Source organism: Nothoprocta perdicaria, unplaced genomic scaffold (genome assembly GCF_003342845.1).
Source record: "Nothoprocta perdicaria isolate Ctin4 unplaced genomic scaffold, notPer1 scaffold_5, whole genome shotgun sequence".
Taxonomy (NCBI): domain Eukaryota; kingdom Metazoa; phylum Chordata; class Aves; order Tinamiformes; family Tinamidae; genus Nothoprocta; species Nothoprocta perdicaria.
Genome location: NW_020455754.1, coordinates 6,328,497 through 6,379,838, shown reverse-complemented (window position 1 = coordinate 6,379,838; position 51,342 = coordinate 6,328,497). Strand labels below are relative to the sequence as shown.

The following is a 51,342-nucleotide window of genomic DNA, read 5'->3' as shown; positions in this document are numbered from 1 at the left end:
CAGAAGACCTGCTTTCTTTCACCAGAACATAGCCAAGCCAATGATACTATTGACAGTTCTTAAGGGCAGCTACCAACAGCACAAAACTCAAAGGCTTTACAGGGTTTGCTCTCAATCAAAGAGACRCTGCCATGCTGCTCTGTACTTTCACGTGCTTTAGCACAGCACAAGCAAGAACCCATGAGGCCAAACACTGCAATAAGCTGTGCTCTATTGTCAATGTTATAAGGCCACTTGACTAGCAATCAGTGAAATAAATGATCTACCGTATTCTACAAGGCAGAGGTCCCAGGGTACCAGGTAGAACAAGCACAAGCTGCTCTACGAAGGTGGAACAAAAGAAACCAGATGTATTCAGCATCTCCAAAGGCTTTTCCCCTGCAATAGCACCATTTCCTCCATTGTTGCTCTGGCCCTGGGCATCAAATGTGAACTGCATGCCGCCCCATAGCCAGGATCCACCCCTGAATCTGGTGCCACGTGGAGAGCAGCTGAATCCCACCCACCCAGAGCACTAGCACAGCTTTGGGTCTTTAGCCAGCTCCCAGTTTTAACAGAAGCTTTAGAAACAGAATTGGCCAGGATGCTCCAGATCACTAGGGAAGGAAGCGGATGAACAGGAAGGAAGCTCCTTATATCAGCTTTGTTTCTTTACTGAGACTTGGCTAACACATGCAGCAGAAGACCCTGAACCCATCTAAAATCCAGCTGATCCAGTGCCTGTTGCTTGCAGCTTATCAGCCTCACAGGCTCCATGTGTGGCTGATTTGCAGCCAGCTAGAGAACCTCTTACTGGGACAACCAACTCCAAATGGTGCTTGCACATTTCTGTGGGTCTCCTTGAAATGTCTGCTCCCAGCTCCACTGATACAAGTGGAAATAATGAAAATGATGAAAAAGACAGAAGAAAATTCTGCCTGTATGCATTTATATTTATATTATGCACAACCTTTGCAGCATCTGTTTGTCCAGTAACCGCACAACTTACAGAAGCAGAAAGGAAACTTTACGAAAGATTTTGGCTATCAAATATTCTAAAACTTCATTTTGTACAAAGACTTTATACAATAAGGACAAATCTGTATTATTAATTTAAGAAAAAAAATCCTTAAAGTCAATCCTCATGGTTAGCTATAGTCAAGAACCATCATCGAAATTTTTATGACTAGTTGGAATCATCTCATATGTTAAAGGAAACTTCCAGATAAATTAGGAAGCATCACACTTGTCTAGCACCGATCCCAGCAGAGATGATTGATTTGGAAAAAGCTATAGGAGACAGATATTGCTGRAGATCTCTTCTGAGATCTGGTTCAGAGATCAGACCAGCCTTCCTCCAGTTCTGGTCACGGTCCAGAGCTCAGAGCAGCGACATGTGCTCAGTCAGGCAGCAGCAAAGTAGTGTTTAAAGTGGTGTCATTGGGTAAGTAATGGTTTAGTATCTGTTACTAATAGTCATGTACGGAAATAACCAAGATTAACAGGTCCATTCTAGTTTCAGTACCTTTTCACAGAAGATAACTCGTGACACGAAGGTATACGCAGAGCTGGTTTCCTCYCCAGCTCTCCTCACACACCTCTGAGCTTCCCTATGCAAAACCTTKTGTGTCAAGTTTCAGCTCTTCACCCAGATGTAAATTTTTCTTTCCAGTTCCAGGTTTGCTCTCATGAGCAGCCCCAAGACAAGGCACTYCACAGGAGGACACATAAAACCTGCCAGGGCCACTGATGCCACCTTGCACTCTTGGCCTTGAGGACCTTTCCCTTTGCACATGCAGCATCCCCCAGTCTATCTCCCTTTCCATCTCCCCTTTTCTGCTCTTTCAGGAAGTCGCCAGCATCTGTTCAAAATRTTTTCTTAAGAATAATTGAGAAAAACTATTCTTCCATTTAAAGCAGAGTTGAAGACTTGTGCTTATTGCTCAACAGTGCCTGAAGGGCTGATTCAACCGCAGAGGGTTGCCTCTGTTTCCAAGTAAATCCACATTTACTTTGCACAGAGCAAAAACTGAGGGTCATGGCTAGCAGAGGAGCTACACAGAAAAGGCTTCAGGCCACATGAGCTCCTCACTATTGAAATAAAATCTAACACATAAACACAGCATAATACACAAAGGGGCATAAATACAGAACTTTGAGGCAATATTTTGTGCAATGTCCACGACTTCTCTACAAGAAGAAGAATTTTAAAACTATTCAGAATAACAGTTTGTAGTTTTTTTTGTTTCTTGTTTATCTACTTGTTTTAGAAAGTCTAATTTCCAGGCTTCTACACCAAGGACTTGTCAGAGCATTTGGAGGCTTGAAGAGAAAGCCATGGAGAGAAATCCCTGTTTTTTTGCAGAGGAAAAAACACTTAGTCAAAGTTTGCTGAAAGGAAGTTATGAATATTCTGCATACCAAAATACTGGTCCTATAGCACTGGAGGACATCCCATGCAGGGCAGAGCACCAGCAATTACTCCAGATTTAACTGCAGATAGACAGAAATTAGTACATTGCCTAATTGATCCATTACCATGAACAGATAGATCCAACTTCAACTACAACAAAATCAGTGAAATGTATTTTGACATGCAAACATTACCAAGTCCTTCCATACAGTCATCTTTGCCATGGCAACTACGAAGTCAGTCTCACTCTCAGACTGCATGAAGTGTTTTGTAGCCGATAGATAGAATACATACTGAAAACAATAAATACAAAAAAAAATGTGTGTGGTTATCCTTTTCCTGACTGAGCAGCCATTCTAGCACTTCCTCTTTTTTTTTTTTCTCGTCCTAAAACAAGAAGAAATTTGAACCAGACAATAAATAGCAACTTTCCCTCTGTTTTGGTAAGTGGATTCTGAAGACAATATTTGCATTTAAGTCAGAAAGAGTTCCCTTTCTGGAATATGTTGATAAAGATTTTACTTAGAATGGGAGCTTTTATTTTGCTTTATTAGAATGAAGTCAATTATGTCAGTCAGCCATTCACATTTAGCTGCTGAGTTTAGTGAGCAACTAACATTTTGCAAACTATTTAATGTCCCAGTGATGAAAAAGGCAAGCACGAGTGCATTCCTTAATGTATTGTATAAATGTTTTCCTCTGCRTGCACCTCAACTTCTAGGCCATTTTGATTCCCTTCACGCTCAGATCTCCAAAATATGACAGAGCTGCAAAAAGAGTAAAACACATTGTCAAACAACAAGAGGTAATGGAAATGCAAAAGTAATCCAGATAGCTAAATCAATCAGCTCATTGGAAAAAATGTAAAATATGCAAAAACACTTATTAAACACAAATAATCATGAATCATCTCTCTTTTTGTGAGACAACCCACACAAAGTTTTCATGTTCGTTAATGCAATGAGTTCTTCCTTATTAACTAAGGATGAGTAACCAAATTCATTAATGCTTCCTATTTACTTAAGATGAAAAATCCAATTAAATTATGCAATTGAGTGAATAGTCAACCTGTGTCTAGGAGGAATCACAACAATTTCTGTRACTTTTTTCCTATTAGCTAAAGCAGAAACAGGGAAGAGAATACTTACTTGGGAAAGTTGTTCAGTTTCTTCATATTGTGTAAATAATCTAAAGATCATCCAGAGTGGAAAAGAAGGAAGAAAGAAAAATAATGTTCTTTAAAACATCAGAAGGAAAATAACAGGTTCACCGAGGAAAAATGTGCTAGAAACTAAACAAGGGAACTTTAAAGCAGATGCTTTTAGTATAGGAAATCCCCATTGTTTCTATGAGGTTAAAAAAAATAGCAAGATCCTCTAAGGAAAAAAGTGCAGGCATTCCCCACCCTACCCACCTCCGAATGCTCTTTGCCGAGCGGTACTTACGTCTACCGAGAAACAGAGCCAAAACAAAGATGACAAGAAGCACCACAGATATGCCAATCCCCACGTAGATCCCTTTTTCCGAATGCTGTGCGCTGTGAGCCGATACAGACGCATTCTGTCAAGCATAAAACAGATGGGTATTAGTAGCACTAACAGAAAAAGAAAATCTCATGACCCAAAGGCCATTTGCACATTTTGCAATCCTGCAGTAAAAATACACTTGTTTCAAAGAGCCACATTGCTATATATAGCTGTATGAAACATGCTGTTAGATGTGTTTTTTCTTAGTATTCTCAAAAAAAAGTTGAAGTTATGACAAAAACATTCATTTAGAATTACTTTTATTTAGTACTTTATTAAAATGCCTTTTTTTTTTTTAAAACCATCAGTTTCTTCAGTATTTTTTCAAGGGTTTTTCCTGACTACTTTCTTCTCCTCCTTATTCTGGTCTTTATTCATGCAAGGCTTCTTTCTGAAGGCTGGACTTAGATATCTACCATCTCATTAGGAACTCAGTCTAAGAAGTTGAAATACAACTTTCTCTCTGACTTACATTCTGCACATGTGACAATATGAATGTCCCTACATGTACTACCTTGAGGAATTTAGCATCAGGTTTTCCTAAAGGAAAACTTGGTTGTCTTGCCTTCTTGTTGGATGATGCTACTGCCCGGTAGCCTGAAATGTGCTGGAAGACTGAGTTTCAGCAGAAAGACATGAGCTGTCTCTCATCACGCTGCATGCAGGGTGCAGGCCGATGCCCAGGCTATCAGGCAGTCAGTTTTCAAGTCCTCCCCATCATCCAGTCATACCTGCAAGTCTGTGGTTATATCTGACCAGTCTGAGAAGAAACTGGTGATTAAAGAGGGATCGTAGACCTGAAAGCCAATATAAATGTTGCTTTAAATTTTCTGAATTAATAAGAGGAAGTAATTTTTGCTTGTAAAGCAAATTCATTCCCCCCCCCACCCTCTAGTAACGAGCACATAAGCAGTAAAAGTGCAGACTATGAAAAAAATATTCTTCTGCAATCAAAACAAAGCCCTACAAATGAACCTTAGAGATGACCCAGGAAGTCCCCATATCTAATCGCTTAATCTAGGTATGTTATATTACMACGGAGATGCTTACAGTCTGAGGATCTTCTGATGGAGAAGCAAGTGGCCATGTCGTTGTGACAGTAAGGGATGAGTCACTGGCAGTCCAAGGAGCTGAGCAAAGGCAAGACAAACCACATGTCACTTGCAGAGAGCCATTCTGCCATGACAGAGAGGAATTTACACTGCTGACTTTGAGCCACCTATTTAAAATATCCAAATCAAGAGTTTTGGCTTTGTATATCTTCAAGGCAATTTGTGCCTTCAGAGGGCAGCTGAAAACTCCTAGAATGGGAGCTTCCACTACCCTTTTCACTGCTTGGAATTTCTTCCTGGAAACTCTCAGTTTCAGCACAGGAATGCAAAAATTGAATATCTGAACACAGGATGCAGAAAGATGGAATTCCCAAGATGGACACTGGATTTCAGCCAATAAGAGGTAGCTGAAGGCGTAAAGCAAATGTACTTAATCTGATGCACCTGCTAAGATTAGTTCAGGGCCTTGCTAGATTAAGTGGTATGAAGTTAGAGAAACCAAGTGATACTGCATTATGCAAACAAACCTCAAACTGCCCACAAACAACTACATAATAAACAGGCTAAAGCATGATATGTTTGAAAAGGACCTGCAGTATAGCTCGGGGTAATTTCCAGATAAGAGTGAGAAGAGAAACAGTCTGAGAAAGTTTTCACTTCTTCTTTTGAAAAGGAAATGCAACTGTTTCAACATTTCAGAATGCTTAAGTGGAAACCTCTGGGACTGAGGGAGAATGAAAATGGCATTACTAATTTTTATCTCAAAATCCTGATAAAAAAATGTTATCATTAGGCTATGAACTATTTTTTATGTACGGAAAATTGCCTTTTTTTTCCCACTCAGACTGAAAGATACATCTGAGTGGATATATGACAGAAGTCTATAAATTCATGAGTGGAATAGGGAAATTAAACAAGGAATAGTTGTTCCCTGTCTCTCGATACGAAGAGCCTTGCATGAGATTATTAAATGTGCATACACACACTGCATTCAGGGAACCACTGAGACACAAGGGTAGGACACAGGAAATTAGGAGAATACTTTGGGGATGCATCACAAAATTTCTATGCTGTTTCTGTGATCCTCTTTAACCATCTGCTGTTGACCATTACTGGAGATCACACTCCCAGCTAAAGGCACCTTTGAACTATTCTAGTAAGAACTGCTTCAATTAGACTGTCTCATGTTGCATTGAACTGAATGWCAAATAAATTGAGCCCCTAAAAAATTTCTGATTCACTGTTCACAGAAYGCATTTTCAGATGACACAGTGAGATCTTATACCACATGAAGAAAACAAGACAAAAAACCAACTACCTGAAGAAAGCATCACTTGCAGCACAAATAAAATGACTACTCAAACCTAGCACAAAAGTTAGCATCCAGGAGCAAAATACCTGCAGGGTGTATATGCCTCTGCATTCTCTATATAATTTCAGGCAGAATTTATAGGCCAGGTTCTGATCTCRGCTCCCATAGTAATATTTAACCTATAGTAATTGCAAACAGTGATTTTCTATCATCTAGTACTTATTTTACATTCTAACTTGCCCATTGCCATGTAGTTTATATATGCCATTGAAATTAACACTTAGATAAAAGTTACCTGAGGTCTGTTCAGAGGTGTGAGTGTGAGGACTTGGAGTAGTGGTCCTAGCTGATGTTAAAAAATAAAACAAAACCAGCATATGTTATAATTAATGTTAATATGCATAGTTAACTTTAATATGCACACAGGCAGTGAGAAAGTGTTATAAAAAATGTTTCTATAATAAAAACYTTAGCAGTAATTACATAATCACATCTGTCACCCACTTGATCTATACATTTTTTTCTTTCTATAAGCAGAGAAAAACTAAATTCAAAGAGGGAATTGAGGTAAATTTTGTCTATATTAGCTATCTCTTTGTATGCCTGGAATCCATCAGGAAAGATGAAGTTCTGTCTTCTGTGAAAAGGGTGCAAGTATAGTGCTTCACTGCAGAGTAAAGCACCCTATGCTGTCCTTGCCCTTGCTTTTTATACATAATACCTTAAGAATCCTGATCAGTGCTGTGTGTCATGAAACCAAAGCAAAGGTCTTGCTGACTTAGTGACCATCCTGAGACCACAATAACGKCAAACAGTACCACCAGTAGCTCCCCAAAGTCCTAAGGATCAGTACTATGGATGATTATAGAAACCATTCCAACACAAACCATGAAATCCAGACTCTACAGCAGATTTACCCACAAGAGAATTCCCACAATACAGCACACCTGCGCTCACCTTTCTTAATCACAACCCTGTAATTAGTTGTCTGATCATTGAACCACCCTGGGATCTCCACGCGGCAGCAGTACGTCCCGCTGTCCGATTCCTGCGCGTCCACTATTGTGAGGGACACGTTTCCCCGTCGCAGGTTCCCTCTCAGCTGGTACTTCTTGGAGCGCTGCSTTGTCACCTGCCACCCGTTTGTCCAGATAATAGTGTTTGAACATTTTGAAGAAGGGCAGGGGCCACGGCCCCAGCACATCGTTGTGATGTCCGCATCCCTTGCAACACGGTAAGAGCAGGGCACAACGGTATTGTGACCAACCACTCCTGTCACTGTCAGTTCTGACACTGCAGAGCCTGTGGGCAAAAAGACAAGTGTATTTGTTGAACAACATGTGCATGGGAAGAAGCTTCCAGAGCTCACCTTACATGCCCTACTACATCCCRTTGCTCCTGTAACGCTTGCACAGAAAAGACACTAGCATCAGCTTTGTGGCTTTCAGCAGTGGCCAGTCTGTTCTTTATTTTAAGCARATTAATTCAGTGCACACATAGGTGGAGCTGACATTTTCTTTCTTTAAAAGCACTGTGTTCAAAGYATTCCCTTTCAATTAAAAGTCACTGAACAGCAGATTTCTTCAGAATGATCATTGCTGAARACGTTTCTTTTCAGCTTCTCTAAAGACCGATTGGTCTAGTCTTTATTTGCAGAGATTTTTCAGAGATCTTCCAGGAAATTTCATACCTTCTTTATCTTTTTTCCTTCCTTTATTCTTATGACATTTCTAACTTGCTAAGTTCCCACTAGAGGTTATTCAATGGCAATGCATCTTTTCAGGTTCACAGAAGGCTGTCTCAGACTGATAGATCAAAACATCTAGCAGTGTACCTATTACAGTGAGATGGTTTCTTCTGCTGTCTTTAAATTACTCTGGTCAACATTTCCTTGAGGAAGATTTTCATAAACAGTTGTGTTAAGTCTGACAGGCAAAATCATTCATCCTCTGGTGATCCASACCATCAAAACCAGTGTGCAGCTGCTTTTTTCTACCAGGCTATACAGCGCAGTTCCTGGGGTACATGCTCTGCCTCTAAAGAAAACAGTTTGCCACATACCTACTATAGCATAATATTTATCAAATTCAGTAACATTGGAACAAATGCCTAAAAATTTCTGTCTGTGTTATCTTTTCAGGGACAGAGTTCTCTGCAGCAGCTACTGAAGGCCATATTTTCATTTTTTAAAAACACAAATATTAGAAACATTTTAGGTACAAATATTCTCCCTTAAAAGTCATCATCTGTACATAGGGAGCTCCTGAAGCAGGTCAGCCAACYCGTTCTGGTGGATCCCAAGCATGATATGGCTTCAATACAATTATCATTCACAGAGGGGCTGGCTTTCCCAGATCATCTCAGTCATTTTTTCCAACCTCAACTATCTTAGTTATAACTAAGWCTCATGCAGCAACATACTAGATATCTTGATCTCTGAAAATAGGCTGTATTTTATTTAATAAAAAAAATGCAAGCTGTATATAAATCTCAGCAGAAAAAGTTTATAAAGAATTAGAGAAAACAGTACCCATAATATTCCTTGTCTGTCTACTGAACATATCCTATCACCAAATTTTTAATGTTTATCTGCTTGCACTCTTCTGCAATCCGTTGTTTCCACTCTCATTGTCTTTAACTATAYTGTCCTAGGAGGACGGCTGTTTCTCAAATGAATAAAAAGAGAAATCATTTGTCTATTACAGTGAAAAGTTCCTGTCAGTTGAAACACACCAGAAACCACCGGTAATTCAAGTTTTCTTTAACTTTCTAAGCCTTCACAAAGACTACTGAAGAGAAATACTCGTTTCACATCTTTTCTAAAATGATTCAAAACCTCTAGTAACCTCAGGGCATCATTCCCTTCCCCTCCACACACCCCAAAATAGGGAAAAAAATCTACTTAAGACTACTTGCCAACAGGAATAAAAAATGGCCTCAGAGAGTGTCTTTAAAAGCATCATACCCGCAATTTCATCTTAAAAACCAAAATCATCAGAAAAACAGTGAGCTGCTGTAAATAGGTTCTATTTACAAYGCACAACTGAAGTTTCCCCAGCAAATTACGCCATGTGACCCCGCCCCCCTGCTTATCTTGATATCAAAATCAACTCCATAACCAGCAGAAACACAAATGCTGGAGAGCTACCTGCATCTGTTTGGTTCTTTTATGCTYTTGTAGTTACCTGTAAACCAGATCAGCAGCATCCAGCTCAGGGAGGAAGGAGAAAACATGGTGGCTGAAAGCGAGGAAGGACTTTCTTGTGCGTCCTCCGGGCGCCCACATTCACACAGACTAGTTTCCTTCATCACTTCTGCTTTTACTACCTCAGTATCGGTGCGTCAGCTGCACTTGCTACTGCTGAGAAAGCCCTTTAATCTCASCAGGATTGCCTTTCCTGTGGTTAGTCCGGGTCTCTTGCAGCACAGTGAAGTCCTGCTGCTGTTACTGCACCCAGAAAGGCTCTCATTGACCTCTGCTCTAGCCAAAAGCTAAAATACTACAAACCGCTTCAGAAGACTATTACTATCTTCTTTTGTGGTTGCTTGATGGCAGAGGATGAAATTCTTGTGAAGCACCGAGCACTCAGTGTTGTAATCAATTTTGTCAAAATTTTTGATTTCTTGATTTTGATTTTCGATTTTTTGATTTTTGAAAGTCAAAAAAGGAAACAGCATAAAAACTTGCTAAAACAAACGTTATCTTGGCTTGACTGCCTTACATAAACTGGCAGTTTGACTGCTACTAGGAGAAAATGAACAAAAATGGGATAACATTAGCAAAGAACCAGAAAAACACTGGCAATAATAGCAAGAAAGAGCAGATAGAGGCAGAGATTTTGGTACTTGGTACCTGGAAGCAGAATTCGGATTTTAAAAAATCCTTTTTGTTTCCTCTTGTTTTTGGGAATAGCCTGTAGACAGTTGCTACAGGCAGAATTCTGATATAAAGCTGATATATRATCCTGAAACTGCTCAGCGCAAAAGAAACTGAACCTGCCTCACCGAGGCCCATGACCCAACAAAGCCGTGCCAGGTACGTGGTGCAGGCTGAAGGCCACCTCCTGGTGGCTCAGCCTGTGAAKGACACTTACCTGCTCTTTGCCAACACAAGTTTCTCCTGCAAGTTATCCAGCAAAAGCAGATGGGGTGTAGGGATCCAAACAGATTCTTCCTTTCCTTCTTTATTACAAGCCCAGACATTACTTTTGACACAACTTCAAGTGGTTACTCTTCCAATAAAATTTTGCTTGCCATCTTATATTAGTTTTTTCTTACTGAATTTCATAAAGAGTATGCAATTGAATATATATAATACAATTGTGTAKTAATATTTCCAAGACAGAATCTTCCAAATGTTTTCACTGTGTTCAACAAAAATATGAATTTGGTCAGATAATGAAAGACAGCAGCAGGTTAATTAGCATCACTGTTTTTACAAAAAAAATTGTAACAGAAAAGGGAAAAACAAACAAACAAACAAACAAGCCAAAACCTCATTGCTTTAATCTCCCAAAGAAAGGAAAAAAGCTCTAGAAGCTTTGGCCAGAGAGGAAAAAAAAAATAAAGCCTAGAAGCAACAGATAATGTTTCTCCCCAATTGTGCAAGTATTTGCTTCAAAGATGGGCCTCCCAAAAAAGTTATTTTTTAAAAAAAGAATTTTGGAGGGAAAGTGAAAACTGCTCAAGTATTTTTTTAAAGACATTACCTTCATTTATCTCAAAATTTGTTTCACAAGTTTATTGCAATCATTAGTGGTTGCTAGGACACAGCTTGCAGAGTACTTTTAAAACTATGGTGCCCAGACCTACGACTGTATTAAAAACATAAAAATGAGACAAGATCAGCAGAAAATTAAACATCTATGACTTTTTTCCTCTGAATGGCCAAGTTGAAATGTCTGTGAGAAACTGGAGCTCCATATTACACTCTTACCCAGCAAGGACTAAACTCTTTCACTCTCAACAATTTTTTAGTTACAAATAAACCATATAGTTTAGATGTAGCCCAAGGGTGAAGAAGAAAACAAGCCACAGCTGAAGACAGGACAGGAAGGTAAGTGGTAACTTGCTGTRAACTTATTGCTGTGTTTGACAAACACCTGTTTCCTCTTCTTTATGACTAGCAAGTCACATGCACTTAATAAAGTAGCTGATTCTCTCACTGGTAACCCAAACTAACAGTTCACATGCGTCACATCCACACACTTGTTCCTGATGAAGTCACCTACAGGGAGCTCTATTTGCATCACCCAATAGCTAAGGCTTTTGCCTATTTAAGCACACATTTCTGAATATATATCCAAATTAACTAGACAAGATAGAAAGAAAAGACCACAAAATCACRGTGAAAAACAGTCTGTGCAAGTTCCCTCATCTAGGAGGTTTATGATAGTTTTTTTTACACAGAGTTCGGAAAATAGGTGATGCATGGCAAAAGGACAGAATTAAGATCTCCCTGAAAGGAGGGACAGGCRAAAGAGACCACCTCTCCATTCCAAAAACAAACACACACAAAGGGAAGAAATACATAGGTGTTTTTGTAACCTCACAAACAGGTATGATTTACATGTAAGAAAACAAAATTCCAATTAATTTTTACTCAATTCATTCCCAAAATTCCAGTATCCCCCCCACACACCAAAAGGAAAAATTACCAGTTTATAACACATTACATCCATAATGAAGTAATTTTAGGCTCTTTTTGTATAATCATTTTTCATAATTTCTGTTAGAGAAACAGATTTTGCAGATGTGGTCCTAACTTTACTTTTAATCATAAARTACGTACTTCAGAAAGACCCATCGAAAGTGTACACAAGTAAAAATTACCTTAAAAGGAGGAAAACTAAAACAAAACATCACACATTTGACAGGTCCCTTACTTGCCTCCATGCTACCTTGTAAAACACAGAATATACCTCCAAAACAAGCAGTGTGACAAATGAAAGTACACTAAAAAGACTAAATTTAATTTGTTGCTTCCACTTCACATAATGCATTTAACAAGTATATACTTTTGTTCACACAAATTACATAAAAATACTAGACATTTCCATCTGCCCAGTCATTCACAACACTTCCCATCACATGTAAGACAAATGCTCTTGGATTGTAAAGCAGTAAATTAAAACTTGCTGGTACCAAAGATACCCCTAGAATTCATTCTGCCCCTGCTACAGTGAACTGGTTAAAAAAAAAAGTATTTTTTTCATGTCATTTCATCAATAATGCTACACATTGCTGCATCTTTGTCTAAAACCTGATCTCTCTTGCAACCAGAGCGCTCCCTCTGTTTCTCACTCTGTCCAAGGCAGCAGCTGCCATCATCAACATCCATGGGCTCTGCCTTCACTCTGAGCCCTCCCTCCGAGTGAGGCAGATCGTCAGGCAAGGAGGCCAGGCAGTTCTGAATCATCTCCACAACTCGCTCCAAGTGCTTCTGAAATCGCTCGGCTGTTTCCAAACGCTGCCGTTTCTGCACCTCCATCATGACCCTCAGCGTCTCCCTCGCTTGGTGAGGGCGATACTCGTTTATAAGGTGATGGACGTGAACAAAAAGCAGTTTTAAGTCTTCCAGTTTCTCTTCTCGCTTTATACTCCCTGGACTCCTTATCAAGATATCCAAGAGGTCCAAGAAGTTGACCAGAATAGACATATTAAGTTTCCTTAGCTCCTTCTTGTGGTCAAACTGCATAGGATGCAATCGCTCAATCCCTTGGCTTTCCAAGGGCCGAATAATCAGGTCATCACACTGAAACTGGTTACCAAACATCATGTAACTGTCCTTCACAGGGGGAGGGGGCTTCGGGGCCAGGCCCTTGCGGATATTTTCATCCGTATATTCTTTAATGTACTGCATGGGCGGCGGAGGGAGAGCGCTCACCTGCTGGGGTTCACCCATCCTGCGGGATGAAATCACCTGCGGAAAGGCCCGAGAAACACCCGTTAACGGCACGCACTGCAAAAGAAGCGCCGCAGAAAAGAGGGACCCCGGAGCAGGAGCCCCCGGAGGCCGGGAGCTCGGCAGCTCCCRGACACCATGGTTAGCTCCCTAGAAGCGCACGAAGACTCTGCCTAGAACCGCAACCGCCACACCACGGCCCAGAGCCGCGGCGGRGACAGCGGCGGGCCGGGGACACCCGAGAGGGCCGGGCGGGGAGGGGCGGAGAGGCCCGTGGTGGTTGCCAGGCGGCCGCTGAGGCCGCGGAAGAAGCACCGGGCAGGGGGTAGAGAYGGGTCCGGTGGCGGATGGCGCCCGGGGGACACCCGAACCCCGCTCACCTGCCCCTGCCGCCGCCACTGCCCTCAGCGCCGCCGCCGTCACCCACTTCCGTCGAGTCGCTCCTGCTCTCCCCCCGCCTCTTCTTGGCTGCTTCGCACTCTCATTGGTCACTMCGCACGCCGCTCAGGCGCTTGGCCCACTCAGTGCGCTGCTTTCCCCGGGGGGGCGGCGCCAGTGCGGCGGCGCGGTCGCTGGGCGAGCGCGTCATGGCGGGGGCTGCGCGGGCTGCGCTCCGTGCTGTCGTGGCGGCTGCGGCCGCTGAGCGGCGTGTGCCCCGCGGGGCCGCGGCGGAGCGAGCCGGGCGCCGTAACGAGCCCCGGGGCCCCGCTGGTCTCCTTAGCCCGGCTTCTGTTCGGGCAGGGCTGGCAGAGGAGCCGTGGCGGGGCTGGAGTCACCTCGCAGGGGGCGCCAGCGGAGCGAGCGGCCCTGCCCGAAATGGCGCCGCGCGAGGGGCCTGTCCCTGGAGCCCGTGGGGCCTCGTCCTCAGCAGAGGGCAGCAATGAGCTGTGAGAGGCACCCGCCAGGGGCGGAACGGCTGGAGAGGAACTTTGCCGGACCGTCGTTTGGAAAATAAAATAAAATAAAATAAAATAAAATAAAATAAAATAAAATAAAATAAAATAAAATAAAATAAAATAAAATAGTGTTTGGATTGAGTGGTAAATGATTTCTAGAGGTCCCTTCCAACCTTAAGCATTCTGTGCTTCTGTACTGTGCATCCCGCTATTTATAAACCACTGAAAAAAAAAAACCCACCTAAAAATAGTTGAGTTCATTTGGCTAGAAAAGCTGAAAGACATTCACAGCACGCGTTTTGTGCCCCATTTATGTACTGCAAATCGCACAACCTATTTTTTAGTTGAGGCAGGGCTGACGAGTGCAACTCCAACAGTGAAATAAACTGACCTATTTTAATTTGTAAGCAGGGTAGATTTAGAGGAGGGAACAGACATTTGTTCTCAGTCAACTGAGKGAAAAGCTCAATAAAACACCATACTYGGTGACTCCGTGGGGAAGATGGTGGAAGGTGASACCSAAGGACAGTGGTCTGCAGACTCGCTGAAGATGCCTCTGCCATTATTAAGTTTACATGTTATCAAAAGTTATGTTGCTGATGGCTTGCTAGGGGTTGCTGTCATGATGTTGCATTATGTTGCTTAGGTTCTTATCCGCTCCTTACTTGAAGGTTTGTCCTTTTAACCACAAGGGTTATCTATCTATCTATCTCTATCTATCTATCTATCTATCTATCTATCTATCTATCTATCTATCTATCTATCTCCCATATTATAATCACAAGAATAGGCTCAAGGATTTCTTTTCATTAAGTAACTATTAAAGTAACTATTACTTAATGAAATGTGGCTTGTGAAAGCCACAATTTATACATGTTATCCAAAGGATGATATCCTTGCCATTTGGCAGTGCCTTACAGCTTGGATGTAGGAAAAACTGGTGATAAATTCATTTGGGCACACTCCCTATTCTTATAGTCCTCAGACTGCCAGATTGATGCCAAYATAAGCGATATTTTCACATTCTCTGCCTCGATACCAATGGTTCTACTGAAGAAGTGAGACAGAGGTCCTTACATTGAGGATTTTGAGGTCCCTGAAGATGTGAATTAATCCAGTGTTCTTTTCAGAAACACATCCATAGTGACTCTGAAATGTCACAAGCACTGCATAGTATAAGCACTGAAAGGATTGTTCTGTCTCAGGGGGTTGCATGCAGAAAGTGCTTATTCTTTGCACATAAATTTCTTAATGAGAAACCATGTGGGCAACAAAGTGCAGAAGAAATAGGACAGGATAAGGTGGTTTGGCCATTCTGGTTTTAATTTTCAGCATTTCCCCACCAACACTGTTTCCCTCTGCCATATAGGACATTTCAAGATAAATATTGTGTGCTTTAACTTCTTTTGACAGTCAAGATTTTAAAAGTAAGTATTTTAATGAGGATTAAAATGTTGTCACCTGTTCCCCTTTTTGTACCACTGTTATGGATCCCACAGTCTCCAGAGATTGAAGGAATGCTTTGGCTTGGGCATTGAGCTYGGTCTCTGGTGGTCTCCCCTGCCGCAGACTTGCTGTATGACATGGACAAATTATTCACACTCTCCTGGTTAAACCACAAGTTCTGTCAGGGTCAGCAGGAAGATTTAAGCATCACTCAATCTTCATCTGTATTCAGGCAGAATACTACTTCACTTCTTTCCCTAGCTAATGATATTTTCTGTTTAGGATCTAAGCAGCTTGGAGGAGAAAATCTTGTGCTATCACACAGAGGGATCCTAGATGGCTTACAGCTTTTTCTACATGGTAGAGGTTTCTAAACACTATTCCAATGCACACAAACAATTCTTTTCAAGAAGGGAAAATAGTCCAGGGTGGGGATACAGAATCCACTAGTGCATAGAAAGCTGACAACATGGTTTGCACATGCAGAGCAACGGTGTGTTTTCACACACCCTGTGTGGGACCCTTCTGTCTCAGCTACAACTGAGCTAATAAACGGCTTGCTGGGTTTGAAAGGGAAGGTCTCACTCCCTTAATTCTCTTCTCCAGTATTTTCTCCGTTCTCTCCTTTATTCCCTTGTCGTCCATCAGCCTCCAATTCTGACTATGTGTGTCTTTTTTCCCACCACTTTTTGCCAGCTCTAGCATTTATTCAAACCCCACAGACTCCATGGTCAAAACATGTCTCTCCTTTTCTGGATTAAATTTTCCATTCTTCTAGTGCAGAGTCAACTCAGTRCAATCAAGTGAATGTCCGTGTTGGTTTTTAAGCAAGTGATGAGAGCACAGGCAGAAATAAGGGCAAAGGCAGGGGAGATGGTGACAGGAATGACTTTCTTTTCAGTGGCAGCAACCTGTTAGTCTCAAACCATCTTGTGACATCATACCCTGAGAGACAGAAAAGGGATAAAAAGCACTGCCTGCATCATGAGAAAGCCCATCAGGAGGTGCTGAGGTGCTTTTGGTTTTATTGGACTTTCCAGACTGATTACACATTCTTGTAACAAAACCTRAACTTGATGCTCTACTGCCTGGTACTGTGAACTATGCAGCAAAGCTGTGAAATACTTTGACTTCAAAAAATAGGAGACAGTGGGCAACCAAAAGCCTGTTTTCTTTTACATGATTTCTGTGATCTTCTTGAGTCATTTTCCCAGACTGTAATGTAATAGCCAAGACATAGGAGATAAAATGTCAACTAATGAATGAAGAAAAAATGCTTCAGTCTCATTTTTAGTGGCAAATATCTGATTCGCAGAAGGCACATGGATGACCCTTTCCAAAGCATGGGGAGCTGTTAACATTTATTTTTACGATGGTACCACATGAGAAATGAAGAAGGATGGTGGATGTCTTGCATACAACTCTACAATTTGCCTTCTGCTGTGTTTCAAGGCTTTTTTTAAATAAGCATACTGTTCGCTGTCCAGTACAAGCTCATAACTGATCCTGCAGCTATTCGTAAAATACAGAATTACTGTAGCATCTCCAAACGGTAGGGATGAACCTGGAAAGTCCTCCAGCAGGAACTGAATCAGTCAGTGACGTAAGAAGAGACCCCAAGAGGTTTTTTTTTTTTTTTTTTGCATTAGTTTAATTTATTTAGTTACGCTTTATGCTAATTTTAGACCTATTGACGTTTCTCATTAGCAGGCGTTTCTTTGTTAATTCAGCAACAATGTGTACAGCATGTGCCATTGGAGTGTGCTAAATTATCTTAGCTGCATTCTGAAGCCAAGCGCTGTGCAAGCACAGACAATATCCACCCCGTCTGTGTGCCAGGTCTAAGAAGATCTCTATGCATTTTTGTATTTGAACGTATTTCTTCCSCTTGGATTTATCCTGCAGTCAAAATAGTAAATAAAAGTCAGGGGGGTTTTTTTGGTTTTGTTTTTTTTTTTTTCCACAAAGTAGTCAGGAAAATAATCCTGAAACGAAACCCCCTTCAAGTCTCTTGTTCATTTTAGGTAAGTGCAGCATCTTGCAGCCTGGTTAAGCAGTGGGCTCAGGAATTTCCTTTTTTGGTGATTATCATAGGTTTTGTTGCAGGGTATATCAGGGAGGAGGAGAAAAGTGGGGTGTGTGTTAGGGTTGAAGGGAACTTACAAAATCTTTATGCCATCTGCTGTGGTTAATTCCCATCTCCCAGTCTCCTGCTGTGGCATTAGGAATTAATGAATTTGTAATTCAGTGCTGTGCTGCCTTTTTTGTCTGATTCCTCAGACTAAAATATCAAATGCACTTCATTAGTGTGCTCAATAATATAGGAGAGATGTTTAGTGTTTCTCTCATGTAAAATTGGGGGCACATCATTCTTCAGGTCACGTAAGAGTTGAACTGCTTTTTGCTATACAACAAAAACTAGATGTATCTGCACAGGTTCAAATCTCAGCACAGAATGTGGACTGCATTCAGCCATGGAGCAGCTATTTCACTACTCATTAATAAATTGACACAGATCGCATTTTAGTACAATCACATCAATGATCTGTGCTATACCCGTATTAATATTTTTGGATATAACCCCCCTACATGGTTATTAAACCAGACATTAATGTTGGATCTTAACATGGTCACAAGTCTGTGCTAACTGTCTACTCTAACTTGTAAATGAAAATGGTTCCAAAAATATGCCTGCATGGAATGAAGAAGTGCTCCTTATCCAGCTATTGGCAACCAGGGTAACTGCACACAAGTCATATTGCCAGAATAAACTGTGGGATTTGCAGCACTGCAGTTTTGCCAGCAGCGCAGTAATGTCTTTGTCTTCAGAAGGAAATAGCAAAGGACAGCAACCAGGATGGCCAGCACTAATAAATAGAGATGCAAACAATCCCCAGTTTCAGCTCAATTCTACATTCCCTCCCCCCTCAAAAAAAGGGTTTTTTTTTTTTGTTTTTTTTTTTCTTTGTTGTTGTTGTTTTTAAATTTCTGCTATGTTGCCTAAGCGAGAAGAGCTGAGCAAGGGATTGTTTGTACCGACATCACTGAAGAACCTGTTCCATCCCTGTGCAAGTGCACCAGAATAAATAAAACATGTTCTTTATGTTACTGCCAAGCTTGGTGAGCCCTGGAATGATTTGCTTCAAGCCTTCAAATCATGGGTGATTCACTGTATTCTCCTAGCAGACGCTCAGAACAAGGCAACTACTTCCCCAAGGCTTCAAAACTGTTCACAGGACAATCTTGGTTCTGGTTTTACAAGAGCAGCTCTTTTGGTCACCGAGCGCAGTGTGAATTCATTCAAAGGTATAGGACCTTGAGGAAAGCTAGATGCCCCATATAGATTGGGCTGATTGTTTGCTTTCCCTACAGCTTTCTGTCTTGTTCTTTGGATGCACTGGAGACGTATTTATTGCGATGATAACAAACTGCAGAAGACATCTGAGTAACCTCAACAGAGTTTCTCAGACTCTTTTAGAAAAGCTAATTAGCAACAGGGATTGAAGAGTGCAGTCTTGGAAGTTGAATGATAATCATAATCTGGTGAAAAGAAGAGCTGGCACCCAGAGAGAAAATATGGCCCAAATGCTACACATGGTAGAAGCCTACAGGTAGCTTTAGAAGAGTGGAGATACACATACTGCCTTCCGGTCTTTTTTTTTTTTAAAAAAAAAAAAACAAAAAAAAAACCCAAAACTTGTCTATATTTAACTTTATAAATTTCTCTGCCGCCCTCAGGACATAAACCTTGGTACCAGAGCAGGATGTGCGGGTGGGGAGATTTCCACAGTCTGCTGCAATAAAAGTATGAACCGCAGAATCTAGTAAATCCCCTAAGAAAAATCCAATCCCTAAAACAACACTTTTCAGAGCAGAAACAGAGCAGTTTCCAGGAGGCAGCAAGGGATGAAGAAAGGTGATTAAGAGAGAAAAAAGAAAAGGAGCCAACTGAGGYCACAGATCATAAGAATAACTTGATCTGTGACCTCAACTTGGCAAGTAGAGAAGAGCATTTAAGTGCGTGCAGCAGCTCAGAAGTAAACCTGAAAAATTACGCTCTTCTGTTTCAAACATTTTAATTTGCCCTTGCATACGGATGGAAATGGGTCAAAGGATACATGCTTAGCAGGCTTTATAAAAGCACTTAAGCAGAGATGTAAGGCCCCTAAAAATCTGTCAGGCTTGTCTCGTCATTGTAAGGGCTGGATTTACAGGGGGATTAAGACACTGAGGACAATTATATTTAATTCCTTTCTTTGAAGTTTACAGAATTGCTGCACCACAAAATACAATGTGGTGCAGATAGCCCTGAACAAAACGAGTCTGTTCATACATTCAGTGCATGACTGCACTGACATAGAAGCTCACCTTTCAGAAGTGGGATAACTGTGTTAACGAGATGTTCCAGCTAGCCTAGGATGTCCGCCTGAAGCCTTTCAGGAAGGCTCTATAGTTTATATACAGCGATGTACAGACTTATCTATACCGCTCCCAGATCTGGAGCCAACTTAGTCGCAAATAACCTGGCTATTCTTAGCTATCGTAATCTACTATGGAAGGGCCCCGAAGCCACTRTTTAAAAGGATTACCTGTTAGTCACCCTGGCAGATTATGACATATGATTTATGCCTGCAATTCATGTCTTGAATTATATTACAAAATTAAGAATGCACCATGATCTTTGAAATAAAATTTCATTCAAATAAATGTAAAGCTTATAAATATATATAAATATATATATAATAAATGTATATTTATATAAAGGGCAATTCTTGGAGTATTTTTTTCTTTGTATGTATGTTAACATAGCCTTATAATTATAAGACTTATAAAGTATCCTCCCTCTGTCCTTGAGTTGCTGTATTCAAATATTTGAATGTTTAGTACACATATTTATTGGGATTAAAAGGGAAAATTAACAYGGATAGATTTTTGTCAAGAGTTGATACAAAAATACACTCATCCCTACCTTCCTGCTCAATTCAACATGTCAGGAATTACTAGGTATTTCTCAGCTGGAACATCATCATCATGATTCACCATGGAAAACTCAGCATAGGTAACCTCACCTTCTGAATCCTGATTCTGTCCTTGATTCTGTCTTGCCTTGACTCTCGCAATGTCTTCATCTCAAACCTCCTGCGTTGCATCACATCATACCATGTTTGCACCATATAAAGTCTATTTGCCAGGCCTCATGACTGAACATTTGATCAAATCGCTCCCCTTTCATATTTTTCCACTAACTGCTTATCTCTGATCGTATATAGAAATCAAGATGCCTTCACTACTTTCAAAGAATTACTTAGCTTGCCCCCTTCTACATACCACCCTTGCTGAATCTCTGCTCTCCCCCACATCCTCTTGTCCCCAGCAGCATCGCTCCCCTTTTAAGACCTGCATGTTGGTTTTACCCTTGCTTTTTTTTTTTTTTTTTTTTTTTTTTTTTTTAATGCAGCAGTGCAATGTCACACCCTTGATTTCTTCTTTATATTCCATTTTTGAGAAGACAACATGAAAATCTTTGCTAAGAGTCTGTTGACTTTCTTGACATAAGCTATTAAAACTTTTCAGAAAGTCCTTAGTACATAATAGTCAATACAAAAAAACAGAAGAATAACAAAGCCCTATGTTCATAACTAAAAACACAAGAGTAATAAAATTATGAAGTTGGTTACAAGTGAAATCTATTGTTGTTATTTTTGATTTTGTACTGCTAACACAACAAAGTCCCATGGGGTTTATGTGGGCACTCTACAGCCTGTATTATGGCTTCGTAGTTAGAAAAGAGAATCTCTGAACCTAAGTTAAACTAGTAAATTCTCAAGCATGAGAAAAATTATGTGCACACAAAAGTAGATCTAAGCAAGTTTTAGAAGAATCTGAATAGTTGTTATTTACAAAGAGCACAATATCGGAACAATCGGAGCAGATGCTGAATTTTCCATACGTGAGCACTGCATAAGGCATGCATGTTTTGTAAAGAATTTGGCAATATGGCCTGAGAAATGATCCTAGTCTTCAAACAGATATGAAATCCCCCTTGGCAGCCGTGATGAATTTTCAGGGCATCACAGATTTGCGTCATTTTTCTTATTCAACCACAAGGGTTCCTTGGAACTCAATCATTCTACTAAGAAATGAAACAGCTTCTCTGGGCTTGCACGTAACATTTCAATATATGTTGCATTTCAAGATATGATGCATCTTGTTCTGCAAGACCACCACAGAGAGATAAATGCAGGGACCAATGGCACAAGAGCTTCTCTATATCCCTGTTCTACTTTTCTTGATTGTTTTAGCAAGTTCTCTTTCAGATATGCACTGAAATCACTAGYTATAAATTATATTCTTAGGGAAACGTAGGGTCTCAATGGCATTGAACAGGGCTTATAAGGAACTTACAAGAATCTCTGGAACGTTCTGCAAAACCAAAGGCTCAATATAACAYAAAGCAGCAAGGAAGGGATCTATTACCTGGTTGTTTGAATGAGACAACCCAGATATTATAGTGAAAAATACTGTTTCCAGGTCTGTGCCCCAAAACTGCTCTATAAAATCTAAGTCTTCATTTAAAGAGTATGCAGACCTTCTATCTATTTGCATATATATATATTTTATATAATATTTGCATATATATATATAAAAATATATATATTATATATATTATATATATTTTATAAAATATATATATATTTTTTACCCTCAAGAGCTGTATATAAAATAATGAATTATCTTCTTTGGAACTTGAAAACAACTTTAAAAATACATCAAAAAGAGGGTATTCCCTCTTCTCCTTAAATTCTAATGTTGCGTTAAAATCTGTAGCCAAAGAGACTTTGTAAAAAGTTAGCACTGGTAGATGATTTAAAGTCAAATAATTTTCAGAACTCGCTAGTTAATGATAATTCTTATCTTACATCTCACATATTCCAGCAGACTTTATGTCTCCAGTCCCCAAAAGCACCAAAAACATATCACTGATAAAATAATACACAAAATATTAAAAATGGAGGAACTGAGGAAAATGAGCTGCATTTGGTTTTAAACGAGACTTTGGATCTTGTCTTCATCCACAGAGTTATTTCGTGCCTGTGTTTCCTGGAACTTTCAACCCTGGGCTAATTAGAGTGTCTCTGGAGAAGTCAGCACTCAGCAAACAGCAACCAATGATAACAAATTAGTTATCAGTTATTATAACCATTTTTATCAGTTTAAATATATAACAACTGCAAATATTTATTCTTCCTTATAAAATGGAAATATTGCAAAATATTTTTTATGGGTAGTAGGTTTAATGCCTTGAACTGCTTTTTGCCTTTGTTTACATATTAGGAACTTGCATGTTATGTAAGAGACTTCCTCAAAATACCTCTTTTTTTCTGTAAAAAGAAATATGGATGTGTGACCTAATCCTAAGGGAAAAGAAAAGATGCTCGTCCTATACATTCAAACGCAGTGTATSCATTTATAAATGTATTTACTAGATGGACAAGCAGGAGGCAGATGCTTAATCATGCCACACCTCTTCATTAATCCTTGATCATTGACTCATATCTGTTGAATCTCCCTGAAGTGTTATTTTTTCCACAACATTTACCTTGGAGTGTATTTCAGCATGCGCTGTTCGGTTTATGACTTCAGAGAGGATGTGGTTATGGTTTGACAGAAAGGAAGCTTTGCTGTAGATGTGAAGATAAAGCTCAAAGCACCTACGCTGCCTTATGAACACCTTTTTTTTTGTTAAAAAACTAACTGCCTTCTTGGTTCTCTGTCTTGGACGGGTGCTCAGCACCTAGGGCAGGCATCCCRTGTCCTGGGAGAGAACCATTCTTGGCTCAGCAATGAATAACTGTGTGCTCCTGGAGGAACAGCTCATCAAAAAATCCCAGCAGAAGAGAAGGACGTCTCCTTCCAACTTCAAAGTGCGCTTCTTTGTCTTAACCCAGTCCAAGTTGGCTTACTATGAACATCGCCATGGGGTATGTCAGCCATTTTCTCTCTCATAATGCAGTTGGAGGAAGGATGAACTCTCGGCTAGGTGTTACTAACTTAATATTTCTGGTCTTTATTACAGCATCATTCACTGAAAATTACAAAATAGTCAAATAGCTCATTCAAAACTACTGGGTAATGGGCGTCTGGTGTAGACGAATAAGACCTAGCCAGTTTATAGAAAGGATCTGATTTTCTTGTAGGAATTTACAACAGGCTCCCACCACTGATAGGTGGGACAGCCGACTGCACCTGGCAGTCCACAGGGGTGCAGGAGTGACCAGCAGTGGCGTCTTGCAGTGTCATGTACCCTACATCTGGCAGAAAAACAGCCACRTGTCTTTACTTTCTCATCTTTTTCTTTAGGCAACAAATTGGTGGTGGGTAGGTCTTAAATTTATAAATAAATTCAATTGTCATATTTAATAAGTCTAGTCTTCAGATCTAGCTTAAAAAGAAGTGTGGTGATGAGATACATGTTTGGACTAGTCATTGTTTCTCCCAGCTCTCATTTCTCTGATTTGCTAAATATGAAATAAACGAGGAGTCAATCCATTGTACTAAGTATTCTAGTGAAGTAAGAATTATTCCCATTTTCCTAGATTTAGCGAGAAGTTTTCTAGGCCTCATTAGACAGTTGTAAATCATACTGTTTGTTTGCCAGTAATCAATGAGCTCGCTGTTAATCTAATCTGTCTAAGTGATGTTACCTTAAACAAATYGGTTTTGGGGACCACGATATAGAAAATTAATTTAAAACTGAAACCGACAAGGAAAGCAAACAATAATGTGCCCTGATGTCGTATTACTACCCAGCTGAGGTTGAATGTGCTCAAGTGTTAATGGCCATTATTACTTGCAAGTTACTTCTCCCAAAYATGTTCAACAAATATTGTACTTACTTTATTTTATAGATGGTGCTTTTCCATATCTTCATATTTAAATAGGAAACATTTGTCACTGCCTATGTTGTCACTACTTGGTTTCAGACTCTCCGTGCCTGTTATCCAGATAGATTTTTTTTTTTAAGATTTTGTATTCTAAATATTCCACTTGATTATTCCAGTTAAAATTTTCAAGGATATCTAAATAATTCAGCTGTAAATATTTAGAAGAATCTTAACTAATGCTTTTTGGTACTTTCTGAAACTTGATGGATTTGAACGGAATTCAACATTTATCCTGCCTAAGTACTTATCCGAAATTGAATAAGTGTCTGCCTGTGTCTTTAGACACTTAAATAGTTTGGAAAATGAGACCCAGTGGCTTTCAGTGGGGCACAGATTTCATAAGTTACTTTGGAAATGTTATCCCCTAGTCTTCCCAAATGTCGATTAGACCATGGCGAGTTACCTTCAAAGGCCCGAAGTAAATGTTTTAAAAGCTTTCAAAGGCAAATTGTTACACTACACATTCAAAATATCAGTTCATGGTGAATGACAGCTGGCAAATACCCTTATACGTAAATGTATATATATTTGTATAGGTTAGGAACTTCTGAAATGTTGATCTCCAAAACCAGACTATAGAGGACCAAATCTTTAGGTGATTTAAAATGCTGTAAGTCCAGAGGCATCAGAACAAGGCAATGCAAAGTTGGATCAGATAACGAGTTAGTATATTTTATCCATTAAAAACTTATATTGCATAATATATAGACAGTTATATGTAAAGTTACATACATATGTATGTATCTTTAGGCATACAGAAATGTTGGAGTGACTGTGGATACATTTATAATTAGAGGGCTGATTTTCCATGAAACATTGATTTTGTGCTCATAAAAATTATCAAAATCAGATCAATAATCAGTAATAGAAGAGCTTAGTAGCAAATAGGGAAAAGACTTGTTAAATGCTTGCAGAACCAATCTTCAGCCTCTTCAGCAAACTTCCCCCAAATTCCTGGTCAGGCCTCCACATAATCAGGTCAGGCCTGTTCTGGAGAGGAAAGCTTAAGGCATGCCTTGCTGTCGCCCTCATGTCTCGTGCTAAGGACTGAGTGGATCCGCAGTGACCGTGTACACAGCCTTGGGGCCAGGGCTAGGAAACTTGTAGTGTYTGCCTGATGCATTGGCCTTGTCCATCCTAGTGAAAGAAGCTGGACCAAGGAGCATTTGCAGGCATGGGAATTGATGATGTGTACCAGGGCTCCTCCCTGGAGACAGTTTTGGCTCTAATCAGACAATTTTAGGGGATGGTAGAGGCCATGGGCCACTTCCACAAGGTAGTCTACATGTGGCCACCCTGCTCCAGAGGCAAGGGGGGCAAAATGCCCCTGGCATCGGCTGCTCTGTGCTCACTGGGCTCAAGGACAGGGACAGGCAAGTTGCCTGCACCAAACAGAGGGAGCCAGCAAGTGTTGGGCTTTTAAAGTATGTTTGCTCCAAGGAAAATCTCTGAGGATGTTTGCTATAAGATTTTAGAGAGCTTCTTTAAGAACACCTTCACCTGGTCCAAGCTATGTCAGTAACACTCAGATAAAAGAATTAGCTGAGCGCTTATCAGTTTGCAAAGTCCTGTAGAATTCAATGGGGTTGCCCTAAAGTAAAGTGAAAGCTCATGTTTTAGGCACAGGCTTACATGTTTTGCCCATATTTAGACCTTGTGAACAACAGGGTTTGGCATCTACTCCCTTTCTCTCTATTTTGACATGATGGGTATGAAAGGATCTTTACAAGTTTGACTGTAGCAATACATAGCACRAAAATAAACAGGCCAGAGTAAAATACAGGATAATTCTGTAAATCGTATCAAAAGCTAATCATAAAGGCAAATTTTTGAAATAACTGGAATATCTTTTTTTTTTTCTCTTGTAACAGCACATAGCTAGAAAGAAAGCTCTTTTCACGTCACGGGTCAACACAAAATGGCCATTAATGCTAATGAAAGGTATTTACATATCTCATTAAGAGAATGAGTCCCTCCAAACTGACCACAATAAGAAGCTATGTCTTCTTGAATTCATTACACAGTGCACAATGCATGGCTGTCTTAGCATAAAGCACATGTGTTCAGCCCCCGTCTTGACTAAAATACATCAGAAGTGTCTTTATAATAACATGCAAATTGCTTCCATGAGCAGAACTTCTTAGTTTGTAGGGTCTAATTTTATATCTACTGTGTATATGAGTAAGTAAGCACATGGCAGTAATTATTTTAACTCTTCCAGTGAGTTTGATCCTCATCATAATAATCTATAATGCAGACACTTGTGTGACTTCCTAGGGTCCCAATATATTTGCATTACTGCAAAAGAAGCAGAGAAGCGAATCCCTTTAGCAGACAAGTGATCTCTGGGACACATTTTCAGATGTACTTGGCCATAACAAAAATGCCTGAACTGGTGAGTTACCTCGATCCTGTTGCCCTAACGGCTTATGATCTGTGGTAAAACTAGCAGACAGGAGAGTAAGAGTTAATTTGCAGGTCAGATGCTAAGTTCATGTAYAGTCTTTGTCATGTCATGCAAACCATGTCTGCCTGGATGAGGACAGACAGAAAGGAGCTGCTCTGCTCAGAATTCAAGCCATCTGTCATCTGAGAGTGCACAGATGTCTGAGGCTGATGCCACACACCAGTATCTGGGCTGCTGTCCTCTCGGATGGTGCCACACCGGTGCTGCTATGCAGGCTCTGGATTGGAGCTGCTTGTTCTCTGCAGTTCTGCAAACTGCAGCGAGTGTTTGGATCCATCTGTACCATCCATGGAGAGGTATTTGTGTCCCTATGCCACAGGTTGTCCCTTCAGAAATACACATCTTTGTAATGCCTTGTCTGATCGGGGCATTCTAAGACTTATTTAGGGGCTGTGAAACTACACCTAACACCAGGGAAGTTCAGGCATCTCCATGTTGTTAAGCTTAATGAACTCATGACACTTGTCTAATTTTTCAAAGAAAGCCATGAAAGAAGTGCAGAAAAAGAAATTCCCCTTCAYTTAGATCAGTACTATTCTTCCTACGCTGGTCAGATACTCAAGAGGTCAAGCAGCATAAGTCAGCCCTGCCATGGGCTCCTTCACTCAGATCTTTGACATTCAGATGTAAACAAGGTACTTCAGCGTGTCTCAGAATTTGCTTTCAGTGTCTTTTCCAGGAGAWAAAAGGACTAAACTTGTCTGAAAAGCTTCTCATAAAAAAAAAAAAAAAGTTTCAGCTGCTGCTGTTGTATTGTCTGTTTTATTTGTGATAGTCCACCTACTTATGGTGACAAAATAACTCTTTGTTGTTGCTTTGGAAAGAGTTTGTTTTCCCCAAGACTCTAATAAGGACTTTGCTTCTAAAGATCTCCATTTTGGTCTTTGCTGCAGTGGCTGTCCAAATTGTTTCTTGAACATTTAATACAATATGTGTTTCTTGTATTCCTGATACCATAACAGGTATCAGTCATGAATACTGTATACTTTCCTATAATGTAAAAATCTTTCATATCAGAAGAAAATCTTTCATATCAGAAAGCCCACTTAGAAACAAAGGATCATTTTTTTTCTCTTTATGGTGACATTGATTTTCTTGTCAAACAACTGTGTTGGTAGGAATGCATCCTACATTAATCAATTTTGCTCTCAGAGAGGACTTGAGACAATAACAACAATGTGCCTGGTTTTATCAGAACTTGAAATAGCAGTTCCGTGAAAATTTGGGCTATTGCTGACATGTGGGCCAAGAGGAAAATGCTCTTATGTCCAGATGATATCTCTACTTAAATGTTTAATATGCACAATCCACGGAAAGGAATGCTTTGCAATGTAGAAACCTTGCAAGAAGGTTATGGTTGCAATTTTTCCCTGCATTTCTTATGTTTTAGGCTCATATAATTCTGAAGACTAAGCAACAGAGCAAGCCAGGAGGAGAAAAGAGTGAACCAGATAACTCTTAGCTTGATGTATAAAGTTTGAGGTCCAGATATACCACCATTCACTTTTGCAGCCTTTTTAAAGAATTATTAAATTTATGTGGTTTTATATTATTTTGATGGAAACACAATACTTGTTTTCATCAGATAAGGATCTGGCCCATAGGGCTTTACAAGGGATGGAGGAGTAATTTATCTTCTAGAGATATTACCCAATGTCACTGAGAATTTAACTGAGTAAATTCATTACAAAAAATGAGATTGTTTTCATGGAATAGATTTTGTGTAAAAACAATACTGACTTCAGTAAAAAAGATTTGATATGAAATTAGTTGTTGGAAGTGAAATTGCATTGGGTCTACCTGATAGCACACCAACAATGTGTCCTTTCTTTTCCATTCAAGTTGGAGGACAGAATAGTCATAATAGGCATGTGAACCATGGGATTTATATATCAGATATAACAGGATAACTAGAGGAATTACAACATAGCACAAGAGTCAGAGTTCTGTGGAAAATCCCAGTAGTATCAATTATCACCTCTTCACACTTTTCCTCTGGAAGGTTTGGTATTGGCAAGAGATGCAAAATCCCATAAAGCTTTCTTTTAAAATTCAAATTGCTTAATTTAAATTTCTAATTCCATTCTAAGACTTAATCGGTTCATTTCCTATAAAACCTAAAGCTATATTTGTCCTAATAGAAGAGAGAACACCCAAAATACCAAACAATGTTAACAATTGGGCAAGATTCCTATCAACCTAGCTAAGAGCAGTTCTTAATATCCTAACTATTAGGATTAAAACAGCATATGCTGTAGTGTTAAGGGACAGAGAGTAAGTGCACCGGCACAGTGTTTGAGGAGGTTCAAGTCTTTCAGTTATCAGAAAAATATTCTAACAGAATTACCATTAAAAATAAGTCCTTCTTGTTTAAATGATATCCCTTAAGTTCATAGTTATTATGTGCTGTGTTAGTGTCCATTCCTATCCTACAGCCAACATTTGGCTATGAGAGATTAGTAGTCTAAGTAGCTGTTAAATAAGAGCCTATGCCATACTATAGGTATAGGGAGAATTGGAATAGCCCAGGAAATCCAGAGATTCCTTTCCAGATTACACCAGAAGTTCAGCAAGGCCTGAAGAGAATAACACCAGAAAGACGGCAAAGTGTCAGTAATTAAAAAAAAGATGATGTTCACTATAATTTGCAGTCTGTGCTGCGGGAAGGTTGTTTTATCTTTCACAAAGGTTGTGCTTTACTTTGATATTGATCTGTCTGCAAARAGGAAAGCATGTCTGCTGGAGCTGTCTGTTCCTTGCCCCACTTATTTTCTACTGGTGGTTAGAGACTGCTTTTTTTCTCTCAAAAGCTACGGATTCACATCCTCCTTCCAGCCATTCCGATAACATTTTGTTAGCCAAAGTACAGCTTTAACGCTGCATGGCTATGGTAAATATTTTCTTGTGGAGTTACAAGCAAACACATAAGAGAAAATGATACATACTCTATATAAAGTTCCTGTATTAATCCTAGAGCTTAATTTAAGCACATAGGAATATAAAAATGCTTGCCTTAGTTCACACAAAAGATCCACRAACCAAGTGCCCTGTCTCCAGCAGCAGTCAGTTTCTGTTGTTTAGAGTAAAACTACAAAAATAGGCTAAAGTGTTTTTCTAGAGTCTGGGAGGAAATATCATGAAGGATAAACATATAAAACATATAAACACTTTTTTCCCCCTTTCTGAGTTCAGAGACAGCTGTATCMGAGAAAGACATTTGAAATATATATAATTTTTCAATCATTTTGAAGTCAACCCAAATTACTCCAAAGACAAGCATTTCTATGGTTTTTGGTTTGGGTTTTTTTTTTTCATTTTATTTCAGCCTAAGCATGTTTCTTTCTGGCTACCTTGAGAACATGTGCTGATCTAGGAACAACACACGCCGTTTCACAGCTGTGAGCGTGCAACTTTCCTGTGCATAGCTAGCGATTATTTAAAGTTCGGTTATTGTGCTCTCAATAGCAGCAATGTAAATTTTTCCCCTTCTTAGGGCATCCACCCCCTGTGTGCATTCGGTCACAACTGTGGACTCTAGTAATGCAGGAAGTGTGTGTTATTTTTCTTCTGTTCACTTCTGGCCTAAATCAGCTGAATGAACAGGTTTTCTGCTCCTTTCTGTCCTGTTGCTCCCATCAGCAATGAAGCTGTTTCTGAGAATCATGAGGGCTGCAAAGGCATCGCTGAAGACACAAACTAGTCTCCTCAGTCTCTATGGCAGGTGATAATATGCATGAAGGAGAAAAATGTGGAGACTGCAGCTTGAATTTACAGCACTAGCATTCGGTGAACCCACTTTTAGACATGAAAATGCAACTTACTGAAAGCCAGCGAAAAGCAACACAGTTGGAAACTGTATTTCCAACTTGAGGAAGGAGAACTGCCTTTCCTGAAGGGAATTCTAGAAAGGCATCTAAGAAGTCCTGCCTTCATTCAAGCACTGCCCTGCAAAGCTGCATTCCCTCTGCTCCCTGAAACCAGCTCATGCACAGCCCGAGCTCATATTGACCCCTCCATTACACCAGAATGCACTGGTACCACAGAAACGGGTGGGATAAAGATGCAGCTGACTTGTAATATGCTACAGTTAAGACCTATTATTGGCATTGCCAATTTACCATTTCTGTGAGCAATTATCCATCACTAGTAAGCGTTGTGCATGGATCTAGAGACTATTCAGTCTACACGTATGAGCCTTTCCATGGGCTATGTGAGACCTGTGTCCACAGGAGATGTTGAAAGCCCTGCTGCCAGCTGCTGTCACCAGCAGAGTAGTCTCTCATTGCTGGTTTTAAATGCTCTCATGTGCATGCAAGCCTCTCTTTGCACTTACATACACTTTATTCCAGCATCGTGCAGAAGTCAGAGTTTTTTTTTTTTTCTTCTCCTCTGCCTGTGGTCTTGTGTGCAATGTTTTAAAAGATTAAGTTGCTTTGTTTTCCCCTGACCAATCCACAGTGTACGAAACCCTCAAATCAACTTCTGCCTCTGCCGAGCCTGCACAACAGGGGCAAGAGAAGCAGGTGACGAGGGACAAATGGGTCAGGCCAAGTGTGGAGGCAAAGACCCCTAATTACTCAACTGTCTGGGTGGTTAATTAAGAAGACTTCTCTTGACTCAARATAAGTGAAAACAGCGAATAAAATTCTGCTTGAATTCTTGCAAAGAAAACCTACCAAAAAGAATGTCATGAAATGCTTGTACTGACGGAAATGCTTTTGCGGTTGAGCTTACAGGGGACTGGAATTTCCTACCTCTATCCACTGCATCTATAAATTAGCCTTCCCTTACCTGCCTACTGAGGGAAAGTGTCTGGCTGCAAGTGAGGACCAAGCATGGGCCACTCTGACCACCACTGTGGTCTCTCACCATCGTGTCTCACCTCCCYTACTTCACTCTGCCCCCAGCACTGGTGACTCTTCGCCGGGACCCGTTGGTAGCTAACCCTTTGAGCTGCTCAGCATGTGCATTCACTGAGCAACTTGCTGCTGTGAAATGTTTCTGTGTGTCACCAAAGCTCACATTCCCCAGCCTGCGTGAGGCACTTGCCCCTCTGCGCGCGCAGCGAAGCTTTGCAGCAGCGCTGTGTTCTCGTGTCACTTTGTTATATAATGCAGTGTGGTTTAGCCAAAGCTTTAAGCCCCCATCAACGTTCCTGGTGCCTATGGCCCTTCAACACCCAGGTCTGGTATAGCACATTTGATGAACTGGGAACAAAAATAATAAGGGTTAGCCAGAGTGCAACCTATTCTTGCCTGCCCCTGACTATAGAACCTCATATATTACAATATATGATATATATGATATATATGATATATGATATCATATGATATATGATACAATATATGATATATATGGGAACCCCAAGCACACAGAACCGCAGCCAGGAAGCAGGCTTACAGCACAGTCATGTTACCTGTAGCTGCTGCTACTGCTCCCTGTCCTGCTCCTTCCAGGGCTCCGGTGCAGGGCTGCTCTGGCCCTGCAGGCAGTTTAAGCCAGCACTGTRAGCTGGTCAAGAGCAGCTGGTAGTGATGGCCAAGCTGCCATGGCCCATACTAGTAGCAGTGTGGTGGAAGTGGCAAGGAAGGACTGCCCATTTTCGCACAAAAACTTGTTGCATTATTACCTTAGCTGTGACACCTCAGTGCACTCCAATTTTGCCTCATGCGTGGCAAATGTCTGGGAGTTTATACTCCGTACAAGCAAAGTGAGATCCTTTTTTGTGTTGCAGGGTAGACTATGCATGTAGAAATTATTGTAGACTAGTTAGTGAGTTGCAAAATCCTGCCTTTTTCTATCCTGTATTTAATTATTCCAGTGTCTGAGGGAAATAAGGACCATTGTGAACATTTAGTTTTTGCTATAGAGACAAGCTGAAGATCAAAACAGTGAAGGAGATGCTGGAGTGATGTGGCGAGAGGAGTACTGAGGACAGCAATGTACTAGTCTCTGTGCAATGCTGTTAGGTGTCATTGCTGGAATTGCCTTTTGCAAATATAATGAACCAAAAGGAATAAAAAAAGACATCCTGATCTGCAATGCCCTATACTTCATCTAAGCTGGGGCATCAGCATGCCCTGGGTATCTTTGCACACACATTGCAGAGTAAGAACGCTGATGAGTTTATGACAAAACAGCTAAAACAAAGGTGGTTGCAGCAGAGACAAAAGATGTTTCCAACCTAATTATGCTCTAGGCAGACTGGAAAAAGCAAATGGAAAGCTGTCAGCATGTTTTGTCTAGCCCTTTTAGGAACAAGTCTCTGAGGTTTTGGGAGATCATTTTTCAGAGGCTTTTCCCCTCCACTCCCTTCCAGATGGCTCAGTTGCTTTTGTTAGATTAAAGTGTAGTCAGGCATCACAGAGCCAGGGATATGTTTAGTTTCCAGCCCAGTTTCTCAGTAATACAGGGGTTGTGAGTGGTAATTCCAGTTGTTTTGCGCTGCTGCAGGACTGTAATTGCCTTCTACCAGCAACGTCCCATCTGCTGCGGATCTGCCAGGGAATGCACAAGCAGTGAGATGCAGACTGAAGTTGTGCCATAACCTGAGATTGAGAGGGGCTTCTGCTGTTGAAATGAGGGCGTTTGAAGGGGCACAGTAGGTGATGAGAGCTGTAGGAAAGCTGCATAAAGCTTCTTGTAAAAGCTGGACTCAGTCTTTCAGCAGAGCCCGGAAAGGTATCAACAAAAACTAGTCTGAAGTAACAGAGCAGAGTGTGTGAGCAGAGCCACATTGATTCCCAAGGCCTCCGAGGAGGAATCCATGTGGTTAAGGCCTGGGACTTCAAAGTAGTAAGAGGAAGGAGGGTTCAYTGTCAGCAAAATTGAAGGTTTTTACAGGAAATAAATGGCTTTGAGTCTCGTGGAAAGGGTAGAAATCCCAAGGGGCAAACAAATGAAAGAGGAGTTTGTGGAGAAGAGACAAAGGAGGCGCGATCTGGAAGGAAGGAGTGAATAAGCAAAGCTGAGGGAAAATAGATGGAGAAAACAAGATGGAATAAGGCTTCCTAAGGCTTGACACTATTCATGCTAGTAAATTGGTATTTATATTAAGTGTGCTTTGACATTTATTGATAAAAAAGTCCAGCTTCGCCTGAGATAGCTATATAGGTAAGTCCATTCTATAGGAGGTAGTCCTGGCAGTGAATTCAGTTGAACTGTTGGCTGGCCATAACATACAYCAGGAAAGCCCAGTGTGGTAATGTATGCCAAAACTGTAATAATTTTACTCTCTTTCTTGAAGTCCAAGTATGCAAAGGCAAAATACTTAGATGGTTGCACCAGAATAATGTCTGAGGGTCCTTTAGACTTCTCTGTTTTGAGGCTGTTTGACTCTTCACTGCGGCGAACCGCACCCTCTGTGACCACTGCCACCAGCGGCTTCCCTGTTTTAGGCTAAAATTGTTAATGAAAGGCAGCAAGAGGGCAGACAGTCACGAATGCCATGCCGAGGGGTGGGCATGGAGATGGGAGCRGGTGGAGGAAAAGGTTCCATGCCCTGCGGATGGCTGCTGCTGGGGTAGCAGAGCTGCACGTCCACAGGGATCAAGGGATGCAATAGGAGCAAGAAAGCCAGGAAGGAGACAAGAGGATGAGCAACACATAGATTTGGGCCAGAGTCTTGAAATGTCTCTGAATGGTAACCCGTAAAGAGGATAAAACGYTCTCCAGAGTTCATGCTCTCTCCCATTGACAGTAGCCTGTGTTTGGAAAACAATTTTTTTTTGCAGTGAAGGGGCTCTTAAATATCACAATTTTCTGTCATGTTGTCACAAGGCTCAGGTGTTCAATTCCTCCTGAAAGGAGGAGAAGCTTCGGTGTTCAATTCCTCCTGAAAAAAAAGAATCAAAACAGGAAACCGGTTTGTCTCTGAAGAGCAAGTACCTCTGCAGCAAATCCTGCAGAAAGCTGCACTAGATACTGAGCATGAACTGCATACCAACCTACTGCACATTAGCTTCCTCATGCATCTTACCTTAAAAAGTCGTGTATGATTTAACTCAGGRGCTGCTGGGTGATGATTCAGTAGGCAAGAGGGTAATGATGAGGGCAGGAATTTTGGTGGCAGGTTTCTAGGATGCCTGTTCTTTTCTCAGCTTCTAACTGACTTTATGATTATCTAGCTATCTGGTGTTGGAGCAAAAACTATACTGCAGAGTACTATTTTACTCCAGTAAAATAGTTTTGCAGGCAGTTTTTTAAAGAAAATTATTTATTTCAAAATTTCCTGTTATTTTCTTAGCTAAAAACTCAAGTGAAAAACAGTGAAGTGTTTTGTTTCTYGGAAGAAACATATATGCAGTAATAATGTTCTAATTACTAATGCAGTAATACTTTCTAATAAAATGCTTAGTGTTTTGAAAGCCTAACTACCCAAATATTTTCTAAAAATATACTATTTGCTGTTTTATATCTTGTCAGTGTGAAACATGAATGATAATAAATTCAACGTTTCATGGAAATAGTTCTCTTTGGTTAAAAGGTATTTTGTTGGGAGAAAAAAAAWTTCAGACAGATGTTTTGACTGATTCTCTAAAAATAATCTGTTGAAATGGAACATATGTATGTGCATAAATGTATGTTCAATCCGTATATGTGTGATATATAAGAATGATTTTTTTTATGCTTTTAAATGTCTTATATAACCAATTAAATTGCTTCTGCTCCATTGAAATAATGAAAAATCACTTAGGGACATCACAGGCTTATCTAACTACTTATTTAATACAGAATCATTAGCATTAACTAAGTGCTTTTTTTCTGTCTTTTAGAAAAAAAGAACATTGAAGGGTYATGTTGAACTTTCCAGGATTAAATGTGTAGAAATTGTGAAAAGTGACATCATTATTCCCTGTCAGTATAAATATCCTTTCCAGGTGAGTCTGTTTGCTGACCATACTGTTGAMCTCTTTATTTTATAGTTCAGGAGAATTCTCTCTCTGACATATGGGAGTAGCAATAGGAAGGAAAATCAGAACTGAGATTTGAAATTAACTGGAAAATCAGAGACTGAATGTTATCACAAGTGCTGTAAATTCTTACGCGTATTTGAAAGGACATTAATTTTTCTAGTTTTATCCCAGGTTTAACACAATATTCAGTTATTCCACATGAGCTAGTCAGCACTGAGCCCAGTAACTTATGCTCAGATAAAGCACATCTTTCACAGGAGTTTTGKTTTTTTCACCTATATCATTGTTTTTTTTCACCTATATCATTTGGTTTTTTCACCTATATCATTGTGAAGTAAATATACGTTTATATGTTTAGTGGTCTTTAGGTCAGAAATTGGTGAAGGGGATATATGAAGACCAGTATTCCAGAAATGAGGTCAGGAAACCATGCCTGCTTGTAGCTTGTCTGAATTTTGTCCTGGAGTCAATTTTGTAGTATTTTGTAAGAAGATATTATCTATTTTTAAAATACCTCAGCTTCACCAGCTGTGAATCTTCTGCGGAACCACCAAAGCCCAGGCAGTAACAGAATCACATTTTTATTTTGTGTGTGGCACCTCTGGCAAGTCAGCCCCTTGCAGAGCAGATTGAAATGGGTGATTTTGCACACTCATGCATGGCCATGACCTGGCCACATGTTTTAGAGATTTGCTTACTGCAGCTTTCAAAATCCACCTCAGATTCTCAAAACATAGTACAGAAGCAATAGCAACATTAATACTGCTGTAACAGTATCAACAGCAGTKGCTTTAAAAGAGTGGAAATTATTCCTCTATTTTACTTTTTCTAAGAGGTACGATTTATGTCTCTGTAGCAAGCAAAGCTGTTGAGTCACATGGCTGTCTGTGTCTCTCTGCAAGGGCTTCAGTCCAAAACGTAGCAAATATTTCCTGTTCTTTAGCTGATAATCATCATTGCCTCATCTATGCTACCTGAAGGACTTTAAAAACCAGCTGCTTTCCTGTAGAAACTGCTGCTTAAAGACAATGGCCAGAGTTTCTAAATGCATCTGGTCACACTTAGAGTTAAATTATTGAGATACGTATTGGAAGAGAAATACAGAATATGTATTATATTGAATTTTAGATACAAATGTAGTCATCCAGTTAAGTTTCTGAGTCATTTTATTTCTTGTGATGATGTTTACTCTCTGGTGTGAAACTTCACCAATGTTCTATTTCTCTCTTCCTACACTTGTTCATCATTAAGGACAACTTTATGAAAATAGCATCTTGATTGCTCATTGTTCATCTGCTGTAGCCTCCTATTTCTCCTCTATGGTCCTAGGTTGAAAGCTACTAAAAAGCCCGAAGAAAATCCTTAGCAATCCACATAKCCATTTATTGGAAGATTCTGTCACTTTATTATGTGAGCCAAATTTAGCTTCTCTTGCATCAAAATGAACCCCAAGCAACTCTTTGGGGACTAAGAAACAGTTACTATTTTCCTAGAGACGCTCTGGAAGAATAAAACACAATGAGCAAGTAATCGGCTGAATTCTCTGCTGATTAAAATTGCTACATCTCAATTGATTTCAATAGTATTTCTTAACAGCATAAAGTTGATCTAAAATAGTATTTGTTTAGAACCCGTTCTTGATCAAGGTTTYGACTCAGTTTTAAATAACAAAAATTCACCAAGGTCATGAGATGCTTCTGGACAGACCTAGATTACTACTCTTGCCTGTATCATCACTTTGTCCCTAATTTCTTGATTTGGAGGCTACTGGCTGTTTTCTTCAGCAGTTACCCAATGGCTCACTTTCTGCTTTCCTTCAATTTACAGATTGTCCATGATAACCACATACTCTATGTGTTTGCACCCAACCGTGAGAGCCGTCAGAGATGGGTCTTTACTCTGAAAGAAGGTAATAAAACTTCAGAGCCATCTAATTGAAAAAGTTACTTATTCAAGACTAGTTTTCTCAATGGCTAATAATGCAGAGAAAATGCACACATTGAGGAGTCAATGTCTTATATTTGAKCATGTAAAATGATGATCAGAATGCTGTTATGAAATCAACTATGTTTGCAAATCTTGTGGGCATATTGGAACTATGAAATTCTCAATTTTCTTCTTTTTAGGGTAAACTTTTAGTATGTTCCAATAAATCAAGATTTTCTTATTCAGGAAGAGATGAGTTACTTTTATTTGGCTAATTATTTTCTATTAAATCTTGTTATATATTAAGTAATTCTTGTTTGTATTACATARTTCTGTTGTGTAGAAGATTTTTTTTTCAATTCTAATTAATAGATTCTTTGTTTAGTTGACAACCTTCTTAGAGAATCATAATTATTAAGAAACATTTTTTGTGGGTAGCTTTCGTTTCCTGTTCTCCTCTCGAATTACACTGTGGTTCATTACGATGGTTCTGAAGTGAAGGAACAATAGCTAACCACTGCTTGCAAAGTGAAGCACTTGACACAAGGAAGGTGTTGTTCAGTTACATGAAAATTACACCAGATTCCCTTTATAGCTTTCTCCTTTTTCATAACAAGCTGGTGTATTATTCATTCTGAAAACTTTTTGCCTGATGATCTTCCTACACTTCTGTAACCACTTAKTTTCTCTCTGGAGCCTTTTCCAAGTTTCTAGAGACTGTGCTTCCTTTGAGTAACTTGAATTGTCTCTTGAAACAGGTGAGCAGGAATTTCTTTTCTCATTATAGGAGAATGATTAATATATACAGAGAACCTGTACCTCAAAATGGGACTTTTATTTGGTCATACAGACATTCAAGTCTGATATTCACACATATAAAAAAACGTTTAGAGTCAGTGCATGTCAGCTTCTACAGCTGCTTCCAAAAGCCAAGYCAAGCAGTGAGTGTCTGTGTTGCACAATACATACAGTAGAACTAAAGTCTTTTATGAGAATCATCAGTACATAGCATACCAGATTTTCTCCTGTGGTTTTCATGTTTAACAACTTCAAGAGATAGTTGATTTGGGAGGCTTCTGTCCTCCCACTGAGCTCCATCAGCATCAGGCAGGCTGTTCCTCCACACTGATGATGATTTCACTCCTTTCAGGAGAAMGGAGAACATTAACAATGGGGGCTGAAACTATTCACTAAAACCTGTCTTGAAAAGAAAAAGAAGCTTCTTTAAATTGCAGATTATTTCCATTCAGTTCTACGTCTCTTTCAGAGYTGATGTCAATGCAAACAAATCCATTTTCTTCCTCTTTTTCTTACTTTAACATTTTTCAGAAACCAGAAACAACAACAGTTTGGTTCAAAAGTACCATCCAAATTTTTGGATGGATGGGAAATGGAGATGCTGTGATCAGACAGAGAAGATGGCAGTTGGTTGTATAGAATATGACCCCACCAAAAACGGTATGAGATTTTGAGCATTCTAACCTTCAAAATACTTATTACAGGCTTAAATAAACGATTACATCTGTCTCGTACAAAGCAGTGAAGTTTATCATGTAATATTTTTATCAAGATAGACATTGCAAATTTCTCAGGACATTCCTTATACTGCCTCATCTTTATATAGTATTCTTTGCTTTGAATTAACAATTTCCTGTTTGTAATGCTTGATGCTATCTTTGAAAGATATGAAAAATTAAGAGATTGAYCAGATGTGGTCAATTAATAAATCAGAATAATAATTTTCTTAAGATAGGTTCACCCTTGTGTGTCCTATTTTATCCTCAACATATTTCCATTGCGGTTTCAATGGCCAAGCTTAATCTTTACTTGTCTCCTGGAAAAGATAAAAGATGTTACCAGTTACAGAAGTCAATCACTTTTGAACCAAGGCTTTTTCCTCTGGTRTTTGATTGATTCCTTGGGTAATTTGTGCATCAGTTTCCATGTTGTGTGGCTGACAGACACAGTGTATGTTCCTACTGTTGGCATGTCTTATATCAAAAACACAGAGGGCCAAGACTTGCTATTCATAATTTTTGTATCATGTTTATAAAATAACCTAGGTTTATCCCCTGGTTTTGTCCAGGTCTACATCAACTTAACTTTTTGTTTTCATTACAGCTTCAAAGAAACCTCTTCCTCCCACTCCTGAAGATAACTGGGTGAGTACAGTGCAGCATGAGAWGCTTTCCATGTGTCCAGTGTGTTTAACTAGTGGTGATGGAAATATCCTCATTAATGTTCATTATGGTTCACTGACCTGGAGTATCGTGTGTRATGACATTCCCTGGGTTTTCTCTTACCTTTTCTATACATTTTCATAAGCTGTAAGTTAGCAGCATCRCACTGTTTTTTGTTTTGTTTTTTACAGAAATTGAGGTGGGGCTCCCCAAAAGTGAGAGAAGTTTCAAGATGTTGTTTGGTTCTTTCTATTCATAGGAAGGGGAAACTGGGAGGGAGGTGGATACGAAAATAGTATTCAAATCTGCAAAAGCTGCTATAAAGAGCAACAGAGTGAGTAGTTTCCAAACCAAGTTGTGGAGGGACAAAAAGGTGTAGCCTTATATAACAACAGAGGTGGTGGTTACCACAGGATTCTCCACTGTAGAACCAACTGGGCATTAGGACAAAGAAAAGTTTTAAGAAAAGAAACTTTTTTAAAAAAWTTAGGAAACGCTTGTGTTGAAAGGCTGTGACACCCTAAGCTTGACAGAAAGAATAGATAACTATTTTCTGAATTGTACAAATCTCTACATGAAACTTATAGTTGAGTATTGCTACAGATTTTTGGGTGGCCAGTATAACCCACTAGGCACTCTGGGGTGATTTTCTAATGCTGAGGCTTTTGAACCCATCAAAAAGGGTAATGTACKATCTTTTTAGAGATTATCCGTTGATTCAGTATGATCTGCTTTGTTCTTAATTTGTGCAGAAGTTGTTGCTAGACCCAAAGGATGCCTTAGTCTTGGCCATATATGACTATGAAGCCCAGAATCCACAGGAGCTGACATTAAAATATAATGAGGAATATTATGTGATTGATAACTCTGAAGAACATTGGTGGCTGATTCAAGATAAGAATGGGTAAGTCTCTTTTCACATACAATTTRCAAACCTTTTCTAAAGCCAGCTTGAACTTTCATTAAAATATAGGCTGCATAGTATATGTGAACTATCTTCTGACAGATGGAGAAAATGGGGGGCAGCTAACAAAAAGAGTGATGGGGGAGTTCTTCCTTTTGATGTTGCTGCTATCCAGGCAGCTGAAGAAAAGGAGACAAAAAGTTAATTTTAAAAAGAAYGGTCCTTAGTTCAGGCTGACACTCACTGTTGTATGTGTGAGGAAAAAGAAATTGTAAGATCTACAATGACTAGTGAGAGAGAACCCAAAAAAAAACGTTTTCTCAGCAATGAAACTAAATACATAATAACCAACATTTATATCATGCAAAGAGCAAGACTTCTGGCAGGCAAAAATTTTCAGAGCTGACTCCCACAGATGAAGAGAAAATCCTGTCTGGCTGGCACACTCACTCCTTCTTGCATTTTAACAGGCATGAAGGCTATGTGCCAAGCAGTTACCTGGTGGAAAAATCACCTGACAATCTGCAAATATATGAGTAAGTTGTGCCTACACTTTTCTTGTACCTCTAAAAGCCATGAATTCGTTACAGAAGCGACAAGCTTCAAATCTGCCTACCCTATATTCACTGTTGTCTTTAACACTTGGGACTCTCAATCCAGAGGATTTTCAGTTGAAATTTTAACAGCCTGGAAATGCTGACTTGGATTCTTTTGACATTTTCAGGTGGTACAATAAGAATATGAACAGAAGCAAAGCAGAAATGCTCCTCAGGGATGAGGTAAACCRGTGTCATGTGGGGGTCAGATGGGCCATAATAAATAATTAATGGCAAACGGGGAAAGGACTGTGAGGGCTGCTTTGTGCAAGGGAGAGTTGACCCCTGGGTTCCTGCTGGGCTGCTGTCATTGTCTCTCCTTGGCGTGTGACGCAAGAAAAAGGACTAKCAGGAACGAAAGTGCCAGCGAACCCTCCTGCCCTCGCGTGAGCTGCGTGTGGGCAGTGTGTTGTGCCACCTTCCTTCAGCCAAACACACCCCAAACGAGGGCTGATGGAAAACACTGTTTCAGTGCACCACGTCAACAAAAAATGTGCRTTTAGTTCATCTCTTCAGTCTCTGCAGGAGGCCGGAAAATGGCAGGAGCTGAAAAACTAACCAGCCTCATTCTGACATATTTTGGGTGAAAGCCAAAAGGATGGTTTCTTTCTTTTTAAATTGTGTGTGTACGTGCATATGAGAACGTATTTTTAAACTTTCAGTAGAGACAGAGTTTCCCAGTGAAAAATGTTCTGAAAATAAAAAGAATATACCTTTTGTTGAAATCTTCCACATGAGTGCAATCTTAATTTTTAAACCAGCTCTTAAACTAAGATGTCTGTCCTGCCTGTGCTTTGAAGCAGCCAGACACGATGCAAATTATAGAGATCATGGTCACATATAGCATTGGAAAGGTGGCCTGATTAATTTGCCTCTTAGGACTTTCTCATGACAGGCCATGCCTGCCAAGGAGGTAAGTCCTAAAGTCCTCAATATTTGTATCACACTTTAACTGCAGCAACCAGGCACCCTCTTTAGAGCTTCTCTGTGCTTCTATGAAATGACAAGATCTTGCCAAAGTTTTTTCCAATTTCTGAGCCATTTATAAATGATCTTTCATTTATACTGTGCTATACAAACTCTTCGGTGTCTAATAAATTACATGCTCTTCCTGTAGCTTTTCACTTGGTGGAAGAGTCAGAGAGGTTGCCCACTTTCATGAAGCTTCTGTGAACTTAATATCACCAAGTGTTCTGTCAAGAAAGCTTGAAATCGATCAGTAGATTGAAAATTTGCAGGGCAGATCCTTAGAGGGCCAGAGAGACACATACTCATGTGCACCCACACCCACACACACTCAGCATGCTCATATAAGTCTCATTTCCTCAGGAAACTGAGGTAAAAATATGTGGCACCGAAGAGAGACTATCTGGGTACCTGCAGCTTCTGGGCTGTGCATGGAAAGGTGAAACATCTGCCAGTGAGCTGCTGACCTATATATATTTTTTCCTATGCGATTAGCACATGTTCCTGATAGAGCAGTAGACAGTGCTAAGATGAGCAGAGCTTTCACAGCCTTGTGCTTCTTTCTTTTCCATTATGTCTCTAACCAATTTTCTCTACGTTACTCCTGTTACAGGGTAAGGAAGGTGCCTTCATGGTGAGAGATTCAAGGCAGCCTGGCATGTACACAGTCTCTGTTTTCACCAAAGCATTAAGGTACAGCTGAGCTCAACAGCTTTTTGCATCAATTATATCAATGAAATTGCTTCTCTGAGAGTTTAATCTCTGTAGTTGTTTTGGCATCATAAAGAGAGAGCAGAAGGCTAATGAAAATGATATGCACTTCCAAAAAAAGCCAAAGAGTTGGCTGCCATTYGCAAAACATCTTGTTAAAGACTCCCTGAATCTAACTTTTTGCCCATAAATAGTCCCTTAGATATTACTGGGATTATACGTGTGATGAAACTGTCCCCATGGCTAAAATATTTGTAGGATCAGCATGGACTTTAAGCTGGTCCAATGCATAAGGTGCATAGGTACATAATACAGGACTAGTGAAAGGGTTTATGTGATGGTGCAGAAAGTTTTGTTTCAGAAAGAGGCAATAGAGAACCTTAGTACTCAACCTGCTCTTATCTGGAAATCTCAGCCTTTCTAGAGATGAGACCATCTATGAGCAAGACAGAGAACACACAAGTGCACTGCTTTCATTAGCAAGGGTCGCTCACTCATTACTCCTGKCCCATTCTTTCCACATGCAGTAGGTCCCCCTTACTTGCTTTTCCTCTGTCCCCACAATTCCTATCTTTTTACTGAAAACAGTTTTCCTCAAACAAAACCTTATCTTTTTCAGCACTGACAACAATCCTGTTATAAAGCATTATCATATCAATGAGACAAATGACTTTCCCAAGAGGTATTACTTGGCAGAAAAGCATGTGTTTGACTGTATCCCTGACCTCATCAACTACCACCAGCACAATGCAGCAGGTGAGTGAAGGCTGACAATGACCCAGGGAGATGCCATTTTACCACGCAGCCAGGTGACTTGATGAAAATAAGACCCTCAAGCCTTGTGCCTTCACACCAAAATGCTAAATGGCACCTCATTTTCCTCAGTTTATCCTGGCACGTGGATGGTAGGAAAATGATCATCCTGTCTGTGCTTCTAGCCCTGCACCTTCATTCTGATGACTTTTTAAGACTGCGTGGGACCAGTGCAGACGCTATGATGACTTTCACTCTGAGAATTTGATGGAGATGTGTCACCTTTGCCAGGCCAAGCTGCCTGCAGCGTTACGCTGCAGTGTCATTTTGCTCAGGAAGATCCATAGCCATCAAAGTGTTCCAGCCCTACAGTTCCAAAGTACCAAAGGAATCCTGGGGTTTCCAGAATATCCTGCAAATAAAATATCCTATAGCAATTTGGCATCTCATAAGAGCTAATAGAGACTCAGAACTTATACTCTTTAAAAGAGCAAAAATGAGAAATAAGTTGAAACTAGCTAGAATCGGCTTCCTTTGAGTAGGCGGGAAATCACAATTTGAATAGAAGTTCAACTGCCCTCAAGTGGAGCTGAGAACTCAGTACAATAAATCTGATTCCAGTATAGTTTCCTTTATAGGGTAATGGCAATTGCACTTCCCGTGACAGTGACATTAACTGGAACCCATCTTTGACTCTGTTACTCAGGTCTCGTTACTCGTTTGCGGTATGCGGTCTGCTCCTGGAGAAAACAGGCCCCAATCACTGCAGGGCTGAGCTATGGTATGCAGTTACTCATTTTACCATATGGGGATCACATTTCCCTCTGGTTAACTGGGTGAGCCTAAATATTCATAGTGTTGGTGAATATTAATGTCCCTATCCCAGCAGTCCAGAGATTTTTCCAAGTCTTTACATGGAGCCATTTCCTAAATTATCATCTCTGTTGTTACTATTGATGACTGAATAAGCTGATCCTGAAACGTCCTTAATGCCTTGAGGGAAATGCTAAGCACACTAGGGTCTCATTAAAGTCAGTAATAGATACAGGGAAGAAAGGTGCTGGGAGCAAGATCCCAGCTCAGCCTGACAAAAGCTGAAAGATGCTTGCACCAGTGTACAGCTGGCTACAGAATTTGACTGGTATTGTCTTTATTGTAATTTTTGGAGACATCCAGAAACTCAAAAGTATGCTGTGCTTAATAGTTCACATAYACATGGTAGAAACAATCCTCCCTGAAGAACTGAAGAGATTATAAAAATGGGGAAAGAAACCAGAAGGTTTTATTCCTCTTACTGAGCATGAATTGGAGCATGGACTGGTTAAATGAGCTGATAATGATCAGACAATGTGAGGTAGAACCAGAAATTCRCACTTTGTTTCAGTGCTTAACCCAGGAGAGCTTTTTCTTTGACATTTCACTGACAGATACTGATCCTTTCTCCCTTATGATCAACAGGAAAATTGGTCATAAATCCCTGTGAGCTCAGCTTTGTACAGGAAATCGGCAGTGGGCAGTTTGGGGTGGTTCACCTTGGTTATTTGATGGACCGGACAAAGGTAGCCATAAAGACCATTCGTGAAGGAGCAATGTCTGAAGAAGACTTCATTGAAGAAGCTAAACTCATGATGTGAGTAGTAGCCTCACCAATAAAGTAGGTCTCTGTAGGATTTACAAAACTGAACCAAAGTACTGTGAKAATGATCCAGAAACTGAGTAGAGAATTTAATCTTGGATTATCTACTGTTTATCTATAAAGTATAATGAAAGACCTGYGAGTTCTGATGGTTACAAGGGAGGGAAATTCAAGTGTAGATGGATTACTGTGTGCACAAGGCTATCAGAATYCAGAATCTCTCCTTTCTTCCAATCTTCCATTTTCTGGAAGGCAGAATTTCTTGGTGGTTTGTTCTGGAGACAGACGTGGTTTTGTCAAAAATAATTGGATTAAGTAATTTCCTAAAAGTTGTGACAAATGTTAATTAAAAGCAATACTTAGCAATATTTTACGTTTTGCACAACTTAATTTGCTTGGTTTTTATTTCTCTCTCTTCAAAATAGCAATAGATGGATTTTTGTTTGATTGAATTATTTTCTGTGCAGAAAAATCTTTTCRCAGCTATTATCATTGAGACAGGATGATATTTAGTGCCAAACTAGATTGAAATTAGATTTCTTCTACACATTTTCTCTATTTTGCCTTTGTGACTGGCCTCTGCACAGAGAGGAGAGCAGCAGGGTAAYGAAGCAGTTGTCATTTAACAAACTCCCTGTAAGAAGAGAAGGACTGAGCTGATTTCAGCCTGCTTTCTCCCCCTTCCTTCTGTTTCCCATAGGAAACTGTCTCATCCCAAACTAGTCCAGCTTTACGGCGTGTGCTTTGAGAAGACTCCGATATGCCTGGTGTTTGAGTTTATGGAGCACGGCTGCTTGTCGGATTACCTCAGGAGCCAGCGGGGCAGTTTTTCAAAAGAAACCCTCCTAGGCATGTGCCAAGATGTGTGTGAAGGAATGGCTTATCTGGAACAAAATTCAGTCATCCACAGAGACTTGGTAGGTCTGTTCTACCCAGACTTATTCTCTTCTCCAGCTGGGCTTTTCCCTGTGCCTTCTCCCTACCCTAATTTCACTTTTCAGACTTTTCCTGCCTATGTTTCCAGTACATCCAGAGGATCTAGTATCTCCCATTGTTGCAAAAGCAAAAGCAATGCTAAAGGAAAATAAAAAGGCATCCTCTGGAGTGCCCACTATCTATTTCCCTTCATTGTGTTGGGGAGAGAAGAAAGGAGGACCTAAAGTTCATCTTTTTTTCTGACTGGACTCTTTCTTCCTGGAGGTCCCAGCTCCCACAGCTCCCAGGGATTAGCCTCTCTCCATGTCTAAAGCCAGTGAAGATGCCAAAAAGACCAAAGCCTCCAGCAGGTGCTGTTCTTACACACGTACAAACATGCATTGCTGATACAATCCTTTTAATTAAGTGGAGGTTCTAATGGCCAACCACAGACCTCTGCAATTCATAAGTCATCAGTTTTTGCGAACTGGGTAGCTGCTGTCTTGTATTCGGTCAAACTGCATCCGTCACTGCTGCCTTTCCCTTAGGGGAGCAAGGACTGTGTGGGATTGTGGATATTTCAGATTCTTTGTTTGCTCCTTGCGGACAAGAAAGGCCTGCAGGTGACACTAATGGCTGGATGCGTTCTTGGCAACAGGAACACACTGAGTGTAAAATGTACAGACAGCATGAGAACTTCAAGTTCTCACCCTCTTCACWTGGTGCACTATCACTCTTATTCTCCTATTTTTAAGCACTATTGGGTCTATGAAAAGAAAGGTGGCAGAATGACTGTAACAGTCTTTCAGCACTGCCTTTTTGCCTCTATGCCTTCTTGCAGGCTGCTCGGAACTGCCTGGTGGGGGAATCACACGTGGTCAAAGTGTCGGACTTTGGGATGTCAAGGTAATGCTGCAGAGCCTGCACACACTTCCTGCAAGGCTGTAACCTGGACTGGGGTTACTCAGCGTACTCTCTTCTCTTCCCTTCCCAGGTTTGTCCTTGATGATCAGTACACCAGCTCCACGGGTACCAAGTTTCCAGTCAAATGGTCTGCTCCGGAGGTTTTCTCTTACAGCAACTATAGCACCAAATCTGATGTATGGTCATTTGGTAAGAATCTCTAATTAAAATATAAATAAAAAATCAAGAAACACAGAAAAGCCCAGGGGTTCAATCTTCAAGCAAGATCTCCCAAACTGTACGTTTACTGGATTCCCATAGTGTTTTGCCTGAATAATGGCTTTGAAAAAGAAGCCCAAATCTTTCAAGTGAAAGGGAGGAAATAATAGCAAAATAATATAAAATAATATAATATAAATAAAAACATAAAAACTATATAATACAAACTATTTAGATCCTATGAAATASTGCAGGTACTGCTAATTTAAACTATTATACCTATGCAATATTATACAATAACAAATAGCACTTTCTGCTTCATACTGATATGGAATAACTGCCCAAGAAAAGGTTGGAGAATCACTGGTTCCTTTGTAACATAAAGRTTACATAAAGAAAGGAAAGAAGAGGCATTTAGGCAGTCCATCCCCTGCATGCCAGTCCCAGGCAGTAAAGATTTGTTCCTACCCACTGTAGTTCAGAGTTTGCTCTGCTCACTCCATTTATCTTTTGTCAGCCTGAAAATATTATTTCATTGCCCACACTTTTTCTCACTTASTTTCCTGCTCCCTTTTGTGTTATTTCATGATTTGCCTCTGTTCTTTGGTCTCCCTTCTGGACGCACCTAGATAAGAAAGCTGTTGTGTTTTTTCCCCAAAGCCATTGGTGCTATAGATAACAAAGGCTATTCCCCGGCCGGTTGCTGTGGCACGCTCATGTATCTGGCCCATCTCCAGCTAGCATGCAAATAACACCGCTGCAGAATGAATCACTGCAGTGTGCTGTGCACAGCACCCAGGCAATGGGGCAGCACTCAGCTCCGGGCCCAGCAGTAAATAATGCAGGATTATAACCTTTGCTAGCCTGTGCGTGTGGGTTTTGTGCTTCCCTCTCACTTTACAGTGCTGTCCTGTGCATTTCGTGCTCGCTAAGCTCATGCATTTTTGTAGCAGATTATTGGCATTGCAGTGGGAGCTGGGCACTCGGCTCCTTTGAGAACCCAATCCAGACATGCATCAGAGAGCACCATTTCTCTGTGCCCTCTGGCATGCTGAGGAGACTGTCAGCACTTATCACATAATAACAAGGGACCACATTAGCCAGTGGAGCTAGCTATGACACCTTACAGGAAAGTGGCTGTGACACAGAATGAAATGCTACTTTGGTAAGAATGTTCATCTGTTTCACAAATCCTAAATTGGTCTGCACAGTCATGTAAGTGATCATTTCCATTAGGTCTCCTTTAAGACCCAAATGCCTCCAAAATGCAGGCTTAGTTTGATTTTCAGCCAAGCCAAGCTGGATGAATTTGGCACACGCCAGTTGCAGGTCTGAACGGTCTTACTTGCACTGATCAGGCCTTCCTCGTGAAATTTGCAGGCATGAGTGTTGTACCTCTGTGTGATTGATTATCTCCCCATTCAGTGGGGTTTGCATAAGAGGATTCCCCTGTTGTGTCATGATCTCATGACTCTTGGAATCTTTCTGCTCTGCTGCTCTGCAGCCCATTCATCTCTTCTGCCAGGACTGAAATCCTGCTGTGCCCATAAGACAAAACTGGGTGTGAGATATTCCCAGTGCTAGAAATGTGCACATTGAGGGAATATGATTGTTTTCCTTATTCTACCTTACAGCCAGTATATCCATTGAAAAGCAGTAGTATCTTTGCATCTTCTATTTAAAAAAAAAATAGCAAAAAGGTGGTCATTATTTAGCAAAGCCGACTGCGGAGTTACACATCTTTATTTCAGATTATTCTTTCTATCTGCCTGTCTGTCTGTTCTAATATGACAATGAACACAGTTGACTGAGATAGTCATATTAAGTGACCAAAGAAACCAGGCCTATTATCGGCACAGACACCTTGTATTCATGGTGTTTGCAGAGCCTCTCAGATAGCCAACTGCAACGTGTTTAGAGTCATTTTGTCTCTCTGCTTCTCTTCCACCCTGCTAGATAACAGCATGAGTTTCTCTACTGCTTTGAAAAGGAAGCATAACAAATTATTTAAGTGCTATGAAAAGAAAAAAATACATAATATAGCCCTTTTGAAACGCCATTGTGAGTTCAGYGCACACAAATTTATCTGAGTGGAACACACGACCTGGTATTTTTGCAGATGAGGATTTCCCAGTACTGAGGCTGACTAACAAAAATGAAGTATTTCATTTTGCTTTTCTGCTCCCCTGCGTTGCCAAAACACAAGCAAATTCTGGTTTAGGACAGACGGTTGGCATGAATGTCAGTGACTTCTCTTGTATGTAATTATCTAGAAGCAAAAATAGATCTACTTCATCAAAAAAAAAAAAAAAAAAAAAAAAAAAAGAAGTCTTTCTTCCTCATTACACATCTGGATGGAGTATATTCATTAGTGTTGCCTCTACTTCTCATGGCAAGAAGAAAGAGGGAGCCTGTGGGAGAAGACAAACAGCACACTGATTTCTGACACATAATGCTCTTAGACTTCATTTGGCTCACTGTGGGAAAGAAGTTCCTGTTGTGCTAGGATCTGCCATAAGGCAAGAGAAGCCAAACTTGGACTGACCCAGACTGGGACTTCCACACATTTTAGTGGTGGACAGGCATTTTCACTGGCATCATCTGACTGTATTGCTATGCAAGGACCTGTTTTTTGAGGCATGTTCTAAGAATCGGAGTGAAAAAGCTTTTCCAAGGAACAGACATCAACAGGGAGCTGCAGAGAAGAGCAGGTGGAAACTGGCTATGGGCCTGTTGAAGATTTTATCGTTGGTTTTTTGTTATTATCTTCATTGTTTGTTTGCTTTAGGAGTGCTGATGTGGGAGGTCTTCAGTGAAGGTAAAATCCCCTATGAGAATCGCACCAATGGAGAAGTGGTGGAAGAAATCAATGCAGGTTTCCGGCTCTACAAACCCAAGCTGGCCTCCAAGAACATTTATGAGGTCATGAACCACTGTTGGAGCATGGTTAGTATTTTAATGGGAAAGGCCTGATTCTCAAGGACAAGAGCTCTCTGCCCTATGTCTTTTAGGGAAGGGGGCATGCACTTCATGACTKGTGTGGTCACAAGATAAAATCCTGGAAGTGAAGCACTTTTCAGCTTTCATCTGAGTTAGCAAGATAAATTAAACTCTAGATTCTTTGCCTTTTATTTAAGCTGCTGTCTCTACAGACTGTTCTTCTTTCACTGGGAAGCCTATGTAGTTCACCTAACCCAAGTTAATTCAACAGTTTTCTTCCTAAGAAAGCTTCGCATTTGTAGGGCTCAGCTTTGATATGGATGATATCATGATAGCTAACCATAACAAGGTGCTTAGTGTCTACTAGGCAAAATTCATTGCTAGTAGAAAAGAAACATTGCACACAGGAAAACTCATTCTTCCATTGGCATTTTCTCGGTAAGAGTGGGTTTTACTTTCAATAATATTCATTCCTTTCACATGTTTTTCCTTCCTAATCTTGTCGTTCCTCTCAAGCTGACATTAATATTCTCTCTCACTCTCTCCCGCACAGAGGAAAGATGACCGGCCTTCCTTTTCTCTTCTGCTCTATCAACTGAGTGAAATCTCTGAGTTTGATCATGACATTGGCCACTAACTGAAGCAAACTGAGTCCTGAGAGGACAGATGGTTGGATTTTCCCCACAGAAAGCATTAACAGGAATCATCTCACCGTAGACATTTGCTGTGTTCCTGGGACAGCAGGAGGGGGCAGAGAATTACGGACTGACCCAATATCCTCATGTCTTCCAGAGAGCAGATGTTCAGAGACTGTGGGCTTGGCCATCAATATGGTAAC

At 40.3% G+C, this 51,342-nt stretch overlaps 3 protein-coding genes across 4 annotated transcripts; 1 reads left to right on the top strand and 2 right to left on the bottom strand.

Moving 5' to 3' along the window:
* Window positions 1–2,932: 2,932 nt before the first annotated feature.
* Window positions 2,933–9,578, bottom strand: LOC112954482 (hepatitis A virus cellular receptor 1 homolog). Of its 2 annotated transcripts, XM_026047663.1 has the most exons (8): window positions 9,468–9,578; window positions 7,240–7,584; window positions 6,578–6,628; window positions 4,969–5,048; window positions 4,650–4,715; window positions 3,838–3,952; window positions 3,541–3,580; window positions 2,933–3,159 (listed from the first exon to the last, which is right to left on the bottom strand). In XM_026047663.1, exons 1-8 carry the CDS (start codon window positions 9,514–9,516, stop codon window positions 3,066–3,068), a joined length of 840 nt encoding a protein of 279 aa, XP_025903448.1. In that variant the 5' UTR covers window positions 9,517–9,578; the 3' UTR covers window positions 2,933–3,065. The 2 variants fall into 2 exon arrangements, with proteins under 2 accessions (XP_025903448.1, XP_025903449.1); XM_026047664.1 differs by lacking the exon at window positions 6,578–6,628.
* A 1,267-nt stretch (window positions 9,579–10,845) lies between these two features.
* MED7 (mediator complex subunit 7) lies at window positions 10,846–13,615 on the bottom strand. Its single transcript, XM_026047683.1, has 2 exons — window positions 13,567–13,615; window positions 10,846–13,204 (listed from the first exon to the last, which is right to left on the bottom strand). The coding sequence occupies exon 2, from the start codon at window positions 13,184–13,186 to the stop codon at window positions 12,494–12,496; it is 693 nt and encodes a 230-aa protein (XP_025903468.1). The 5' UTR covers window positions 13,187–13,204; window positions 13,567–13,615; the 3' UTR covers window positions 10,846–12,493.
* A 9,717-nt stretch (window positions 13,616–23,332) lies between these two features.
* On the top strand, window positions 23,333–51,141 carry ITK (IL2 inducible T cell kinase). Its single transcript, XM_026047525.1, has 17 exons — window positions 23,333–23,510; window positions 35,715–35,819; window positions 37,683–37,764; window positions 39,111–39,239; window positions 39,903–39,943; window positions 40,714–40,865; window positions 41,336–41,401; window positions 41,590–41,644; window positions 43,041–43,120; window positions 43,758–43,894; window positions 44,598–44,672; window positions 45,350–45,521; window positions 46,228–46,444; window positions 47,284–47,348; window positions 47,437–47,555; window positions 50,353–50,510; window positions 51,058–51,141. The coding sequence occupies exons 1-17, from the start codon at window positions 23,373–23,375 to the stop codon at window positions 51,139–51,141; spliced, it is 1,875 nt and encodes a 624-aa protein (XP_025903310.1). The 5' UTR covers window positions 23,333–23,372.
* The last annotated feature ends 201 nt before the right edge of the window (window positions 51,142–51,342 follow it).

Bases quoted from the DNA above. Each gene is read 5' to 3' on its own strand.
- MED7 (XM_026047683.1), bottom strand. From the start codon at position 13,186: ATGGGTGAACCCCAGCAGGTGAGCGCTCTCCCTCCGCCGCCCATGCAG.